This window comes from Hyla sarda, chromosome 6 (assembly GCF_029499605.1).
Source record: "Hyla sarda isolate aHylSar1 chromosome 6, aHylSar1.hap1, whole genome shotgun sequence".
Classification (NCBI taxonomy): Eukaryota; Metazoa; Chordata; class Amphibia; order Anura; family Hylidae; genus Hyla; species Hyla sarda.
In genome coordinates, this window is record NC_079194.1 from 159,577,081 (window position 1) to 159,649,169 (window position 72,089).

Sequence of the window (72,089 nt, forward strand, 5' to 3'; positions counted from 1 at the left end):
ACAGGTAAGTGACCCCGTCTATAATAAACACACAGTGCAATGATGAAAAATAGTAACACTATGTCCCAATTACCTGTCCTGCTCAAGCATAGAAAAATAAATGTGACAATAAGTAAAGTGCTGAATAATACTTAGGCGAGAGACAGAGATGGACATCCAATATAAAAAAAAGGACGGGGTCACACCAGAGCCCACAGGGCGCCCAGCGCACGAAATAGCTATAACCCCATGGTGCCCCCCTCATCTCACCATGCTGTATTCCGCTTGTAGCATGAATAAATCCCTTTGATCCCTGCAGTCTGGTGAGTGCTGTCTTTTTGCCTTTCATGAACAATACTACGTAAGTAGTCTGACATGTAATTCGTTGCTTTACCACTATGTGTTGGTCTCCTACTTGATAAGACTTCTTTGCCATATTATGCTGACAAACTGTACAATTATGACACTTGAAATTACCTTTCGGTGAACTATCAGTCAACCACTTATGATCCGTACTGACTGTGATTTAACTTTAAAGGTTTTTAACAGGGAACCCAAAGTCTTGTTGTGTTTTTGGGTAATTATGGGGTTCATAGCTGTTAAGGTTTTGAGGGTTTCATCTTCCTGCAAAATTAACCAGTTCTTTCTGATTACATTACTGATGGTCCAATTCTTGGGGGAATTTTTAAAGGAGAAAGCAAACCTATATTACCTCTCATCATGACTAGATTTTATGGGTTTCTTTTTTGACAACAGTTCTTTTCTGGTTTTAGTCTCAACTTTTTCAAATGCCTTGCCACTACTGATTTGGGGAACCCATGAGATAGTAATTGTGATAAATTATGAGCCTCCTCTAAATATTTTTCATGACTATTGTTTATGTGCTTTAAAGGGGTACTCCAGCGGAAAACTTTTTTTTTTTTTTTAAATGAACTGGTGCCAGAAAGATTTGTAAATTACTTCTATTAAAAAATCTTTACCCTGCCAGTAATTTTTAGCAGCTGTATGCTACAGAGGAAATTCTATTATTTTTTTTATTTCTTTTTTGTCTTGTCCACAGTGCTCTCTGCTGACCCCTCTGTTAGTGTCAGGAACTGTCCAGAGAAGCATAGATTTGCTCTGGCAATTTTCTCCTGCTCTGGACAGTTCCTGATACAGGCATCAGGTGTCAGCAGAGAGCACTGTAGACAAGACAAAAAAGAAATTAACAAAGAAAACGATTTCCTCTTTAGCATACTGCTGTGAATAAGTACTGGAAGGGTAAAGATTTTTTAATAGAGGTAATTTACAATTCTGTTTAACTTTCTGGCACCAGTTGATTAAAAAAAAAAATGTTTTCCACCGGAGTACCCCTTTAAATGTATAAACTGGCTATAAGGTACTCTACTCTTAGTATGGTTGGGATGGGAGCTGTTAAAGTGGAGTAGCACATTGCGGGGGTGGTTTTGCGGAAGGAGTTAGTATTAAGTGTATAGCCTGAGGCAATCACTTGGACGTCAAGGAACTCTAATTGTTTACCACCATAATGGTAGGTAAACAACATGTTTTTATCGTTTGCAGAATTCAGGTTCTGAACAAATACAGCAAATTCATCTTCACCTCCATCCCATATAATTAAAATATCACCAACAAACCTTAAAAATTGAATTCGGATAGAAAACAGACATGGTGCACATCTACAATCTTGTATAATGATCTGATTGCTTCTCAGCATAATATCAAAAACTAACAGGTTGTTAGTATACATTTTTGATCAAAAAGTAAAAGCCCACTCGCCACGTCAAGGCCACCTATTTAGAGTGGGTCCCTAACGTCCCTAGCATAAAATGGCACAGCACGGGGCAGTGACCACCACCGCCGCGACACCAGTGCCCACGGGGGGGGGGGGGGGGGGGGGGGGGAAACGACCCACTGGCAGAGCAGCCCCAATGCCACTCAAACCAGTCTATGGGCCGCACCTCCCCGCAGACACGGCGCCGCGGCAGCAACGGACGCCCACAGCACCACACCAGTGTGAAAGAGGTTTTTGATATTATGCTGAGAAGCAAACAGATCATTATACAAGATTGTAGTTGTGCACCATGTCTGTTTTCTAGCTGAATTCACACTGTGTTTTCTATCCCCTCCTTTTTTTTTGTTTGAACATGTGTCTGCACTCTTCCCCACCCCCTCAGCCCAACCCTATATAAGTAGTAGTTAGCTACACAAGGGCCATTTCTTTCCTAGCAGCCTCCCAGTCTGACTGGGAGAGCTTGGTAAGTGTGCTATTACACCTTGTTCACACTGGTGTGGTGCTGTGTAGCGTCCTTTGCTGCCGTGGCGCCGTATCTGTGGGGAGGTGCGACCCATAGACTGGTTTGAGTGGCATTGGGGCCGCTCTGCCAGTGGGTCGTTTCCCCCCCCCCCCCCCCCCGTGGGCACTGGTGTCACGCCGCCCAGTGCTACGCCATTTTATGCTAGGGACGTTAGGGACCCACTCTAAATAGGTGGCCTTGACGTGGCGAGTGGGCTTGTACTTTTTGATCATTGAAGATTGTAGATGTGCACCATGTCTGTTTTCTACCCGAGTTCAAACCTTAAAAATTGTTTAATATATCTAACAAATGTTTTTTTGGAAATCTAACTAATGGGTCTTCTAACAAATGGGTCTTCTTCATCACAGTTCACCTAATAATGGGAGATGAGGCCGGGATATGAATTTGAGAATAGGATATGAGGTACGGATATGAGGATGGGATATGATGACAGGATATGAGGACAAGAGCATCATTGCTGATTTTCCTCTCCCACAAGGTGTAGGTAGGTAGACCAGGCAACACTGGGTACTCTGCGTATTTTACTATAGATCATGCACAGCAAAAATAGAGATTTGAAAGACAGTACCCGTAGAACTCTCTAACCTCACACTGTAGTCCTATATGCCTTTGGTATGATTCTGCTTGCAAAATGCATATACAAAAAAGGGCCAAGTTCCATCACATGCCATAATTCTCCCCTAGAGGCATTTTCAGGGTAAAGAGGGACTATGGCTCCATAAACGATGAGTATCCAGGCTTTACCATGCACATTGGGACTAAATAACCAGAGTGTTTATCATCACCCTATCTATGAGCACAGTAACTTGAGCAGAATTCATAGGCTGGAAAGTTTGATTTACATCAAGAGTTAAGAGAAGTGAGAAGCAGATATTTAAGGCGGCTCTACTTAGGGAATGAGCTCTGCAAATCAGTTATTACCCAACCTAAATTCCAACTTCAAACAGAAGATCAAGGCTTGGAGTTTAGCCCAGTTTTGAACTTGGTAAGGAAAAGACAAAGAAAATGAAAAAAAAAAAAGAAAGAAAAAAAAAAGGATTTTAGCATGACTCATTGTAAATACATTAACGGAAAAGGAACAATCGTTGTATAGAGTAAGTGTTTCATAGACAATGAGGATCATTCATAACATGCAAAATATGCATAGCTAAAATACTTCTGTGTGTGTGCATATGTGCTCCCAATTGTATCAGGCACAGTGATGCTAACTGGTGAAATCTACAAAAACAATTGTACCCTGTAGCCAAAGTTTCAACTGGGGGTTCTAAAAGAGAGTATACACTGTATGCGAAGCCTTACTATTAGGCAGGGTGACCTGATAAAAAAAAAATATATAAAATAAAGAAGAAGGTACCAGTGGCATAACTATAGAGTCGCAACGGTAGCAATGGCAACTGGGCCTCATAGCCACAACATTATACTGTATGCTGCAGCAGGGAGGGCCCGGCCCGTTGCTGCCACTACATTTCTTTTGAATAGCACCTGTATTGCAGGCGACATTGCAGGTCTTTAAAAATCAGGGGCTATTGGGAGTAGATGTGCCCCATGTAGACATGCACATCTGCTAAAGGCCCCTGACACCACTCCCTGGGCACCTGCAGCAGGAGCAGCAGCCTTTGCAGCCCGACACCACGGCATTGATCTGACCTGGTGGTGGCTGGATGGTGAGGACATGGTGCAGTGGTGTTGTTTGCATTGAGGAGACTGGGGGGGGGGGGTATTGTTATTGAGGAGACAGAGGATGGTGGGGTGGATGGGTGAGGGGCTCGTTTAAGGTGATAGGGTGACCGAGCATGGGGGGGGGGGGTGTATATTTGTGTATGATAGATGTGTATATGACTGGTGTATGTATAATTGATGTGTGTATGTATGTATGATTGATGTGTATATGTATGATTGATGTCTATATGTATGTATGATTGATGTGTGTGTTTGTATAACAGATGTATAAATGTATGATAGATGTGTGTATGTCTGATAGATGTGTGTATGTGTGTGTGTGATAGATGTGTGTATGTATGACAGATGTGGATATGTATGATAGATATGTATTATGACAGATGTGTAAATGTATGATATATGTGTGTATATATGATAGATGTGTTTATGATATGTGTGTATGTATAGTAGATCCCACATCTATCATACATACATCATACATACATATACCCATCTATCATTCATACACACATCTATCATACACACATCATACAAACACAGATGTATCATATATACATTTAGTATACATATACACATCTAGCATACATACACACATCTTGCATACATACACCAGTCATACACACATCTATCATACATGCACCAGTCATATACACATCTATCATACTTACATATGCTGCTCAAAAAAATAAAGGGAACACTAAGATGACACATCCTAGATCTGAATGAATGAACTAATCGTATGAAATACTTTTGTCTTTACAAAGGTGAATGTGCAGACAAAAAAATCACACAAAAATTATCAATGGAAATCCAATTTATCAACCCATGGAGGTCTGGATAAGGAGTCACACTGAAAATCAAAGTGGAAAACCACACTACAGGCTGATCCAGCTTTGATGTAATGTCCTTAAAACAAGTCAAAATGAGGCTCAGTAGTGTGTGTGGCCTCCACATGCCCGTATGACCTTCCTACAAAGCCTGGACATGCTCCTGATGAGGTGGCGGATGGTCTCCTGAGAGATGTCCTCCCAGACCTGGACTAAAGCATCTGCCAACCCCTGGACAGTCTGTGGTGCAATGTGGCGTTGGTGGATGGAGCGAGACAGGATGTCCCAGATGTGCTCAATCGGATTCAGGTCTGGGGAACGAGCGGGTCAGTCCATGGCATTGATGCCTTCCTCTTGCAGGAACTGCTGACACACTCCAGCCACAGGTCTAGCATTGTCTTGTCTTGCAATAGTAGGAACCCAGGGCCAACCGCACCAGCATAATGTCATACCTAATGACAGTCAGGCTACCTCTGGCAAGCACATGGAGGGCTGTGCCGCCCCCCAAAGAAATGCCATTACTGACCCACTGCCAAACCGGTCATACTGGAGGATGTTGCAGGCAGCAGAACGTTCTCCACAGCGTCTCCAGACTCTGTCATGTCTGTCACATGTGCTCAGTGTAAACCTGCTTTCACCTGTGAAGAGCACAGGGCACTAGTGGCAAATTTTCCAATCTTGTTGTTCTCTGGCAAATGCCCTCATCAGGCCCTCATACCACCCTCATGGAGCCTGTTTCTGACTGTTGAGTGGACACATGCACATTTGTGGCCTGCTGTAAGTCATTTTGCAGGGCTCTGGCAGTGCTCCACCTTCTCCTCCTTACACAAAGGCGGAGGTAGCGGTCCTGCTGCTGGGTTGTTGCCCTCCTATGGCCTCCTCTGCGTCTCCTGATTTACTGGTCTGTCTCATGGTAGCGCCTCCATGCTCTGGACACTACACTGACAGACACAGCAAACCTTCTAGCTACAGCTCGCATTGATGTGCCATCCTGGATGAGCTGCACTACATGAGCCATTTGTGTGGGCTGAAGACTCCATCTCATGCTATCACTAGAGTTAAAGCACTGGCATTCAAAAGTGACCAAAACAACAGCCAGGAAGCATATGAACTGAGAAGGGGTCTGTGGTAACCACCTGCAGAACCACTCCTTTATAGGGAGTATTGTGCTAATTGCCTGTAATTTTCACCTGTTGTCTGTTCCATTTGCAAAACAGCATGCAAAATTGATTGTCAATCAGTGTTGCTTCCTGAGTGGACAGTGTGATTTCACAGAAATGTGATTGACTTGGAGTTACATTGTGTTGTTTAAGTGTTCCCTTTATTTATTTTTGAGCAGTGTACATACATACATACAAACATACATACTAGACCTGCACGATATATAGCAACGGCATTCATATCGCAATTGGCCATTGCGTTCCCCTCCTGTGATTGGCGGCAGCGGCAGCATACATCAGGTGATGAGGTTAACCCACCACAATGGGCTGCTGTAAATAAACAGCGCAGCTGTGCAGCAGGTGTATGAAGCAAGCTCAGGAGCTGAGCTCACTTCATACTGGCTAATGCCAGACATCATAGATCCGGGAGATATCCGGCATTAACCCTTTAGATGCCGCCATCAAAGTTGATTGCAGCATCTAAAATGCCGAAATCAAGTGTCGTTAGCTCAGTGGAGCTGGTCAGGGCAGACGCGGTAAAACCCACACGGTCCTAATCAGCTGAGAGGATGGGCCGAGGTTCTCTACCTGGCTCCGGCTCATCCGTTCGAAACTCCAATAATGCTGGCAGCCTCTGCAGCCAGTAGTAGTGGAGCACCAATAACACTGATCAACGCTGTGCTATAGGCTCCTATGGCACAGCATTGTTCAATGTCTGCAATCACAAGATTGCCTCTAATAGTCCCTATGGCAGTGATCTCCAAACAGTGTGCCTCCAACTGTTGCAAAACTACAACTCCCAGCATGCCTGGACAGCCTTTGGCTGTCCGGGTATGCTGGGAGTTGTAGTTCTACAACAACTGGAGACACACTGTTTGGAAAACATTGCCCTATGGGGACTAATAAAATTGTGAGAAAAAAATGTAAAAACAAAAGGTAATAAATGTTAATAAGCCCCTCCCCTAATAAAAGTTTGAATCACCCCCCACCTCTTCCCCATTTTTAAATAAAATAATGTAAACAAATATAAACATAAACATACGTGGTATTTCCGCATGCGTAAATTTCAGAACTATTAAAATATAACATTAATGAAACAGCACGGTCAATGGTGAAAACGTAAAAAAATAACAAAAGAAAAACAAAGGTTTGCAAATTTGAATGCAAATTTTTGGTCACTTCATATACCAGAAAAAATTATTAAAAAAGGACCATAAAGTCCCAACTACAGATCACAGCAGAAAAATACAGCCCCGTATATGGAAAAATAAGAGATACATTTTTAATAATAGGAAGACAAAAACAAAAAAACCTTCTTGACAAACCCTTCTCTTGGTCCTTAACCCCTTAAGGACCAAGGACGTATGAGAACGTCCTTGGTCCCGCTCCCATGATATAACGCGGGGTCCCACGGTGACCCCGCATCATATCACGGCGGGCCCGACGTCATAGTGAAGCCGGGACCCGGCCGCTAATAGCACGCGGCACTGATCGTGGTGCTGCGCGCTATTAACCCTTTAACTAACCCTATTAACCCTAAAAGTGAAAGTAAAAACTGCCGGTTAGCTCAGTGGGCTGTTCGGGATAGCCGTGGCGAAATCACGGCATCCCGAACAGCTTACAGGACAGCCAGAGGGTCCCTACCTGCCTCCTCGCTGTCCGATCGCCGAATGACTGCTCAGTGCCTGAGATCAAGGCATGAGCAGTCAAGCGGCAGAATCATCGATCACTGGTTTCCTATGAGAAACCAGTGATCAATGTGAAAGATCAGTGTGTGCAGTGTTATAGGTCCCTATGGGAGCTATAACACTGCAAAAAAAAGTGAAAAAAAAAAAAGGGAATAAAAATCATTTAACCCCTCCCCTATTAAAAGTTTGAATCACCCCCCTTTTCCCATAAAAAAAAAAAACACAGTGTAAATAAAAATAAACATATATGGTATCACCGCGTGCGGAAATGTCCGAATTATAAAAATATATTGTTAATTAAACCGCACGGTCAATGACGTACGCGCAAAAAAATTCCAAAGTCCAAAATAGTGCATTTTTGGTCACTTTTTATATCATGAAAAAATCAATAAGTCCTATCAATGCAAAAATGGTACCGTTAAAAACTTCAGATTACGGCGCAAAAAATTAGCCCTCATACCGCCCCATACACGGAAAAATAAAAAAGTTATAGGGGTCAGAAGATGACAATTTTAAACGTATTAATTTTCCTGCATGTAGTTATGATTTTTTTCCAGAAGTACGACAAAATCAAACCTATATAAGTAGTGTATCATTTTAATCGTATGGACTTACAGAATAAAGATAAGGTGTCATTTTTACCGAAAAATTTACTACGTAGAAACGGAAGCCCCCAAAAGTAACAAAACAGCGGGCTTTTTTTCAATTTTGTCGCACAATGATTTTTTCTTTCCGTTTCACCGTAGATTCTTTGGCAAAATGACTGACGTCATTACAAAGTAGAATTGGTGGCTCAAAAAATAAGCCATCAAATGGATTTTTAGGTGCAAAATTGAAAGAGTTATGATTTTTTAAAGGCAAGGAGCAAAAAAGGAAAGTGCAAAAACGGAAAAAACCCCGGTCCTTAAGAGGTTAAACACTTAAGGACCTAGGGCGTATGGATACGGCTTGACGTCCTGGTACTTAAGGAATTTTGGTCCCCGGCGCGCGCCGGGCGGGGACCGGACCGGGGTGACTGCTGATATCTGTCAGCAGGCACCCCGCGCAAATGCCCAGGGGGGTCATCAGACCCCTCCCCCCCGTCAGCGATCGGCGCAAATCGCAAGTGAATTCACACTTGCAATTTGCGCCAATTTCGGGTCACACGGGTCTATGGTGACCCGGTATATAAGGGGGATCGCGGTTGTCTAAGACACCCAAGATCCCCCTGAGGGGATAGGAGTGAAGTGGTAGGGGTGCCACCCCTCCTATCCCTGCTATTGGTCTGCTATTGATCGTCAGAAGCGACAACCAATAGCAGATTGGGGGTGGGGGGGGGTTAACTTTTGTTTTCCCTGTCCTGCCCACCCACAATAGGCGGGGCAGAAAGGGGAAACGAAGGGGACCGAACGCCGACGTCCACTTACCCGTACGGAGGCAGCGGCGACGGTGATCGGTGGGTGGCATGACGTGCGTCAGAAGAGGACGGCTCCCGGGATCCTACGGAAGCCGGTAAGTTGATCTGGAGGGCTACAGTCTGAGACTGTGGTCTCTAAACTCTAGCCCTCCAGATGTTGCAAAACTACAACTCCCAGCATGCCCAGACAGCTGTTTGGGCATGCTGGAATATGTAGTTTTGCAACAGCTGGAGGGCTGCAGTTTGAGACCACTATACAATGGTCTCTAAACTATATCCCTCCAGATCTTGCAAAACTACAACTCCTAGCATGCCCACATAGCTGTTTGCTTTCTGGGCATGCTGGGATTTGTAGTTTTGCAACATCTGGAGGTCCACAGTTTGCAAATCACTGTGCACTGGTCTATAATCTGTAGCCCTCCAGATGTTGCAAAACTGCAAATCCCAGCATGCCCAGACAGCAAAAAGCTGTCTCGGCATGCTGGGAGTTGTAGTTGGGTACCTCCAGCTGTTTGCATAACTACATCTCCCAGCATGCCCTTCAGTGATTAGTACATGCTGGGAGTTGTAGTTTTGCAACAGCTGGAGGCACACTGGTTGGAAAATAACTTAAGGTTTTCCAACCAGTGTGCCTCCAGCTGTTGCAAAAGTACAACTCCCAGCATGCACGGTCTGTCAGTAATGCTGGGAGTTGTAGTTTTGAAACAGCTGGAGGTTTGCTCCCCCATGTGAACGTACAGGGTACATTCACACGGACAGGTTTACAATAAATGTCCTGCTTCAAGTTTGGGCTGCGGCAAATTTTTTGCAGCAGCGCAAACTCCTAGCGGGAAACTCACCGTAACCCGACAGAGCGAAAGAAAAAACACTATACTACACTAACACATAATAAAGGGTAAAACACAACATATGCACCCCCTTACACTGTCCCCCCCCAATACAAATTAAAAACGTCTTGTACGGCAGTGTTTCCAAAACGGAGCCTCCAGCTGTTGCAAAACAACAACTCCCAGCATTTCTGGACAGCCACTGATTGTCCAGGCATGCTGGGAGTTTAGCAACAGCTGGAGGCACCCTGTTTGGGAATAACTGGCGTAGAATACCCCTATGTCCACCCCTATACAATCCCTAATTTTGTATTTCCTGTACTCGGGAGAAATTGCACTACAAATTTTGGGTGGCTTTTTCTTCTTTTACCCCTTATGAAAAGGAAAAGTTGGGGGCTACACCAGCCTGTTAGTGTAAAAAAGTTAAAAAAATTACACTAACATGCTGGTGTTGCCCCATACTTTTTATTTTTACAAGCGGTAACAGGGAAAAAATAAAAAAGACCCCCAAAATTTGTAACAAAATTTCTCCTGGGTACGGTAATACCCCATTTGTAAGCATAAAATGCTCTGCGGACGCACAAAAAGGCTTAAGAGTGAGAGTGCACCATGTACATTTGAGCCCTAAATTGGTGATTTGCACAGGGGTGGCTGATTTTACAGCGGTTCTGACATTTCCATTTTGGAAACTACACCCCTCACGGAATGTAACAAGGGGTATAGTGAGCCTAAACACCCCACAGGTGTTTGACGAATTTTCATTAAAGTTGGATGGAAAAATGAAAAAAATAATTTGTTTCACAAAAATGCTGGTGTTACCCTAAATTTTTCATTTTCACAAGGGAAAATAGGAAAAAAGCCCCCCAAAATTTGTAACCCCATCTCTTCTGAGTAAGAACATACACCATATGTGAATGTAAAGTGCTCTGCTGGCAAACTACAATGCTCAGAAGAGAAGGAGCGCCATTGGGATTTTGAAGAGAAAATTTGTCCAGAATTGAAGGCCACGTGTGTTTACAAAGCCCCCATAGTGCCAGAACAATGGACCCCCCCACATGTGACCCCATTTTGGAAACTACACCCCTCATGTAATGTAATAAGGGGTACAGTGAGAATTTACACCCCACAGGTGTCTGACAGATTTTTGGAACAGTGGTCCATGAAAATGAAAAGTTTAATTTTTCATTTGCACAGCCCCCTGTTCCAAAGATCTGTCAAACGCCAGTGGGGTGTAAATACTCACTGCACCCCTTATTAAATTCTGTGAGGGGTGTAGTTACCAAAATGGGGTCACGTGTGGGGGGGTCCACTGTTCTGGCACCACAGGGGGCTTTGTAAACGCACATGGCCCCTGACTACCATTCCAAACTAATTCTCTATCAAAACACTCAATGGTGTTCCTCCTCTTCTGAGCATTGTAGTTCACCCGCAGAGCACTTGACGTCCACACATGGGGTATTTCCATACTCAGAAGAAATGGGGTTACAAATTTTGGGGGTGATTTTCTCCTATTACCCCTTGTAAAAATGTAAAATTTAGGGAAAAAACTGCATTTAAGTAAAAACATTTTTTTTTTCATTTACACATCCATGACAAAAAGTCATCAAACACCTGTGGGTAGTTAAGGCTCACTGTACCCCTTGTTACGTTCCTTAAGGGGTGTAGTTTCCAAAATAGTGTGCCATGTGGGCAAAAAAAACATTTCAGCAAAAGTTGCTTTCAAAACGCCAAATGTGACTCCTTCTCTTCTGAGCATTGTAGTTCGCCAGCAGAGCATTTTACGTCCTAACATGGGGTATTTCCATACTCAGAAGAGATGGGGTTAAAAATTTGGGGGGGCCTTTTCTCCCATTATCCTTTGTAAAAATGGTACATTTGGAGAAAAAAACTAAACTATAGTGAATTTTATTTTTTCCATTTACACATCCGATTTTAACGGAAAGTTGTCAAACACCTGTGGGGTGTTAAGGCTAACTGGACCCCTTGTTACGTGCCTTGAGGGGTATAGTTTCCAAAATGGTATGCCATGTGGGGTTTTCTGCTGTCCTGGCACCATATGAGCTTTCTAAATGTGACAGGCCCCCCAAAAACCATTTCAGAAAAACTCACTCTCCAAAATCCCATTGTTGCTCCTTCCCTTCTGAGCCCTCTACTGCGCCCGCCGAACACTTGACATACACATATGAGGTATTTCTTTACTCGAGAGAAATTGGGTTACACATTTTGGGGGCTTTTTCTCCTATCATCACTTGTAAAAATTCAAAAACTGTGTATACAAGAACATGCGAGTGTAAAAAATTAAGATTTAGAATTTTCTCCTTCATTTGCTGCTATTCCTGTGAAAAACCTAAAGGGTTTACATACTTACTGAATGTCATTTTGGATACATTGAGGGGTGCAGTTTTTATAATTGGGTCATTTGTGGGGTATTTCTAATATGAAGGCTCTTCAAATCCACTTCAAAACTGAACTGGTCCCTGAAAAATTCCGATTTTGAAAATTTTGTGAAAAATTTGAAAATTGCTGCTGAACTTTGAAGCCCTCTGATGTCTTCCAAAAGTAAAAACATGTAAACTTTATGATGCAGTCATAAAGTAGACATATTGTATATGTGAATCAATGTATAATTTATTTGGAATATCCATTTTCCTTATAAGCAGAGAGCTTCAAAGTAAAAAAAAATGCTAAATTTTCAATTTTTTCATCAAATTTTGGAATCTTTCACCAAGAAATGATACAAGTATCGACAAAATTTTACCACTAACATAAAGTAGAATATGTCACGAAAAAACATTCTCGGAATCAGAATGAAAGGTAAAAGCATCCCAGAGTTATTAATGCTTGAAGTGACAGTGGTCAGATGTTCAAAAAAATTGCTGGGTTCTTAAGGTATATTTGGGCTGGGTCCTTAACCCCTTAACGACGCAGGACATATATTTACGTCCTGCGCCGACTCCCGCGATATGAAGCGGGATCGCGCCGTGATCCTGCATCATATCGCGTCGGTCCCGGCGCTCATCAACGGCCGGGACCCGCGGCTAATACCACACATCGACGATCGCGGCGATGTGCGGTATTAACCCTTTAGAAGCGACAGTCAAAGCTGACCGCCGGTTCTAAAGCGAAAGTAACCCGGCTGCTCAGTCGGGCTGTTCGGGAGTGCCGCGGTGAAATTGGGGTGTCCCGAACAGCTTACAGGACACCGGGAGGGCCCTTACCTGCCTCCTCGGTGTACGATCGGCGAATGACTGCTCCGTGCCTGAGATCCAGGTAGGAGCAGTCAAGCGCCGATAACACTGATCACAGGCTTGTTAATACACGCCTGTGATCTGTGTAAAAGATCAGTGTGTGCAGTGTTATAGGTCCCTATGGGATCTATAACACTGCAAAAAAAAAGGAAAAAAAAGTGTTAATAAAGGTCATTTAACCCCTTCCCCAATAAAAGTTTGAATCACCCCCCTTTTCCCATAAAAAAAATAAAACAGTGTAAAAAAAAAAAAATATATATGTGGTATCGCCGCGTACGTAAATGTCCGAATTATAAAAATATATCATTAATCAAACCACACGGTCAATGGCGTATGCGCAAAAAAATTCAAAAGTCAAAAAAAGAGCATTTTTGGTAACTTTTTATACCATTAAAAAAGGAATAAAAAGTGATCAAAAAGTCAAATCAAAACAAAAATCATACCGATAAAAACTTCAGATCACAGCGCAAAAAATTAGTCATCATACCGCCCTGTGTGTGGAAAAATAAAAAAGTTATAGGGGTCAGAAGATGACATTTTTAAACATATAAATTTTCCTGCATGTAGTTATGATTTTTTCCAGAAGTGCGACAAAATCAAACCTATATAAGTAGGGTATCATTTTAACCGTATTGACCTACAAAATAATGATAAGGTGTCATTTTTACCGAAATATGCACTGCGTAGAAACGGAAGCCCCCAAAATTACAAAATGGCGTTTTTTCTTTGATTTTGCCGCACAATGATTTTTTTTCCCGTTTCGCCGTGCATTTTTGGGTAAAATGACTAATTTCACTGCAAAGTAGAATTGGCGATGCAAAAAATAAGCCAAATATGGATTTTTAGGTGGAAAGTTGAAAGGGTTATGATTTTTAAAAGGTAAGGAGGAAAAAACAAAAGTGCAAAAACTGAAAAATCCTGAGTCCTTAAGGGGTTAAAGGGATATTCCATGATTTTTTTTTTATTTGACTATGCTACAGGGGCTGTAAATTTAGTGTAGTTCATAATATAGTGTCTGTACCTACGTGTTACGGTTTTCTCACAATTCTTCTGTGATTTGCAGCCCAACATTTATTTTTGCCAGCATACAAAATGACTGTTGTCTCAGATTTTTCCCAGCTTGCAATGTGGCCGAGACCTGACTCACTAGTCAGCTGATGACAGGAAGCCTGTCTGCTTCAATCGGTGGAGCGATCGCTTGGTGGGAGAGAGATCAATCGACAACAGCTGTAGGCACTCTGATTGAAAACCAGACTGATTTGAAAGGATGCAGCTCATTTATGTTTCAACGGGTGGGGTGGCTGATATGTGGGAGGGAGGAAGAATGAATTGTGGGATTTGTAGTCAAAAAAAGAAAACTCAAACAGGAAATACCAGTTCATAAACAGCTAGCCACGGTGTTAAGGTAATCACACAACATAGTCATTTAGCCCCAAGACAAGCTTAGATCCTTCCTAAGCATGTCCATTACTGTCTTCCAGGTACATACTAAAATCACCTTATGGTGGATAACCCCTTTAAGGGAATACACATACTCCCAGTGTTCCCTCCCGTGTGGCTGCACTGCACAATAGAGTAACGCAATAACGCCGGAGAGGGTGGAGACTACAGTATACCAGGCCAGGCAAATGAAATGCGGAGGAGGAATTAAGAAAATTTCTCCCATTTCATATACAATCCCCTCCATTTTATGTTCAGTCAATGAACATGAAAGTGGGGGAGTTGGCTTTTTGAAATAGATTGGACAATACATAGGGGGGATTTCACAATTTGTTTATTATATCTCAATTGCATATTGAAATCACAATATTAAGCTCCATAATCACAATCACACATTTTTCCCATATAGTACAGCCCTAATAAATACATATACTGTAGGGTGGGGGGCCAGAGGGCGATTGGGTATGGGTAGGTCTAGAGCAGGGGCCTGGGGAGGGGGGCAGAGCAGCCTGGAGGAGGACTTAGAAGTCAGGGGATGGAACAGAGGAACCGGGAGGAAGAAAGGGATCTAGAGGAGAGGACAGAGTGGTCTGGAAAAGGATAGAGGGGTCTAGGGGAGGACAGTGCAGGGGAGGAATTCAGCTGAAGAAGAAACAGTGAGTGACAATATTATTATTATGGGCACAGTGTGTGTTAGTATGATATTCAGGGGATACAATGTCTGGCAGGGTTATATCTAGGGGGCACAGTATGTGGCAATATAATATTCTGATGGTACAGTGTGTGGCAGTATTATATTCAGGGGGCACTTTATTTTGTAGGGTTATAATGGTAATTGTCTTCAAATAGAGAATAAGGATCTGCTGACAAAGTGGGGAGCAGTCAGCAGTCAGACCCACATCAAAAAAAATAGGCTGCTTATTTTAAAATGCCCAGGCCAATTTATGGTCTCAGGCTGACCCTAGTGTAGGGGGGCCCCAAGCAATTTTTTGCACTGGGGACCTGTGTTTGCTAGCTACGACCCTGGTACCCCTTGCTTTGTTTGAATATGTCTTACCACCTTGCCTCTGCCTGTCTTTTAACCTTACTCTATGTTTGTTGGACCACAGGGAATGGTGTCACTAAAGAAAACATATGGTGTCATTGTTGGCCAGGAAATAGGGTTTCTTGACTTCAAGCCAGGAGAAGGGTCCACACATTTTTGTAGGCCCAGGAAGAGTGCAATGTAAAGGCAGGTATAGCATTTCTGTGCTGAGTACTGCACCATGGCACAGCCATGAAAGAAGCATGGAGAAGGTAATAAAATGAGAAGGTACAAGGAGTGTTGTGGTGACATGGGGGGGTGCAAGGTATACTTGTAAATTTGCACCTCTTGACATAGACAAAGTCCAGTACAATGAAATCTGGTGCATAAACTGTCGCACAATCTGTCGCTCTGTGCAGTACTGACACACAGTTAAGACTGGGTTTTTTTCTGAGGCACACACCGAAATCCTGTTTGTGCACCCCAAAATTTGTGGTACATGGGGGGGGGGGTACAAGGTATATTTGTCAATTTGTGATGCCAGGGCACTGTTAGCCCATACACGGTCCGAGGTGGAGACAGCTTCTCCTAGACCAGGCATGGGGGGCAATAAACACACCAACACCAGGTTATGGATAACTGTCTTTTACTGAGACAGGAGTAGATGGTACAACAGTCACAGTACGGAGCCGAGTAGAAGGGATGCAGCTTAACCCTTGGGAGCCCTGTTTCGTTGCTGGGACTTATGGTGCTTTTCACCCATTTGAAGTAGATAGACTTGAGACTTGGAGATTAAGAAATATCCCACGCTGACTAGGGTTCTGCTAAGGTCCAATTACTGACACTACCAGGTTATGACTCACCAACTCCTGTATGGGGAAATACTTGCAGAATGGTGGGGCTGATTTGATTAGAGATTTTCTTCAGGCTTCCTTCAGTATCACCTCACACATCTCACAACTCCTTTCCACACAGTAGCTCACATGGAGCTCTGCTTAGAACAAGGTCTTAACTCACTCTGAGGCAACTCCTCCCCCCTACACTATATACAGGGCAATTTGGGGTGAGCATTGGGTGGACACCTGGTTACTCTGCATCTTCTTCTTAAGGATACAATACACAGATCATAACATGATACAGTCAATACAGCAAAGTGCATAAACACAGTAAACAATAGAACAATAGTCCCATCACAGGAGCAGCAGGCATGCCGAGAAGATCCGAAGCCCACAAGACAGCCTTTGGGGCTGGGACACCACAGTGTGGCTGTGACTGTGTACATGTAGCATTAGGTCCTGCAAGTCAGGGTGGTGGGCAATAGAGACTTATCCCTGTGAGTATTGGACAGAGATCTTCAGTGAATACCTTTTTTTGCAGCAAGTCTGTTTTAGCCTCTGTGAACCAGTATGTGGGCAGAAAGACTCATGGACTGTGCGCTCTGGACAAAGAAAGACAAAGAATTAGATTTATCAAAACCTGTCCAGAGGAAAAGTTGACCAGTTGCCCATAGCAACCAATCAGATCACTTCTTTCATTTTTCAGAGGCCTTTTCAAAAATGAAAGAAGCGATCTGATTGGTTGCTATGGACAACTGGTCAACTTTTCATGTGGACAGGTTTTGATAAATCTCCCTAAAAGAGAACATCTATCTTTATGATATAATGTAAAGTCAGTTACACAAATAATGAAGAATGAATGATTGTACAGGTCATTGCCCCCTTTAACATGCCTGTTACGCCGAGCGCTCCGGGTCCCCGCTCCTCCCCGGAGCGCTCGCAACATCCTCGCTACTGCAGCGCCCCGGTCGGATCCACTGACCGGGTGCGCTGCGATACCGCCTCGAGCCGGGATGCGATTCGCGATGCGGGTGGCGCCCGCTCGCGATGCGCACCCCGGCTCCCGTACCTGACTCGCTCTCCGTCGGTCCTGTCCCGGCGCGCGCGGCCCCGCTCCCTAGGGCGCGAGCGCGCCGGGTCTCTGCGATTTAAAGGGCCACTGCGCCACTGATTGGCGCAGTTGTTCTAATTAGTGTGTTCACCTGTGCACTCCCTACTTATACCTCACTTCCCCTGCACTCCCTTGCCGGATCTTGTTGCCATTGTGCCAGTGAAAGCGTTTCCTTGTGTGTTCCTAGCCTGTGTTCCAGACCTCCTGCCGTTGCCCCTGACTACGATCCTTGCTGCCTGCCCCGACCTTCTGCTACGTCCGACCTTGCTCTTGTCTACTCCCTTGTACCGCGCCTATCTTCAGCAGTCAGAGAGGTTGAGCCGTTGCTAGTGGATACGACCTGGTTACTACCGCCGCTGCAAGACCATTCCGCTTTGCGGCGGGCTCTGGTGAATACCAGTAGTAACTTAGAACCGGTCCACTAGCACGGTCCACGCCAATCCCTCTCTGGCACAGAGGATCCACCTCCTGCCAGCCGAACCGTGACAGTAGATCCGGCCATGGATCCCGCTGAAGTTCCACTGCCAGTTGTCGCCGACCTCACCACGGTGGTCGCCCAGCAGTCGCAACAGATAGCGCAACAAGGCCACCAGCTGTCTCAACTGACCGTGATGCTACAGCAGCTACTACCACAGCTTCAGCAATCATCTCCTCCGCCAGCTCCTGCACCTCCTCCGCAGCGAGTGGCCGCTTCCGGCCTACGACTATCCTTGCCGGATAAATTTGATGGGGACTCTAAGTTTTGCCGTGGCTTTCTTTCGCAATGTTCCCTGCACTTGGAGATGATGTCGGACCAGTTTCCTACTGAAAGGTCTAAGGTGGCTTTCGTAGTCAGCCTTCTGTCTGGGAAAGCTCTGTCATGGGCCACACCGCTCTGGGACCGCAATGACCCTGTCACTGCCTCTGTACACTCCTTCCTCTCGGAAATTCGAAGTGTCTTTGAGGAACCTGCCCGAGCCTCTTCTGCTGAGACTGCCCTGCTGAACCTGGTCCAGGGTAATTCTTCCGTTGGCGAGTACGCCATCCAATTCCGTACTCTTGCTTCCGAATTATCCTGGAATAATGAGGCCCTCTGCGCGACCTTTAAAAAAGGCCTATCCAGCAACATTAAAGATGTTCTGGCCGCACGAGAAATTCCTGCTAACCTGCATGAACTCATTCATCTAGCCACTCGCATTGACATGCGTTTTTCCAAAAGGCGTCAGGAGCTCCGCCAGGATATGGACTTTGTTCGCACGAGGCGTTTTTTCTCCTCGGCTCCTCTCTCCTCTGGTCCTCTGCAATCCGTTCCTGTGCCTCCCGCCGTGGAGGCTATGCAAGTTGACCGGTCTCGCTTGACACCTCAAGAGAGGACACGACGCCGCATGGAGAATCTTTGCCTGTACTGTGCCGGTACCGAACACTTCCTGAAGGATTGTCCTATCCGTCCTCCCCGCCTGGAAAAACGTACGCTGACCCCGCACAAAGGTGAGACAGTTCTTGATGTCAACTCTGCTTCTCCACGCCTTACTGTGCCTGTGCGGATATCTGCCTCTACCTTCTCCTTCTCTACTATGGCCTTCTTGGATTCCGGATCTGCAGGAAATTTTATTTTGGCCTCTCTCATCAACAGGTTCAACATCCCGGTGACCAGTCTCGCCAGACCCCTCTACATCAATTGTGTTAACAATGAAAGATTGGACTGTACCGTACGTTACCGCACGGAGCCCCTCCTAATGTGCATCGGACCTCATCACGAAAAAATTGAGTTTTTGGTCCTCTCCAATTGCACTTCCGAAATTCTCCTTGGACTACCGTGGCTTCAACGCCATTCCCCAACCCTTGATTGGTCCACAGGAGAGATCAAGAGCTGGGGTACTTCTTGTTTCAAGGACTGTCTTAAACCGGTTCCCAGTACTCCCTGCCGTGACCCTGAGGTTCCCCCTGTAACCGGTCTCCCTAAGGCTTATATGGACTATGCTGACGTATTTTGCAAAAAACAAGCTGAGACTTTACCTCCTCACAGGCCTTATGACTGTCCTATTGACCTCCTCCCGGGCACTACTCCACCCCGGGGCAGAATTTATCCTCTGTCCGCCCCAGAGACTCTTGCTATGTCCGAATACATCCAGGAAAATTTAAAAAAGGGGTTTATCCGCAAATCCTCCTCTCCTGCCGGAGCTGGATTTTTCTTTGTGTCCAAAAAAGATGGCTCCCTACGTCCTTGCATTGATTACCGCGGACTTAATAAAATCACGGTAAAGAACCGCTACCCCCTACCTCTTATCTCAGAACTCTTTGATCGCCTTCAAGGTGCCCACATCTTTACCAAACTGGACTTAAGAGGTGCTTATAATCTCATCCGCATCAGGGAGGGGGACGAATGGAAAACTGCATTTAACACTAGAGATGGACACTTTGAGTATCTGGTCATGCCCTTTGGCCTGTGCAACGCCCCTGCCGTCTTCCAAGACTTTGTTAATGAAATTTTTCGTGATCTCTTATATTCCTGTGTTGTTGTGTATCTGGACGATATTCTGATTTTTTCTGCCAACTTAGAGGAACACCGCCAGCATGTCCGCATGGTTCTTCAGAGACTTCGAGACAATCAACTTTATGCCAAAATGGAGAAATGTCTGTTTGAATGTCAATCTCTTCCTTTCCTAGGATACTTGGTTTCTGGCCAGGGACTACAAATGGACCCAGATAAACTCTCTGCCGTCTTAGATTGGCCACGCCCCTCCGGACTCCGTGCTATCCAACGTTTTTTGGGGTTCGCCAATTATTACAGACAATTTATTCCTCATTTTTCCACTATTGTGGCTCCTATCGTGGCTTTAACCAAGAAAAATGCCAATCCTAAGTCCTGGTCCCCTCAAGCGGAAGACGCATTTAAACGGCTCAAGTCTGCCTTTTCTTCTGCTCCCGTGCTCTCCAGACCTGACCCATCTAAACCCTTCCTATTGGAGGTTGATGCCTCCTCAGTGGGAGCTGGAGCGGTCCTTCTACAAAAAAATTCTTCCGGGCATGCTGTTACTTGTGTTTTTTTTTCTAGGACCTTCTCTCCGGCGGAGAGGAACTACTCCATCGGGGATCGAGAACTACTGGCCATTAAATTGGCACTTGAGGAATGGAGGCATCTGCTGGAGGGATCAAAATTTCCAGTTATCATTTACACCGACCACAAGAATCTCTCCTATCTGCCCAACGGCTGAATCCTCGCCAGGCCAGGTGGTCTTTGTTCTTTGCCCGTTTTAACTTTGAAATTCATTTTCGCCCTGCCGACAAGAACATTAGGGCCGATGCTCTCTCTCGTTCCTCGGATGCTTCGGAAGTAGAGGTCTCTCCGCAACACATCATTCCTCCTGACTGTCTGATCTCCACTTCTCCAGCCTCCATCAGGCAAACTCCTCCAGGGAAGACCTTCGTTTCTCCACGCCAACGTCTCGGGATTCTCAAATGGGGTCACTCCTCCCACCTCGCTGGCCATGCGGGCATCAAAAAGTCCTTGCAACTCATCTCTCGCTTCTATTGGTGGCCGACTCTGGAGACGGATGTTGTTGATTTTGTGCGGGCCTGTACTGTCTGTGCCCGAGATAAGACTCCTCGCCAGAAGCCTGCTGGTCTCCTTCACCCTCTGCCTGTCCCCGAACAGCCTTGGTCTCTGATTGGTATGGACTTTATTACAAACTTACCCCCATCCCGTGGCAACACTGTTGTTTGGGTGGTCGTTGATCGATTTTCCAAGATGGCACATTTTGTTCCTCTTCCTGGTCTTCCTTCAGCGCCTCAGTTGGCAAAACAATTTTTTGTACACATTTTTCGTCTTCACGGTTTGCCCACGCAGATCGTCTCGGATAGAGGCGTCCAATTCGTGTCAAAATTCTGGAGGGCTCTCTGTAAACAACTCAAGATTAAATTAAACTTCTCTTCTGCTTATCATCCTCAATCCAATGGGCAAGTAGAAAGAATTAACCAGGTCCTGGGTGACTATTTACGGCATTTTGTTTCCTCCCGCCAGGATGACTGGGCAGATCTTCTACCATGGGCCGAATTCTCGTACAACTTCAGAGTCTCTGAATCTTCTTCTAAATCCCCATTTTTCGTGGTGTACGGCCGTCACCCTCTTCCCCCCCTCCCTACTCCCTTGCCCTCTGGTTTACCCGCTGTGGATGAAGTGACTCGTGACCTTTCCACCATATGGAAAGAGACCCAAAATTCTATTTTACAGGCTTCATCTCGCATGAAAAAGTTTGCCGATAAGAAAAGAAGAGCTCCCCCCATTTTTTCTCCCGGAGACAAGGTATGGCTCTCCGCTAAATATGTCCGCTTTCGTGTCCCCAGCTACAAACTGGGACCACGCTATCTTGGTCCTTTCAAAATCTTGTGCCAAATTAATCCTGTCTCTTACAAACTTCTTCTTCCTCCTTCTCTTCGTATTCCTAATGCCTTTCATGTCTCTCTTCTTAAACCACTCATCATCAACCGTTTCTCTCCCAAACTTGTTTCTCCCACTCCTGTTTCCGGTTCCTCTGACATCTTCTCCGTAAAGGAGATACTGGCCTCCAAGACGGTCAGAGGAAAAAAATTTTTTTTGGTTGATTGGGAGGGCTGTGGTCCTGAAGAGAGATCCTGGGAACCTGAGGACAACATCCTAGACAAAAGTCTGGTCCTCAGGTTATCAGGCTCCAAGAAGAGGGGGAGACCCAAGGGGGGGGGGGTACTGTTACGCCGAGCGCTCCGGGTCCCCGCTCCTACCCGGAGCGCTCGCAACATCCTCGCTACTGCAGCGCCCCGGTCGGATCCACTGACCGGGTGCGCTGCGATACCGCCTCCAGCCGGGATGCGATTCGCGATGCGGGTGGCGCCCGCTCGCGATGCGCACCCCGGCTCCCGTACCTGACTCGCTCTCCGTCGGTCCTGTCCCGGCGCGCGCGGCCCCGCTCCCTAGGGCGCGCGCGCGCCGGGTCTCTGCGATTTAAAGGGCCACTGCGCCACTGATTGGCGCAGTTGTTCTAATTAGTGTGTTCACCTGTGCACTCCCTACTTATACCTCACTTCCCCTGCACTCCCTTGCCGGATCTTGTTGCCATTGTGCCACTGAAAGCGTTTCCTTGTGTGTTCTTAGCCTGTGTTCCAGACCTCCTGCCGTTGCCCCTGACTACGATCCTTGCTGCCTGCCCCGACCTTCTGCTACGTCCGACCTTGCTCTTGTCTACTCCCTTGTACCGCGCCTATCTTCAGCAGTCAGAGAGGTTGAGCCGTTGCTAGTGGATACGACCTGGTTACTACCGCCGCTGCAAGACCATCAAGCTTTGCGGCGGGCTCTGGTGAATACCAGTAGTAACTTAGAACCGGTCCACTAGCACGGTCCACGCCAATCCCTCTCTGGCACAAAGGATCCACCTCCTGCCAGCCGAACCGTGACAATGCCCCTATCAGATGACAAATACATTCTTAATTATCAGCTGATCAAATTCTTATTGTAGCAATAAACATGCTTGTTTATTGGTAACACATATTGCTATGTACATGAAATGTACGGCTTACAAAATGCAAGTGGTTTGGGGGACAAACAATTGTATATGGAATCACTCCATGCTGTGTGCTTTCGCCTGTGTGGAAGGCCTTTAAAAACCAAACAATTTGTTATAATATTGATCAGTGCTTATTCTTCCTGATAAGCAACCCTTGTAAATAGACCTTAAACCCTTTCTTCTTGTAGATACTTCTACAGAGTGGACCGGTGGGACATTTTCTCAAAAAATCTTCTTCCTTATGAGTATTACGAAACAAGTTGTGCTGAAGAGCTATTACTGATGACTTGGCAAATTATGGTTGTGACATTTTACCTTTTATTTTGCAACGTTAGAGCAACAACTGTGACCCACAGAGTTGTAGCACAGTTTCCTGAGGGGTTACTGGTGCATCTCTAAGAGTAGTTGTGTAATGGGAAAACCGTGTCTTACTCAGTAGGATCTCTTACACTTGGCATAGTCAGCAGGATCACAGAGCAATCTGTCACAGTCAACATTAAGTTAAAGTACATAGAATTAACCAATGGCATTCACCACACTTTAAGATTTCTCAAGGCCTTGAGAACATGCAGAAGCAATAAACAATTGATGGCCAAGGGGAGTTTTGGGTGTCCTTTTGACCATACTGTGCATGTAGGTCAGAGCAAGACATTTGCCTCTCAGCCAATCACTGGCCACAGTGGTGTCCCCCTTTAGACAGAGATTGACTGAGCTTGAAGTACACCATAGCAGAGATACTGGTGGCTATGAGGTTCCAGTGTGTAGATGTTTTTTTTTTTTTTTTTTTTTTTTTTACAGCTTGAACATGTTTTAAAAATAAATATTTTTGCTGGATAACCATTCTATAGGAAACAACCTTAAAGAGAAATATGTGAGAGTTTATACAACATATGCATGTTGGGTGCCTTAGTAGAGGAGGGAGGTCATGAGCCATGAAAGATAACTGCAAAGGTGCAGAGTAGTTTCCCTCAAGGAGGTTGGTGCCCTCTGTGATTAGTGTGTAGCAGTGCAACTTGTGGGCAGCTTCTTAGTGACACAGTATGACAGGCTACGTATAAGGTAGCACCATGTGTAGTCAATAAATTTGATGAACTGCAACAACTACAGTTTGTCTTACTCAAGAGCCCCTATAACAAACATACTAAACTTAAATGAATAGAAAAAGAATAAATAAAGTTCACCATGTCTCCGATGAAAGTATCCAGCGGGCTAAACTCCAGGTGCACGGCAGGCACTTGGCCATATGCAGTGGGGGCTTAAGGGAAAACTCCAGAACATAAAAATTGTCGCTCATACTGCCGGCAGTAAAAAAATAAAGATGTACATACCTTCCACATTGTGACATTTTCGGCCCCGGCAGCAGGTGCCAGTGTAGTGAAGGATTTTGTGTCCTGAAGCGTTTTCACACTGCCGCTCAGCCTATCACCGGCCGAGTCTGACTTCGCTGCGGCTGGTGATTGGCTGAGCTCAGTATGATTCATCCGACCACCGGCAACCAGGAAGTGGATAACGGCGGAGACCGGAGACGGTTACCGGAGGCCCCAGGGGAGCGGAGGAAGGTATGTACATCTTTATTTTTTTACTGCCGGCAGTATGGGTGACAATTTTTATATTCCGGAGTTCTCCTTTAAGCTGAAGAACAATGGGAGGAACCCAACAGTCAGTCCAGAACTCCTGAGTATGATGAAAAACGACTTCATTATTTGTAAGCCATAGAGATAAAATCACAAGGGCAGTGCGGATAAAACCAACTGTCACGATTCGGCTTACAGGTTGTGGATCCACTGTGTCAGCGAGGGATTGGCGTGGACCGTGCTGGTGGACCGGTTCTAAGAGGCTACTGGTGTTCACCAGAGCCCGCCGCAAACCGGAATGGTCTTGCTGCGGCAGTAGCAACCAGGTCGTATCCACTAGCAACGGCTCAACCTCGCTGACTGCTGAGAAGGCGTGGGACAGAAGGACTAGGCAGAGGCAAGGTCAGACGTAGCAGAAGGTCGGGGCAGGCGGCAAGGTTCGTAGTCAATATGGATAGCAGGAGATCAGGTAACACAGGCTTGGACAACACTAAACGCTTTCACTGGCACAAGGCAACAAGATCCGGCAAGGGAGTGCAGGGGAAGTGAGTAGATATAGCCAGGGAGGAGGTGGAAGCTAATTAAGCTAATTGGGCCAGGCACCAATCATTGGTGCACTGGCCCTTTAAGTCTCAGAGAGCTGGCGCGCGCGCGCCCTAGAGAGCGGAGCCGCGCGCGCCAGCACATGACAGCCGGGGACCGGGACGGGTAAGTGACTTGGGATGTGATTCGCGAGCGGGCGCGTCCCGCTATGCGAATCGCATCCCCGCCGGCAATGTCAGTGCAGCGCTCCCGGTCAGCGGGTCTGACCGGGGCGCTGCAGGGAGAGAGACGCCGTGAGCGCTCCGGGGAGGAGCAGGGACCCGGAGCGCTCGGCGTAACACCAACCTATGCGTTTCGTAGAACCTTTATCAAGGTATAAAGCAAATGAACCTTAGGTAACGAATAAACAACACTAGTCTATAGTAGCACTGCCCCCTAATCAGAGAAAACACCTGTAGAAAAGCAGCCTCCTGGACACAGAATCATAGTTGTTAACTCCATTTGTGCTGTAATGATTCATGAGAGGCAAAAAAAAAAAAAAAAAACTTAGATCAAAAGGAGGTTCTCAAAATGTTACAAGATAGTGCTACTTATAAAATCTTGGAGGGTGATCCCACAAGTAAAATTCAAAGTAGCCTGAGTGCGATTTTGGAAGAGGGGGTTTATTTAAGATTTCTAAGTGAGAAACATGAAAGATTATATGTATGTTAAAGATACTGTTTGCCCTATATTTCACTGCCTTCCAAAATCGCACAAAGGCCTATTTCCTCCATCTTTAAGACCAATTGTAGTAGGCATTGGGTCCGCCACGGACAGAATATCATCTTAGCTTGACAATTTATTACAGCCTCTAGTCACCAGGATCCCAGGATATATTCGGGATACCAAAGCGTTACTGAATATTATGGATAAATTCCAATGGGATCCCGATATGTCCTGGGTGACTTTTAATGCAATCTCTTTGTACAGTTATATACCATATAATAGAGCCCTTTTTGTGTCACAGTACCATATGGACAGATATAGTAATTTTTCTAGTGATTTGAAACATTATATTCTGGATGTAACTCAATTTCTACTTACCAATATTTTTTTCAGGCCGATGCACCAATAATTAGTTGTTGTACCTGACACTTCATTATAAAGTCCCTGTACCTCCCACACTTCCCTGCTGGATCTTCAGTGCCCCTAGCCTGAGATTAAGTGTTCCATATTGCCTGCTTGCCTTACCCGTATATCCAGCCCTTCCCGCTACATTATTTGACTTTGCACCTTTGCTGCCTGCCTTGACCTTCTGCTACGTTTGACTACACTACTGCCTTATCCTTTGGTACCTCGCCTTGCCCAGCTACCTGTGTGGTCGAACCGTATTGGGGGTAGCAACCTAGGTGTTGCCTGCCACAGCAAGCCCATCCTGCCTTGCAGTGGGCTTTGGTGATGACCGAGTCATCAGCCACACAGGTTAGAGGATCCACATCCAGCTCCATAACAGCAAGATCCGGCCATGGATCTTGTTGGGGTTCCTCTGCCAGATAATCCAGATCTCGCTTCTATTGTAGCGCTCCAGTCACAGCAGTTGGCCCAGCCGGCACAGCAGTAGAGCCAATTATCCTCCATGATGCAGCAGTTGCTTACTGCTCAGCAGCAACCGCCACAACCACAGCCTACTCCTGTTTAAGTGCTGCCTCCCGCTGTTGCAGTCTCCCCCGGAACGAAACTCTGAGTGTCTCTTCCAGAGAAATATGAGGGGGATCCTAAGTCCTGTCGTGGTTTCGTGATGCAGTGCTCCATGCACATTGAACTCATGGCAGAACAGTTCCCCACAGAAAGAGCAAAGATGGCCTTCGTCATCAGTCTCTTAACTGGAAGGGCTTTGGCCTGGGCAACTCCGCTTTGGGATCACAGTGATGTTCTCACAACCAATCTCAAGGCTTTCCTGACGGAATTTCAGGCTGTCTTTGAGGAACCTCACCGAGCCTCCTCCACTGAGACGGCATTGCTGAGTCTTTTGCAGGGCAACTCCTCCTTGGGCAAGTATGTCATTCAGTTTCGTACCCTGGCATTGGAGTTGTCATGGAACAATGAAGCTCTTTGCGCCACCTTCAAGAGAGGACTATCTAGTCATATCAAGGATGCCCTTGCTGCCCAGGAATTGCCAACTAACTTGAATGAACTTATGCACTTGGCATCCTTGATTGATATTTTTTTCTCTGAGCGACGTGAGGAACTTCTCCAAGAAAGGGAATTTGCACGACCTCGACGCTTTCCTCGTCTGGCACCTGACTTCCAGCAACCACCGCAATCTTCTATGCAGTGTAGGCTATGCAGGTGGATTGGTCTCGCCTGACCCTGCAGGAAAGAACTCGCCGACGAACTGAGAATCTATGCCTTTACTGCGCCAGTGTGGATCATTTCCTAAAAGATTGTCCTCTACATCAACAGCCACAGGGAAACGCTCAACCCTAGGGTTTGTGGGAGAGGCCTCCCTAGGTGTGAATACCATCTCTCCCTGCTTAAATTTGATGGTCCAGCTTTTCCTACCCTCCAAAGAGATTGGGCCTCATTTACTAAGCTGAAACTGACCAGTTTTTGTCTGGTTATTTTGCCTGAGACATGTCTGAGACATGTCTGCGCCAGTGTGTGACAGTCAGCGCCTGAAAATCCGGCAAACCCGAAAAAGGGGCGTGGTCTGTCCCAAAAGGGGCGTGTCCAGACAAAAAGGGCATGGTTTCGCAACCCGACCAATTAACTATGGAATTCACAGAAAATCCTTTGGGTAAATGGCTGGAAAAATCGACCTAGAAAAAGCTTTTCAGAAAATGTTCGCAACTTTTCCCAATAGTGAATAGAGAGGAATCCTGCATGTCTGAAACAACTTTTCCCACTAGTAAAAACCTGACAATCTTAGTAAATGAGGCCCATTGTCTCTGTTCTTGCCTTCTTGGACTCTGGTTCCGCAGGGAATTCTATTGATGCCCCCCTAGTACATAGGTATCATCTTCCTGTATTTCGCCTAGTAAAGCCCTTGTACATCTCTACAGTCAATGGAGAAATACTGGCCTGTACTGTGCTATACCGCACTAAACGGTTGTCTATGCAGGTCAGAGCCTTGTATAAAGAGAACTTGACTTTTTATGTACTCCCTCATTGTACTTCTCTCCTGCTTGGCCTACCGTGGTTGCAGCTCCATGCCCCACAGTTGGATTGGAAAACTGGAGAAGTTCCTCATTGGGGACTGCATTGCATCAACCACTGTATTCAAATATGTTTGGCTCAGTTGGAATCATCTACTTGTCCTCTGCCCGGTTTGCCTTTGTTTTTTCAGTACTTTGCTGATGTCTTCAGTGAAAAACAAGATGAAGTCCTACCTCCACATTGTCCCTGTCCAATTGATTAACTGCCAGGCTCCACACCTCCCCGAGGCAGATTCTATCCTTTGTTGGTCACTGAAACTCAGGCTATGTCTAATTACATCCAGGAGAATCTTAAGAAGGGATTTATCTGGAAGTCCCCTTCCCCTGCTGGAGCTGGGTTCTTCTTCGTGGAAAAGAAAGACTGATCTTTGCGACCTTGCATCGACTACTGAGGCTTGAATAAAATTACAATAAAGAACCGCTTTCCACTTCCTTTAATCTCTGAATTATTTGATCATCTGCGGGGTGCTAGGATCTTCTCTAAACTAGACCTTCATGGGGCCTATAATTTGATTCCTATATGACAAGGGGATGAGTGGAAGACTGCGTTTAAAACTCGTGACTGACATTTTGAGTATCTGGTGATGCCATTTGGACTCTGTAATGCTCCAGCAGTCTTCCAGGAGTTTGTCAATGACATTTTTCGTGACCTCCTATACTCCTGTGTTGTTGTCTATTTGGATGACATTCTCATTTACTCGCTCAATCTCCACACACATCGTTCTCACATCCGCCAAGTTTTACAGTGCCTCCGAGACAATCATCTCTATGCAAAACTTGAAAAGTGTACTTTTGAAAAGACCAGCCTTCCGTTTCTGGGGTATATTGTTACCAGTCAAGGTCTTCAAATGGATCCTAACAAGTTGCCCACTGTACAGGATTGGATCCTAATTCAGTGCTTCCTCGGCTTTGCCAATTATTATCGGCAATTTATTCCACATTACTCAACCTTTGTTGCCTCAATTGTCTCTCTTACCAAGGAAACTGCTAATCCGAAGTTCTGACTCCTGAGGCCGAAGAAGCGTTCAAACTGTTAAAATCCACCTTCGCTTATGCTCCTGTGTTGTCAAGACCAGATTCAGGCAAGCCATTTATTTTGGAAGTTGATGCTTCTTCAGTTGGTGCAGGTGCAGTTTTGACACAAAAATCATTTAAAGGAAGAACTGGAACCTGCGGTTTCTTCTCTAAGACTTTCTCTTTTGCGGAGAGAAATTATACAATTGGAGATCGCGAGCTCTTGGCTATTAAGTTTGCCTTGGAAGAATTGTGTCATCTCTTGGAGGGCTCTGTACATCCGCTTACTATTTTTACTTACTACAAGAACTTGCTATATCTACAGACTGTCCATTCTCTCAACCCTCGACAGGCTCATTGGCCTCTGTTCTTCTCCAGATTAGATTTTTTTATTCACTTCCGTCCAGCAGAGAAGAATCTTCAGGCTGAATCTAGATCTTCTGAAGTACAAGACCAAGAATTTCACCCTCAACATATTGTTCCTCCTGATCGTCTCATTTCCGCAGCACCAGCAAGTCCTCAGCACCTGCCTCCTGGGAAGACCTACATTACTCCCCGCCTAAGACTCTGAGTCTTGAAATGGGGTAATTCCTCTTTGTTGGCCGGTCATGCCGGTATTCGTAAGTCCTTGCCACTCATCTCCCGACAGTATTGGTGGCCAACTCTAAAACAAGACCTCCTGCCCTGCCACAGACATCGTCCCATATGTAGCCACTGTACGCAGACTTGAATAAAGTTCACAGCATCGTACCGGTGAGTGATCCGCGTCTTCTTTTTCTTTTTTGGATGTTGGTTTCTACACTATCTACACTCAGCGTGAGCACCGCCGATTATCAGCTGTTATTAACGAGCGCTCACCCTCCTGACATCAGCAGACGCAGAGCCATTCATCCCGAGGCAGTGCCAGGTGTTTTGCTTGATTTCTGAACTCTAAAACAAGATGTCATTGACTTTGTTCGTTCCTGTTCAGTCTGTGCCCGGGACAAAACCCCTCGTGCTAAGCCTGCTGGTCTAGTACATCCTTTGCCAGTTCCTGAGTTGCCCTGCACCGACATAGCAATAGACTTTATTAGTGACCTTCTTCTTCTGGTGGCAATACGGTCATCTGGGTTGTGGTTGACCGATTTTCTAAAATGGCTCATTTTGTGCCCTTGCCAGGTTTCCATCTGCACCGCAGCTTTCCAAGCTATTCCTTGGTCATATCTTCTGTCTCCATGGATTGCCTACTCATATTGTCTCCGACGGGGGAGTCCAGTTCGTCTTCAAGTTCTGGAGGGCCCTCTGCTCTTGTCTGTCAGTTAAATATGACTTCTCATAATTAGTTGTTGCACCTGACACTACATTATAAAGTTCCTGCACCTCCCACACTTCCCTGCCAGATGTTCAGTGCCCCTAGCCTGAGATTAAGCATTCCATATTGCCTGTTTGCCTTACCCATGTATCCAGCCCTTCCCGCTATGTTATTTGACTTTGCACCTTTGCTACCTGCCTTGACCTTCTGCTATGTTTGACTTTGCTACTGCCTTATCCTTTGGTACCTCGCCTTGCCCAGCTACCTGTGTGGTCGAGCCGTGTCGGGGGTAGCGACCTGGGTGTCGCCTGCAGCAGCAAGCCCATCCTGCCTGGTGAAGACCAGCGGCACCTTAGACTCTGCTCCCCGATACGGTTCCAAGTCATCAGCCACACAGATTAGAGGATCCATATCCAGCTCCGTAACAGTATGGGCATTATATTGATGACGTCCTGGTGGTGTGACGGGGAGGGTGGCATCATGATGTTCAGACAACTTTTTTGAGTTATGTTAACAATAATGAAGACAATCTAGGTTTTACTATTGAATCAGGTCTCCTTTCCATCTCCTTTTCGGATGTTACTTTCTTTGGCAATCTAAGCAATAACACAGTTGACACTACTCTTTAAAGAAAGAAAATTTCCGGTAACTCTTTACTTCACACCAAAAGCTCCCACGAGAAACACACCATAAATAATTTACCATTGGGAGAGTTCACTAGGGCCCAGCATTTTTGCTCTTCTGAGGAGGCCTTTATAAAGCAATGTACATTATAGAAAATAGATTGAGGAAAAGGGGCTATCCCCAGGGAATTGTACAAACATACAGTAATAAAGTAAAAGACAGACCCAGATTTGATTTTCTCAGAGAACGCAATCAACACCAAAATATACAATACACTGAGAGCTTCAAATGTCCGCCCACTATTTCCACACAATATAGAAAACAATTTACTAACATCGAAAACATAGTGAATAGGTACTTACCGATTCTATGCGAAGATAGTGCCCTGGAGTGCATTTTGCAGGATGGTTGTAGATTTGTTGCCAGGAAACATTTTGTCACCCAGTCTTTTCACTTCTGCTGATAATAATTAGAAATCAGCGAATCGTAGCTGACGAACCCGAATTTGTTACGAATTTCATGGAAGATTCGATTTGCCACAAATACGAATATCGTCGCTATTCTATTGCGCAAATCGTTTCATTTAACTCCATTTACTGCGGTCCAGGCTCCAGGGCATCTAAAATGGTGGAGTTACATGTCAGTACATGGGTCAAGGAATGCTGGGAAGGCGAGAAGGCAAGGCGGGAAGGCAGGTAGGCGGGATGACCCTGAATCACATGAAGGATGCAGCCTATCAGAAGGACACAGCCTGGAGTTGGCTGATGCACCAGTACACACCCGGGCTTCACAATCCCCTCCAAAAAACAACAAAATGTTTGAAATTTTTTAAAGAAATACCTTTGTGTAAGAACAAGCGCATATCCAACAGTTCACAAGACTCTATAATGCAGGACGGTGGACCACCCAAAGACATTCTTCTCAAAAATAATAAACCACACAATGTTTTACATTTTTTTTACAAAAACGAATTCAATATGTGTGTAAGCGCATCTGTCTCCAAAAGATCAGATCACCAAAGGACTTTTTTCGCCCAAAATGATGAAGCAGAGTTAATCCCTTTCCATATTTTTTAGTCTTTTTTAAATTTTCATAAAAAAATCACACGCAACAAGCGTTCCGTTGTGTAACGATTAGCATTCTGGAAAATTTAATTTTATTACCGATAAAATTATCAGTAAATTAAAAAAAAAACACTACCCAAGAGTGTTTAATTACCCCATACATTACACCAGGAGCAGTCAGGAGTAGGCCTCAGCAGTACCCAAGAGGCTTTAATAACCTCCTACCTTTGCACGATCAATTGCGAGATCGAGCAATACCAGGTGTGTTATGCCCACAGATTTCTGGGGCCTCAGGCGCGCTCCACTGAACGGATTAGCGTGTCTCTATCTTTCATCGACTGGTGCTGGTAACCCGCTAACTCCCGGAAAGGTAAGCTGCTGCAAAGCAGGTGGTCTCCCCCGGGCACGTTTGCCTCCAGAATTTCCACTACTGCCACACCACGCTGACTGCCAACCGTGCTACCTCCTTGCTGACTCAAGGGCAACCTGCAACTCTCTTCTCCCGATGATGAACCCCCCTTCTCCTGAACAGGTGTGTTATGCCCTCAGATGTCCGGGGCCGCAGGCGCGCTCCACTGAACGGATTAGGTTGTGTCCATCTTTTTTGGTAGCACCCGCAATCCAAAAATTTTTAATTCCCATTTCTAACCTCTGCGGCATCAGGAACCCATAGATTGCCTGAAAGATGCAGCCTGGAGTTGGCTGATGCACGAGTACACACCCGGGCTTCACAATCCACCCCAAAAAAACGCAAAATGTTATTGAAATTGTCTGACAAAATACCTGTTTTTTAAAAACAAGCGCATATACAGCAGTTCAGAAGACTCTATAATGTAGGACGGTGGACCACCAAAAGACATTTTTCTCAAAAATAATAATTACCCCATACATTGCACCAGGAGCAGTCAGGAGTAGGCCTCAGCAGTACCCAAGAGGCTTTAATAACCCCTTACCTTGCCCGATCATTTGCGAGATCGAGCAATAACAGGTGTGTTATGGCCTCAGATGTCCTGGGCCGCACTAGTGCTCCACTGAACTGATTAGCGTGTCTCTATCTTTCAAGGACAGGTGCGTGTTGTACGCTGAAACCAGTTCGTGATAGGGATCTGGAATTGCAATTATTTAACCTTAAAACGAGGAATTACCAGTAAGTGAGGGTCATAAACTGGCGTTGATTAAGTCCCTGCCCTTTGTACACACCGCCCGTCGCTATAAGCGATTGGATTAGTTAGTGAGTTGGTTAGTGAGGTCCTCGGATCGGCCCAGGCGGGGTAGGAGAAGGCCCTGGCAGAGCGCCAAGAATTTAACGATCATTGTTGAAATTTGCATTAAGCATGTATTTAGCTACTGCAAAACTTCAAAAAATTATAGGCCCAAGGCCTGAGGCACCAGGGAGGCAAGTAGTTTGTGAAAGACACAGAATGAGTCTGGAGCAGTCATTCGCAGTACCCAAGAGGGTTTCATAACCCCTTACATTTAAAGATCAATGTTGACATTTGCATTAAGCATGTATTTAGCTACTGCTAAACTTCAAAAAATTATTGGCCCAAGGCCAGAAGCATCAGTTTTCCCCATATTAGGAGCATAGTTGTCCCCCAGATTAGGCAGCATAGATGTCACCCAGATTAGGCAGCATACATGTCCCCCAGATTAGGCAGCATAGATGTCCCCCACATTAGGAGCATACTTGTCCCCCAGAGTAGGCAGCATAGATGTCCCCCAGATTAGGAGCATACTTGTCCCCCAGATTAGGCAGCATAGATGTCCACCATATTAGGATCTTAGTTGTCCCCCAGATTAGGAGCATAGTTGTCCCCCAGATAAGGAGCATAGTTGTCCCCCAGATTAGGAGCATAGTTGTCCCCCAAGGAGCATAGTTGTCCCCCAGATTAGGCAGCATAGATGTCCCCCACATTAGGAGCATACTTGTCCCCCAGAGTAGGCAGCATAGATGTCCCCCTAATTAGGAGCATACTTGTCCCCCAGATTAGGCAGCATAGATGTCCACCATATTAGGATCTTAGTTGTCCCCCAGATTAGGAGCATAGTTGTCCCCCAGATTAGGAGCATAGTTGTCCCCCAGATTAGGCAGCATAGTTGTCCCCCAATCAGTGCGGGCCGGTCAGAGCCAATCAAAGGGCCTTATGTGGCAAGCGGGCCGTACAATGCCCAGGTCTGCCCCAGAGGGTTTCATAACCAACCACAATAGAGAAAATTTTGTTGTAGGAGCATGGTCAATCTACTCAGACCCATCTGTCATTGGTGGCTGGAAATCCTGGCTGATCCATCCCTGATTCATCTTGACAAACGTCAGTCTCTCCACATTTTTAGTGGACAGACAAGTTCACCTTGGGGTGACTATGGCCCCGGCCGCACTAAACACCCGCTCTGATGGCACACTACTGGCCGGGCAGGACAGCTTTTCCAGGACAAACTCCACTAGTTATGGCCATAAATCAAGTTTGGCTGCCCAGAAGTCCAGCGGATCTTCAACAGTTGTTGGCAGGGTTATGTCGAGGTAAGCCACCACCTGCTGGTTCAGGTCCTGCTACATGTCCACCTGCTAATGAGTAGCTTCCCTATGCTGCTGAAGGAAGCTACTCATCAGCGACTGTAGACTCAGGCTGCTGCTGATTGAGCCGGTACTGCTCCTGCCACCCCTCCCCTCCTCAGCAGCCGTGGCAGTGGGAGGTGAGCGCAGAGGGCCCCCTGAGTCAGACCTGCGAGTGGACGGACCATGTGGTCGATAGGCATTGGCCAACCGACTACGTAGAAGCTCCCTGAAGTAGGTCAGTTTGTCCTCCCTCTCAGTGAGTGTAAAAAAGGCCCCCATTCTGGGCCGTGCTGACGAATTTTGACAATTCGGGGGTCACTATGCAAGCAACTCAGCATGCATCGTGCCATTTGTGACTCGCTGGGACTACCTGCCTCCATCTCCACTGCATACTGCCACGGTGTGTCTGGGTCCTCTGTCTCTCCTCCCTTGTAATAACCCTCCAGCTCCTCTGGCTGCTTCTGCTCCTCCTCTCCTGTCCAATGACCAGAAACACCAGCCATCTCATCCACCGCAAACTGTGTTCCGCTCTGCCCCTCATCATCCTCCTCTAGTTCATCCCCCACGGGACTCATGTATGCTTCTGATGTAGGCGCAACGTCTCCATTGCCGTGACCAGCCATGTTTTCAAAATTTTTTTGGAGAAAATGTAGGAGTGGAATTACGTCGTTCATGGCGTAATTCGAGCGACTAACAAAAAATGTGGCTTCCTCAAAGGGCCTCAGCAAACGGCAGGTGTCACGTATGAGCTGCCACTCGTTCACATTGAAGTTACACAGGGGAGTACTCCTATCTGCTTGTATCATCAAAAAATCCGGGATGGCTTTTCTTTGTTCGTATAGTCTGTCCAACATATGCAGGGTGGAATTCCAACGTGTCGGCAACGTCAGAAATGAGACTATGTTGTGGGATACCGTTCTGACGCTGCAGCTCAAGCAAAGTGTGCTTGGCGGTGTACGAGTGGCTGAAGTGCATGCATAGTTTCCTTGCCATTGTCAGGATGTCTTGCAAATGGGGTGAAGACTTGATGAACTTCTTGACAACCAGATTCACCACGTGTGCCATGCAGGGCGAATGGTTCACACTTCCTTGTCGCAGTGCGGCCACAATGTTCTTCCCATTGTCGGTCACCATGGTTCCAATTTCCAGATTTCGTGGAGTAAGCCATACTCGGATTTCTACCCTAATGAACTTCAGCAGTTCCTCCCCTGTGTGACTCCGTTCGCCAAGGCAAACCATGTGAAGGACGGCTTGACACCGCTGTGCCCTACACAAGTGATACGATGAAGGGCCACCGAGATTTGGACGTGCAGTGGAGGCCGAGGACACGGGGAGGAGGAGGAAGAGGAGGAGGCGCACACTGTAAAAGGACCAACTGCCTGGGAGCGAGAGCATGGAGGAGGAAGCGGTGTGACCTGTCTAAGTTGCTGTTGTGGCTGTGCAGGAACAACATTTACCCAGTGGGCCGTAACAGACATGTATTGTCCCTGCCCGTAGTTACAGCTCCACACGTTGGCGCTGCCGTGCTCTTTTGAACACACTGACAGGCTCAAGAACTGGCCCACCTTCTCTTGTACAAACTTATGCAGGGCTGGTACTGCCTTCTTCGCAAAGAAATGACGGCTTGGGACTCTCCACCTCGACTCGGCACAAGCCATCAATTCCCTGAAAGCTGCAGAGTCCACCAGTTGGAAAGGGAGGGACTGCAACACCAGCAACTTGGACAGGAGCACATTCAACTTCTGCGACGTTGGATGAGTGGGCGCATACTGTTGTCTCTTGGACATGGCTTCGCCGATCGATTGTTGGCGGAATGGCTGACTACGAACGAAAGAAGCATAAGCGCAAGAAGGAGGGTTTGACACTATGCTCACTTCAGCTGAGGTGGTGGAGCCTTGACTGGATGACGGAGGGAGCGGATGGCCACTAGGTGATGCGGCAGGCTGGACCACTACATCGGAGCCACGGTTATCACAGGCCGCTTTATGGTGGCAAATCATGTGTTGACGCAGGGCAATGGTGCCGAGATTGGGACCCTGGCCATGCTTCACTTTCTGCCGACAGATTTTGCATGTGACTACGCTAAGGTCCTCCAGATTCTTTATGAAGAACAACCACACTGCAGAGTAGCTGATTTTCCCACCCGCAGTCCGCACTATTTCACTGCTATTGGCGCCGTCTCCAGGAACCCCTGTTCCACTACCTCCCTGAATGGTAGCTTGCCACGAAGCAGGTGGTCACCCCCTGGCACGTTTGGCTCCTGAATTTCCACTAATGCCACCACCACGCTGATTGCCAACTGTGCTACCGCCTTGCTGCCTCATAGACAAAACGCAAATCTCTTCTCCTGATGATGATGAAGCCCTGGCTTCTGCACCCGGCTCCCAATTGCGATCGGCTTCATCATCATCAAAAGATGTGTGCACGTCACTTATGTCCTCCTTGTGTTCCACAACAGTGTCTGCCTCAGGACCCTGAACAATTGAAACACCGCCTCCCACGTCACTCTCCGCATCACTACTTGCCCGCCTTGCTGAGCAAGCAACGCATGTCTCCTCACATTCTTGGCTGCCCATTAGCTGCTGACTGTCCTCTATTGGATTGTCCTCATTAAATAGTGGAGCTGAACCCAAAGAATGAGATACTTCTTTGGGAGAGGGAACAGCATAGGACAAAGGCAATGGGATTATGGGGACTGCTCCCGGGCCATGCCAACTGAGGGTTGTGTCTGAGGAACCCACCGACTCTTGACTGGGGTTGTGAGATGTCGCTTGTGATGATGGGGATGAGTGTGCAAACCAATTGACGAGGAGAGATGGGTCGACGACACGACCGCTGGGTGTTAAAGGGAGCTCAGGCCTATTGCTGCGACTCCTGCTGCCACTGGCCCCAAGTCTGCTGCCAACTCTGCCTGACGTATGTAGGCCTCTGCCCCTTCTCTGTGCACGTCCTGGCACTTCCCTGCCTGACATACTTAGTGCGTTTTTGAGGGTGTAGAACAGCAGCAGGCAATTACTTACGGTTGTCCTTTCAAAGAATATAGGCCCTAGACAGAATAACAGTTACTAAATAGTACACTCCTTTGTTGTATGTATGCCCTTTGCAATGATGAGCGCACTGGTATGCGTATTTCTACGCAGAAAAAAACACTTTTTTTTTTTAAATACACCAGCAGGTGTATACTAATGTGTGGAATAGCACTGTATTTAGCACAGAGACGGAATAACAGGTAGTAAATAGTACACTACTGGGTTCTATGTATGCCCTTTGCAATGATGAGCACACTGTTAAGCGTATTTATACGCAGAAAAAAACTCTTTTTTTTGTTGTATATACCAGCCGGTGTATACTAATGTGTGCAATAGCACTGAATTTAGCACTGAGACAGAAATACAGTTACTAAATAGTACACTACTTAGTTGTATGTATGCCCTTTACAATGATAAGGCCACTGTTAAGCGTATTTGTACGCAGGAAAACCTTTTTTTTTTCCTTTAATACACCGGCAGGTGAATAACGTGTGGTATAACACTGAATTTAGCACAGAGACAGAAAAAAAAGGTAGTACATGGTACGCTATTTGCTTATATTTAGGCCCTTTGCAATGATAAGGCCACTGATAAAGTGTATTTGTACGCAGGAAAACCTTTTTTTTCTTTAATACATCGGCAGGTGTATAATGTGTGGTATAACACTTAATTCAGCACAGAGACAGAAAAAAAGGTAGTATATGGTACGCTATTTGCTTGTATTTAGGCCCTTTGCAATGATAATGCCACTGTTAAGCGTATTTGTACGCAGGAAAAAAATGTTTTTCTTTAATACACCAGCAGGTGTATAACATGTGGTATAACACTGAATTTAGCACAGAGACAGAAAAAAAGGTAGTATATGGTACGCTATTTGCTTGTACTTAGGCCCTTTGCAATGATAAGGCCACTGTTAAGCGTATTTGTACGCAGGAAAACCTTTTTTTTTCTTTAATACACCGGCAGGTGTATAACGTGTGGTATAACACTGAATTTAGCACAGAGACAGAAAAAAATGTAGTATATGGTACGCTATTTGCTTGTATGTAGGCCCTTTGCAATGATAAGGCTACTGTTAAGCGTATTTGTACGCAGGAAAAAGTTTTGTTTTTCTTTCATACACCGGCAGGTGTATAACGTGTTGTATAACACTGAATTTAGCACAGAGACAGAAAAAAAGGGAGTATATGGTACGCTATTTGCTTGTACTTAGGCCCTTTGCAATGATAAGGCCACTGTTAAGCTTATTTGTATGCAGGAAAACCTTTTTTTTCTTTAATACACCGGCAGGTGTATAATGTGTTGTATAACACTTAATTTAGCACAGAGACAGAAAAAAAGGTAGTATATGGTACGCTATTTGCTTGTATGTAGGTCCTTTGCAATGATAAGGCCACTGAAAAAGCGTATTTGTACGCAGGAAAAACATTTTTTCTTTATTACACCAGCAGGTGTATAACGTGTGGTATAACACTTAATTTTGCACAGAGACAGAGTAACAGGTGAAAAATTGTAAAAAGGCACTAAAGTCCACACTAATATGACTTATTTCTGAACAGCAGCAAGACCCAACAGTGCAGCACCACAAAAAAAAAAAAATCCAGGGATTAAACCCTAAATTGCACTCTGTCACACAATTCTGAGCAGCAGAAGATTTGTGGAGCAAATAAAAATAAACTCAATTGGGCTGAAAAATGAGGAGATAAGATGCTTCAGAAAGTTCAGGCAGCTTGGAGATCTGTATGAGGCAGCTGACAGCTATCTGCCCCTCTATGCTGCAATGCTCAATAACGTGAATAGGAGGTTTAGCAATCAATGATCCTTCTCAGTGTAACAGCACAGCACTCTGCACTCCTGTCTTTCCCTAATGCTGATGTGACTAGCAGTTGCAGTGTAACGCTGTGGTATGAGCTATTCACATACACGCAGTCCCGTCCTCTCCATCTGAGTGCATAGATGAAATGAAGTGAGGCAAGATGGCCGCCGATTATATAGGGGCTGTGACATAACAGGGGTCAGTGAACACTGATAGTCTGCATCTCACATGTGGTTCAGGGTCAGCCCGCCTACCTTCATTCCCGCCACTGTTTCCCGCCCTCCCATAATCCCCTGCCCCATGTACTCACATGTGGATCCACCATCTTAGGTCTCCAATAGCCTGGAACGCTGTAAAATGGAGTTTAACCCCTTAAGGACGCAGGACGTAAATGTACGTTCTGGTGCGGTGGTACTTAATGCACCAGGACGTACATTTACGTCCTGTGCATAACCGCGGGCATCGGAGCAATGCCCGTGTCATGCGTGGCTGATTGCAGCCAGGGACCCGATCTCGCGGGCGTCCGCCATTAACCCCTCAGGTGCCGGGATCAATACAGATCCCGGCATCTGCGGCAGTGCGCGATTTGAATGAATGATCGGATCACCCACAGCGCTGCTGCGGGGATCCGATCATTCAGAACGCCGCACGGAGGTCCCCTCACCTTCCTCCGTCCAGCTCCCGGCGTCTCCTGCTATGGTCTGAGATCGAGCAGACCAGAGCAGAAGATCGCCGATAACACTGATCTGTTCTATACATAGAACAGATCAGTATTAGCAATCATGGTATTGCTATGAATAGTCCCCTATGGGGACTATTCAAGTGTAAAAAAAAATGTAAAAAAATGTAAAAGTAAAAGTAAAAAATGTGAAAGATCCCCTCCCCCAATAAAAAAGTAAAACGTCCGTTTTTTCCTATTTTACCCCCAAAAAGCGTAAAACATAAATTTTATAGACATATTTGGTATCGCTGCATGCGTAAATGTCCGAACTATTAAAATAAAATGTTTATGATCCCGTACGGTGAACGGCGTGAACGAAAATAAAAAAGTCAAAAATTGCTACTTTTTTTTAATACATTTGGTCCTTAAGGCCAAAATGGTCTGAGTCCTTAAGGGGTTAATGAAGCGATTCGTGCGATAGAATCGCGGCGATATTCTTATTCATTGCGAATCGAATTTTCCATGAAATTCGTAACGAATTTGGGTTCGTCAACTTCGATTCGCTCATCTCTACTTGTTATATTTGGTCCTTTGTACCCACACGCCAGGGCCCGGGACACTAAAACTTGGGAGTTAAAATTTCAATTTCAAAATCCTCCATTTCAATTTCAATATCTTAAGTTTACATTTAAAAATCTTAAATTTCAATGGTCTCCTCATGCTTTAGCCACCTCCAGGCTGTGCCATTCTGCCACTATGTAGTCTTCTCATGCTTCAGCCACCTCTAGGCTGTGCCATTCAGCCACTATAGGGTCTCTCACTGCGGCTGGTACAGAGCTCAGAGCGATTCCCTTCCCCCCTTCATGCTGCCGACAGACAGCGGAGCATGGCAGCTGAAAGGTGACAGGGGAGGAAAAGAGAGAAAACTCTCTTTCTCTTAAGTTGTTCTCAGCGCAGCACAGCAATAACCGGGCAGGGAGGGGGAGGAATATGTCTTCCGTCCCTGGCCGGATATTTTAGCAGCTGCTTAAAGTGACACTGTCCCGGGACTACCTGCAGGTCGGCACTCGCACGCATGCCACTCAAATGCACCCTGCGTGCCATGAGTGGCATGCGTGCCAGGGGTTGCCGACCCCTGCACTATATGGTCTCCTCATACTGATGCCACCTTCAGGCTCTGTCATTGGGCCGCAGTGATTCTAATAGCGATGCCTGTAATAAGCATGTCATACTGAATAACAGTATTATTTCACTACCCCAGCACACTCTATATGCGTGTTAAAACAAAGCAAACTGTTCTACACCCCTATTGAGGCTCTCTGTAAAATCCCTGGAAATAACAGTTTTTAATATAGATTTGCCGCAAATAAATTTGACCCAAAACAAATTTTTTTTCGGAAAATTCGTCCGAATCTAATTTTTCAAAAGTTTGCCCATCTCTAATAATAATGGTCACAAGAAGAATAGAAACTAGTTACGTCACCAGGGCAATGTTCCCTGTGGTCGCACCAGATGTACAATATGCAAATACATGCACAAAACTTCTACAGAAACATCCACAGTTACAAAACAGTCATTTCATATTATCTCTCATATCTCTTGCACAACCACACATGTAGTATACTGTATCACATGCACGATATGTGCCAAACAATATATAGGTTCTACGTGTAGACCCGGACGAAGGTGAGCATGCCGAAATGCGCGTCGGAGTGGGGCACCCCGGTCCCTGCAGCTCTTCAGCAATTTCTATATTTGTTGTGGGTATCTTGCATAGTATAACTTGTATTATTACATACTTTAAATCTGGTGTATAGGTTGTCTGTACACCTCAATATACAGCACCTTATTGACTTGCACTTTTGCACCTTTTTATACTGTTTGTATACATGTTACTATTACTCAGAATGGTGTCTGTATTTATATGTACTGCTTGATTACGGATTTATGTGCAATACCCCCATACTACCATCTTTTCTGCAGGGTATCCGGTGGTGCCGTGTTTTGTGATGCATTGTCTTCCTCTTTATGTGTGTATCTAATTTTAGTGCATACCAATAAAATTTGTTTTTACTTTTTCATTAAAGTGACTCTTTTTGGGGCTTTCTTGCTTTCTTCTTGTTACATTAAAGAAAAGAATATCGGAACATATTACAGGTGCCCGATACACCGTTGACATCGAGGCATCCTCTGGTGCGTCAATTTTTTTTTAGAGAACATCATGAAGGGTCTGTCTCTTCACTTAAGGTAACTGCTAAAGAACATGTCTCCAGACCCATCCGAGGGGGAAACCAGATTAAAAAACTTCATGTCCGGGAGGTTTTCTGCATCCTCAAAATGTATACCAGAATGCCCCGGGGCATGAATTACCGCTCTGATATTATGTACTATTACCTAAAATTCTACATTGTGGCCATATACACATTGGGGGACATGTATCATTATTTGTGTTTGGTAGAAGCAGTTTACCCCTTTTCCCGAATTCTAAATTATGCACAGAAGCACTAAATTTATCAATCAAGCGCAATGAGCTTCATAAATTGGGGGTAAATGTAGTAATCTCCTCAATCCACTCTTTGGAAAATAGAATCGATGATTTAGAGCATCTTGCTACGTTATGTCCAAGATGGCTTATATTTGCACAAAAAAAACAGCTCTTGAGGCAACATTTTTGGTGTAAAGGAAAATTATGCAGTTAATAAATCCATGCGTACTATAGATGTCACTCCAAGGTACCCTGATTCAGCCACATCTGGAGGACATGCTCTACCAAAATGTGTGCAAAAAAAAAAGGCTTGCACAAAAAAATACACACAAAACAGGGGTAAACTCTTTGATACATGTCCCCCATTGTCTATATTAGTTATCTGCTGTTTATGTTTTGTTCTCTCCTTGTGTGCAGATGGAGGCTTTCTCTTTTTTGCCTCTCATGAATCATTACAGCACACAGGGAGTTAACAACTATGATATTGTGTCCGGGAGGCTGCTTTTCTACAGGTGTTTGCTCTGATAAGGGGGCAGTGCTACTATAGACTAGTCTTATTTATTCATTACCTAAGGTTCATTTGCTTTATACCTTGATAAAGGTTTAACGAAACGCGTCGGTTGGTTTTATCTGCACTGCCTTTGTGATTTTATCTTTATGGCTTACAAATAAAGTATTTTTTTTATCATACTCCGGAGTTCTGGCCTGACTGTTGGGATCTTCCCATTGTTCTTCCGCATACTAACCTTATATTGTGCGGTGGCTTGTCTGCTGGGTTGCATATAGTGGAATCAGTGTCACATTGTGAGGGGTTGTATGGAGTCAAATGGGAGGTCACAGGCTCTTAAAACCAGTTTGATAAATCTACCATTTTCTGTTTGACAATCCTTTCTTTTTCATCACAGTCCTGCGTCACTAAACCGATGCACTAGTGTTTCATCTGTCTGACCGTGCATGGGTATTATCAGGGCATTATCATAGTGACAGCCTACAGACACTGTGTAACATTTTTGTAATAAGTTAGATTCTTTATTTTTACCTTCACGGTTACAAATGACAACAAAGGAATATTTTATTCCTAGCGGTGATGTATCTTCCTGTAATACACATTTTTTCACACACCTCTTAACATGTGGAATGTACAGTGCTCCTAATATGTTTTTCTTATCTTCTTCTGCACATCCTGACTGTAATATATGTCTGCAGCAGAACTGAAAAAGCCTTCTTAAGTGGATTGGTGCATGTTAATAGTATACTTAAATATGCATTTGGATAGGAGACACTTAAGAAGTAAAAAAACATTAGCTGCCTTCAAATTCTTTCCTCGAGATTTCTGCCGGATGGGAGGGGGTGCACGCATTGCTTTGAGTGGCAAGTGTACAAGTAACATGCTCCACATCAACTGCCAATATGTTAGTAGGGCTTGGTAACAATCTGTGGTCTCGAGGGAAACCTGCAGCAGTTGAAGTGAATATCAGAGAGGAGAGAAAACAATTTCTGGTGCCAATAATGGAGCAGGGATGAAAAATGTTTTAATATTTGAGGCTTCTTTATGGCAGAAGCAGTGACAGTGATTGAGTCAATGTCAGCTTTTTTTCCCTTTTAAATGTCATCTATTGCCTGCGAGTTTCCTCTGCTCGGGAGGCAAACACGCTTGATGTGGGCCGTTTGCAACCATTGATCAGTGATTTTATTCTAAACGGAACACTTGCCACAAGACGAGAAATTGGAGAATTTATAAGGGCGCTGCTCTAACAGCCTCTTTGAGTCTACAATTCTTATTACTGGCCTTAAAATCTTACTTATTTTTTTTTTCCTTCAATGCATATAATGGGATTTGCAGGGGCTGGTGCTGGCACCTGCAGTTACGGGATAATATCGAGCCGTTTTGTGCAGAGAAATTAAGCATTTACAGAATGGACACTTTTAAGGTTCTACAGGGTAATGCTGCTATTGAATTTTGCGGAAAAGAATTATCATTTATTTTTAATGCTTTTGGTGAAAGGATACGGTTAACGTAGAGCAAGGCAATTGTAACAGATATGAATGAACTCAGCGTTAAAATTACAAATCAAAGTTATAAGAGTTGCCAAATAAGCGCATAGCATTACATGGCACTAAATAGCATAACAAAAAAAGAAGAAGAAGCCATGCTTGGGAGTGCTCAGGGACAAGATGGCTGCAGCCTTAATAACATGACGTTACAGTAACATTTCTCTAAATATGCCAAGCAGAAGTGGTTAAAGGTTATATTACATATTAACATTTTATGTATTCCCATGCTTCCATGCATTTGATTAGTTCCCATTGAGTTAAATAGAAAGGTATTTACTATTATTTAGAAGGCTAATTGTTTGCAGGTTTTGCACTGTTTTGCCTGAATATAAAAAAATAAGAAAAATATGTTAGCTTTTACCCAAGATATCTGACATTCAAACTTTATTTCTGAATCATGTGCCCTGGGACCATAGGCATCTGTAAGAAGGGGGGGGGGGTGAGGGCACCAAGGACAAATGGTTATTACTCTTTCTTGCAGCTCCCAAGGGTGTAACAATTGTAGTCACAGGAGGCACAAATGCAACTGGGTAAGCAGGAGAAGGGATCCCTGAGTGAGCGCAACTTTTAACTGTGTGTGCGTCTTTCAGTACACACACCCAGTTGGACTACGCCAATGAACGTGGGCTGCTGGGACTATCTGTCCCATGCTGCCTGTGCAGGATGATCAAAGAAAGGAGACCATTAGGGGACTAAGGCATTTGGAGGACACAAAGAAGCTACAGGTGAGTATTGTTTTTTCTTGTTTTCATGTAGCCACATATGGGGACAGTGGGGGGGGGGGGGACTACTTTAACCCCTTAAGGACACATGACGTACTGGAACGTCATGTGTCCACTCCCGATCCATAACACGGGGCCACGGTCGGGACCCAAGGCCGGGACCCTTGGCTAATAGCGTGCGTCATTGATCGCTGTGCCGCGCACTATTAACCCAAAGTTGAACGCCGCGTCTAAAGTGAAACTGAAAGCATGCCGGTTAGCTCAGTGGGCTGTTCGGGATAGCCGCGGCGAAATCGCAGCATCCCGAACAGCTTACAGGACAGCGGGAGGGCCCCTACCTGCCTCCTCGCTTTCCGATCGCCGAATGACTGCTCAGTGCCTGAGATCCAGGCATGAGCAGTCAAGCAGCAGAATTATTGATCACTGGTTTCTTATGAGAAACCAGTGATCAATGATAAAGATCAGTGTGTGCAGTGTTATAGGTCCCTATGGGAGCTATAACACTGCAAAAAAAAGTGAAAAAAAGTGAATAAACATCATTTAACAGTTTAAATCACCCCCCTTTTCCCATAAAAAAAAAAAAAAACACAGTGTAAATAAAAATAAAAATAAACATATATGGTATCGCCGCGTGCGGAAATGTCCGAATTATAAAAATATATAATTAATTAAACCGCACGGTCAATGGCGTGCGCGCAAAAAAATTAGTCCTATCAATAAGTCCTATCAATGCAAAAATGGTACCGTTAAAAACTTCAGATCACGGCGCAAAAATTGAGCCCTAATAACGCCCCATACACGGAAAAATAAAAAAGTTATAGGGGTCAGAAATTTTAATTTTAAACGTATACATTTTCCGGCATGAAGTTATGATTTTTTTCAGAAGTACGACAAAATCAAATCTATACAAGTAGGGTATCATTTTAACCGTATGGACCTACAGAATAAATATCAGGTGTCTTTTTTACCGAAAAATGTACTACGTAGAAACTGAAGCCCCCAAAAGTTACAAAATGGCGTTTTTTTTTTCAATTTTATCTCACAGTGATTTTTTTTCCATTTCACCGTAGATTTTTGGGCACAATGACTGACGTCATTACAAAGTAGAATTGGTGGCACAAAAAATAAGCCATAATATGGATTTTTAGGTGCAAAATTGAAAGAGTTATGATTTTTTAAAGGCAAGGAGCAAAAAACGAAAATGCAAAAACGGAAAACCCCCCGGTCCTTAAGGGGTTAAAGAGGACACACAGAGGGGCCTAACTACTATATGGGGTAAGAGTGGGGATCCTTACTACTATGTAGAGACAGTTTTAGGTCAAAAATACTATATAGAGGTAGTGTGAGGGGCCTTACTTCTATACAGGGGGCAATGTGAGTGGCCTAACCACTAAATGGGAGCAGTATTTAGGGCCTACTACTAAATGGGAAAGTATGAGAGGCTCTACTACTTTATGGGTACAGAGTTAGGGACCATACTATATAGGGGATGTGTGAGGGGTCTTACTACTGTATGCGGACAGTGTTAGGGACCTAACTACTTTATGAGGGTAGTGTGAGTGGCCTTACTATTATATTGGGCACTGTAAGGTGCCTAACTACTGTAGGGCGACTGTGTGAGGGGCCCGACTACTATATGGGACAGTGTAATACACAAGATGAATTTGTATAGAGGTGAGTATGTTGCTGGAGCAAGGAGCTTAAAATATTTGTCTGGCAGATTCTGTGGAGACAAGTCATGGCTGAGAAAAGTCTTCATTATACCGCTGGCCAGAGGGAGAAAAAAAAGGAAAGTGAGCGACTTCAATCAGAGGAGACTCCACCTATGATTTTCTATATTTAACTGTATATTGTCATCTATATGTTCTGCAAAGCCTGTGTAATGCTGGCATCTACCTCTATATGCCACTGTATGGGGGAATATTGGTCTGTGATTATTCTATAACAGTATGGCGGTATTATCCAGTCACTATGTGGTATAATGGTAGTGGTTATGGTGTGGTGATATTATGTGCCCATTGTATACTGGTATTATTGTTAATATAGGTCTCGATATACAAGATGTGGTCAGTAACTGTATGATGGTGATATGCCCAGGGACCCACAGGACACTAGTTATGCCTCTGGCCGCTCCAATATGCGCAACTCGTATGCAGGGCCGGATTAACGTAGGGGCTGATGGAGCTGCCGCTCCAGGCACCTACATTAAAATAGGCCTAGCGAATAGCAAGGGGCGGCCCGCGACAGCTATATTTACAGAAAAAGAGGGCCAGCCATGCGATGTCCCGTACCCGCAGGGGGCCCCCGTCACATTCGTGACATCCCTGTGTCCCAAAAACTCTTTTCAGGACACAAGGATGTCCCAGCGGTTACCTCTCTGCGGCGGCCCCTGCGTTAGCTTTTAAAACGCAGGGGCCGCTGGGAGGTAGCGCATGCAGGGACGTCACTGATGCGTGCGTGCGCCCATAGGAGTAAAGCAGAGCGGAGCATCGAGGAGGACGCACGCATGGTAAGTCCCGCCAAGCGATGTCCCGTGCCGCAGGGGGCCCCCGTCACATTCGGGACATCCCAGTGTCCCGAAAAATCTTTTCAGGACACAAGGATGTCCTGGCGGTTACCCCTCTGCGGCAGCCACCACGTTAACTTTAAAAACGCAGGGGCCACCGGGAGGTAGCGCACGCAGGGACATCAGTGACGTCCCGTGCGTGTGCGCCCATAGGAGTAAAGCAGAGCGGAGCATCGAGGAGGATGTGCGCATTGTAAGTCACCAGCGGCACGTCATCTTCAGTGTTCTGACCTCCGGTCCCGGGACCTACTGCTATGCCCCATAGGCCATAGCAGTAGATCATGACCCAGGTCCCAGGGGTTCCCGGATCGGAGGAGCGGTGGTCGGAACACTGGAGCAGTAAACAGGCATACACCCTCCAGCCATACACTGTATATGGCTGAAGGCTGTATGTCTGTGGGGGAACTATACTGCACCTAATGTGGGGAGCTGTGCTGTACCTAATGTTAGGAAAACTATACTGCACCTAATGTGGGGGAACTATACTTCACCTAATGTGGGGGAACTGTAATGCACCTAATGTGGGGGACCTGTACTGCACCTAATGTGGGGAGCTATATTGCACCTAATGTGGGGAGCTATTCTGCACCTAATGTGGGGGACTATACTGCACCTAATGTGGGGGAACTGTACTGCACCTAATGGGGGGGAACTATACTGCACCTAAGGTGGGGAGCTATACTGCACCTAAAGTGGGGAGCTATACTGCACCTAATGTGGGGGACTATACTGCACCTAATGTGGGGGAACTGTACTGCACCTAATGTGGGGAACCATACTGTACCTAATGTGGGGGAAACTATACTGCACATAATGTGGGGGAACTGTACTGCACCTAATGTGGGGGAACTATACTGTACCTAATGTGGGGGAAACTATACTGCACCTAAGGTGGGGAGCCATACTGCATCTAAAGTGGGGAGCTATACTGCACCTAATGTGGGGGACTATACTGCACCTAATGTGGGGAACTATACTGCACCTAATGTGGGGGAAACTATACTGCTCCTAATGTGGGGGAACTGTACTGCACCTAATGTGGGGGAACTGTACTGCCCATAATGTGGGGGAACTATACTGCGCCTAATGTAGAGAACTATACTGCACCTAATGTGGGGGAACTATACTGCACCTAAAATGGGGGAACTATACTGTACCTAATGTGGGGAACTATACTGTACCTAATGTGGGGAACTGTACTGCACCTAATGTGGGGGAACTGTACTGCACCTAATGTGAGGGAACTATACTGCACATAATGTGGGGAATTGTACAGCACCTAATGTGGGGAACTATACTGCACCTAATGTGGGGAACTATACTGCACCTAATGTGGGGAACTATACTGCACCTAATGTGGGGAACTATAATGCACCTAATGTGGGGAACTGTACCAACATAATTAAGTGTTCCGTCTTCCAGGCAGCCTTAATCTGGCAAGGGTTATAATAGATCAACTATTATAAACATACAGGCCTATAAGCAGATTACCTGTGCAGAGGAAGAGTGGTGCAGTTGCCCATAGCAACCAATCAGATCACTTCTTTAATTTCTCAAAAGGCAAGAAGTAATCTGATTGGTTGTTAAGGGCAACTGCACCACTATTCCTCTACAGTATTGCACTGGGCCCACCAATGTGTAAAAATGGACCTGATAGGGATTATAGCTAGCTACCTACCTACCTGCCTATCTACGTACCTGGCTAGCTACCTATATGGCTACCTAGCTAGCTACTTACCTAACTACTTACCCAGCAAGCTTACAACCGACCCAGCTACCTATCTAGCCAGCCAACAACCCAATTAAATACCTATCTACGTCACACTCTGTGTATCATGCTGTTTGCACATAATGTAAGTAAATGGCATTGCACTAAAACCCACAAATAGCCGCAACCCAGCTGTTGTGTTGTGTCAACTTTAGGCCCACCAAAATCTTCAGATCCAGGCCCGTGATGCTCTTAATCCGTCCCTTCTCGTATGAGAGGTGGCAGGGCCAGCTCTGAATTCACCTAGTATCACATAACCATCTACATCTATGAGGGTCTGCCCTCTCCCCTGTTCCAGTCCCATGATGCTTGATAAAAATGTTCTTTGTGGCAACTTGTGCAAGAGCTGGCAGTGCCGACTCTGGATATTCATCATTATGTGCGTCCTTGGGGGTATCACCCGCCTGCCTTTCTCCTGGATGCTCATTAAAACTTCCAACAAATATATATGATAGAGCTGCAAAGAATTGGGAAAAGGCTACAGCCTACAGTGCAAACTTGCCAGACACTGTCTCTCACACTAGGTAGGTGACGTTGGCAAGTGACATCATTGACGCATAGGGGCAGTCAGTAAGGAAGTCAGGCTTTCCATTTTATATGTTGATGTTTTTATATTAACATTAATGAATGTACCATGTTCTTCATACATAGATGACATTATATGAAGAATAGTAAGTATCAGCTCTTGGTCTAGTAAAAACATAATTCAGCCTTGTTGATTATGGAACATACTTTACTAGTGGACGTGCAACAGATAATGTTTATATATGTAGTCATAAATATATTGCTGACTGTACAAAGAGAAAACCCAGGAGGGAATAGGTGAGACTAAGATAAATGATCTGAAGTCCTAAATGATCCATACTGCTCCTTGCTTCAGACCTAAAAAAAAAACTAAAATTGCCGATACTTTACACAGTGCACAAGACCTAACGCAATACGGGAACAGTGCTTATAGTTTATCATTAGATGAAAAGTATTTGTTAAATTAAAGAGAAATTCCAGTCAACTTCTCAATAACAATTATGAGAAGTACCTTGAGACATTATCTGACATCAGATGTCCCCACAGGAAAGGGCCTTTCAACCCACTCAGGATTCTAGACAAGGCTGTTACTTATACATTCTCTACATCTATGCTGTTTTCATCCTGCCTCAGGAAGGTGCACAAATGTCTGTTTGAACCCTTGAAAGCAGTACCTTCTATACTTGTTTCCCCCACCATGTGATGCATTAGATGTGAGGTGCAACAATTATGGAGAAAGAGAAGTCAATATAACTTTTATAATACTCAATTTGTACAATAAACAAAATACTCAAAAACTGCCTTTTATGTCCAAGAATATACTATAGTCCTAACTATAGTTCTGCCTTCTATGAACTATGACTATAATGTACCTTATGTACAAGAATATACTGCAACTACTACAGTATAATACTACTCCTATGTATAAGAATATAACTATTATAATATTGCCTTCTATGTAAAAGAATATTGCTGTATTTAAATGGCTCTTTATGTACTGGATAAGAACAACTGTAATACTGCCCCTATGTATGAAAATATAACTACTGTAATACTGCCTCCTATGTAGAAGATAATAACTGCCCTCTTTTTACAAGCATATAACTAGAATAACCCTGCACTCTTTTGTATAGGGATTTAATTCAACTATAATATAGCCTCCTATGTACCAGAATATAACTCTTTTAAATATTGCCCCTGTATACTCGAATATTACTATTATCTTACTGCCCTATGTACAAAAATCTAAATACTGTGATATTTTAGGTGAACCTTTCTACGGACAGATCATCAGATAAGAAGAACCATAGTGATACATTCTGTATGACAAGTAAAAATGGACGTCACATACCAAGCCTAGGATGTTGAACAACATCTACACAGGCCATTGGAGTGTCATGTTAGGCAGGTAAAAGTGCAGCCCTGAGCTTGCACAGACCACTTTTCCTGCCTTTTGGGGTCACCCACCTCCTTAATAGAGAGGCCCCAACCACAATGCCAGGCCTGACTCTACTACAGTACAAGACGTAGTAAATGCAATAAACAAACACTGTACAGAAGGGAAGCGTGCCAAAACACAAAGGGTTAACAGGCATAGCAGAACAAAAAACTAAATACAGGGTATAAACAGACAAACAGTAAAGAGTAATCAGATGGGCCAAATCCAAACCTAGAGAGCTCACAGTACAAATACGGAAAACAGAAGAATAGTCGGGGCTCACTTAGCAAAGGGTCAACATACACAGGATAGATCAAACAAGGAGTAATACAAGAGCTAGTGCAAATAGAACTCAAACACAGGCAAAGAGCATCAGACTGGCTTAGTATTTATATCCCATGGATGCTGAGACCTGATATAATTGGCCTGTCGTCTAAGCCCCCTGAATGACATGGGCATCGCCACAGCAATGCACAATTAATCAGCCAACTGTGAAGCAACTAACCCTTCTTCTAGAACCAGATCCACTCATTACAACAATATTGGATTAAAAGACAGATGTTCAGAACAAGATGGCAATGGAGGCTGGAATGAAGGTCTATCCTCTTCAGCAAGGAGTCTTGCTTTTGTGACAAAGAAATATTGGTCTGGAGGCTGGAGGGACGAAGTTGCCTTCATGAAGGATGGTATGGTGTTGTATAGGGTATGGTATAAGGACCCCTCTGGTCATGACTCCAGGTACACTAACAACGCAAAGCTGCATAATGCTTGTGCTACTGTGAGCAGCCTGCATGGCCTAAAGGTGCTATGGTGGCCTTCAGCATTTCCAGACTTGTCTTCCATCAAGCTCATCTGGGACCCCATTGTAAAGGGATCTTGATTATTTGCACGGATAAGTGCATTTGGCGTGGCAGAACATGTCATGTGTGTAAGTGCATGTTGTTCTGCGCATGGCGCTCATACTCAATACTAAATTAAATGAGATGTTTTTATTTTGTTTTTATCGATTGCAAATCATTAACACATATCTATTAATCCTGTGATTTCCATAATTCCACATTTTCCTCTTGGGGTTGCAATGTTGACAGGTAAAATATTTCTTTTTAATGAGATTTTATTGGCATTTTAACAAATATTAGAAAAAGTAACAAGATGAACTTCCGTTATAGTACAGTTGTATAAATGTATACAAGGAAAACATGACAAATACTACGGATACTGGAAGCCTGTGCTAGCATTTCTCCTGCGGTGTTGCTATCAGTGTGTGAAGAGTGGGAGAAGAGGGTTGCATTGACAATCCAACACAATGGGAAGCACATTGAACACATTTTAAGTGGTCAGAAACTTGTAAATAACTCCTGAAAGAATAAAGTTATGTTAAAACCAAGCACATCATTGTTTTTCTTGTGAAATTCCCAATAAGTTTGATGTGTCACATGACCCTCTTCCTATTGAAAAAACAAAAGTTGGATTCAAAATGGCCAACTTCAAAATGGCCGCCATGGTCACCACCCATCTTGAAAAGTCCCCCCCCCCCTCACATATACTAATGTGCCACAAACAGGAAGTTAATATCACTAACCATTCCCATTTTATTAAGGTGTATCCATATAAATGGCCCACCCTGTAGAGGCAGATTTGCAGATTTTCCTTCGGACTTATTAAAATCAATGGTAGCAAACACTGCAGAAATTCTGCAGGTAATCCGCCTGTGTGAATGTACTCTTATACTGGCTTCTACGTACAAAAAACAATTACTATAACAAAGCCCCCACAGTATGTGTGAAAAATAGCTACAATAATACTGCCCTTTATGTACAAGAATATAATTTTAAGACTCTTCCCACACTATTGGTAGAACCTCTCTATTCAGAACCTCTGTCGGTAGTTCAGTCAGATATGACCGAAAGAATCAGTGCAGTATGGTGTGACCTAAAAAAGCCCACTAAGTCAATGGGTTCACATTTAGGCTATGTTCGTACTGCAGAATTTCGCCATTAATTTGTAGCCAATACATATCAATGGGATTCCGCTGTCCTATTCAATTGAAGTGAATTGGTCAGGCACTGCTCCCATGGCTTCTGTTGTAACAGAGGCCTTAATTGGAGTGTGAACAGAGCTTAATATTGCTCCAACGTGTAAGAATACAACCACTATAATACTGACCTTTATGTACAAAACTATACGTACCATAACAATGTCCCACTGTAAATATAAATTGTAAAATACTGCTTCCTATCTGCAAATTTTTATCTACTAAATACTGTCCCCTATGTATAAACATATACTGTATAACATAGAACAAGAATACATTACCACTATAATATTGTCTCATATGTACATATGTACTATGTATAAAAACATAACTAATGCTGCCCCTATGAACAAGACTATAATATGATAATACTGACCCCTATGAACAAGAATTTGTTTAGGACACTTTTCATATGTAACTGGAATTGTTCTTTTAGTATAATATCTTTAGTTTCTGTATACTTTCAGTCTACTTTGCATATTATTACCAGGGTGTCTCTGAGACACCACTCATGATTGAGCAACATAATGTTTGTTAAAAACTGTCAGTAAAAATGTGTCTACTGCTTCTATTGAATGTCAAGGATATGTTAAAGCTGTCAGCTCCTAATCATTTATTTACAAAGTTCCATTAATCACATGTCAGATGGAGACGCATTTTATCTCCATGTCTCCACTCTTCTGATTAATGGTTCTTATATGGTTCGCATAAGATTGCTTGTGTATTGTGATGACACATTCACATCCAGACATTGTGATGTCACAGCGGGGCTTTTGATGTCTCCATGGGGCACTGGATGTCCCATTTGAGGATTATGTTGTCCCAATGAGGCCTTGTGATGTCACAAAAGAGCACTGTGATGTCACATTTGGATCTTGTGATGTCACAGTTGGAGATTGTGATTTCACAATGTGGCATTGTTTAATCACAATCGGCCAATGATCGCCTGGTGTGTCTGGTCTGTTCTATATATCTTAATCCCAGGTGTATTTAAATTTATCTACTTAACCTATTATTCTTTCAGTAAGATAATGGCCCTGATTTACTATTGTAAACCCGACCTGTTTTGTCGGGTTGTGCGCCATATTTGAATTTGTTGCGCCAGAAATTCTGTCTGCCCCAGAATTTGCTCCATAATTGGGGAAAAAAAACAACAAGGGGGTGTGGCTGTTGGTGAAAGGGGTGTGGACATCGGATAGGGGGCGTGTCCTGACATTTAAAAAAACATCCCGACATTTTTACTAAGGTTTCCACAGAAAATGTGGGGGTTTTGAGCAGAGGAAAACCCCACAGATCAGAGCATGTGTAAGAAAAGCAAAATATAGGGAAAAGTGAAAAATGCAAGGAAAATAGAAAAATATCTGTTTGGAAAAAGAAACCACAAAGAACAGAGTGTTCTTTGTGGTTTCTTTTTCCAAACAGATATTTTTCTATTTTCCTTGCATTTTTCACTTTTCCCTATATTTTGCTCTTCTTACACATGCTCTGATCTGTGGGGTTTTCCTCTGCTCAAATCAGGGCAATATTTTTACTTGTGGCTTCTGATCTTCACCCCAGCTACCCTCAGAAATGTAAGTGCCCTCTAGATTTATACCCCCAATCCTGATCTAGGATAGGTAAGATAGATTTGGCTCCTAGACAGTAAAAGGTCACTTTCTAAGAGTTATTCTAGTGTTGGTAGTAGCTTGCCCAGCAGTTGTACTGAATTAATCTGAAGAAGGGGTGGATTAACCCCGTAATGCGTCATTGTTGTACATAAAAAAAGCTGCTGAACTTTCTACCTCGTGACCAGAGTGTGATATTTCCTATTGGATTGCTGAGCGCCTGCTCCAAGGTTTTTTTTTCCCTGTATTTCTTATCCAGTACCTCTGCAGGACACTGGCTGGCTGTTCCTGGGACCTTTGGGCACCACGGATCCATACCATCTTCACAACCGCTATATGAGGTGATATGCGTATTTCCTATATGCTCAAGGTGATCGGCCATTTTATAGAGCCTGCACCCCCCTCTAACAAAAGACGCCCCCTCTCCTCTATCTAGGGTAAGGCACGAGGTGCCGTCCTTTGGTCTCTCTTTTTGTTTCTACATCTACACAGCAGACCAGAAGGCACTGGTGCAAGACATTGAGGGATCAAGCAATGGCAAGTCTTAGTCCAGGCAGGGATTGTGGGCAGTAGCACATTTCTTGATACCTCCTTTGGCTTTTAGGAGTAGTGGGACATGCATGTTTATCATACACAGAAAGGAATTATAAGGGTACTATAGGAAACTGAAGACCTGGTGGTAGATGTGGGTTCCTGTTAATGGTTGGATGCATTGGGGCCCAAAAGATTCCAATTATAATTTTGTTCTTATATTTGTATTTATTTTTCCAATTTCTTCATATGTGTAGATAAATCTCAGAGACGTTTCTTCATGGCTGACAGTTGGATGCAGCAAAATACCCTGCCGGACAACTGTCAGCAGACTGAGGGATATTAAGTGAACTTGATCGAATGTCATCTCACTTCAAAATACACTTAGAGCACATCAGAAAAGTGATATGTCTGTCACAGCAAGGTATTCAACATTTGGCAGGACAAGCTAGGTTCACAACCAAAACTGTCCAATTACATTAGGGGCCGTGAACTTCAGGTATTCAGGCCAAGGCCTTGGCAGTCCTTGCTCTTAACAATGACTGTTTATAAGCCATATGGTAAGTGTGAGCCGTGTCGCAAACATTGTCCTGCATTTTCTTCTCTTCTGCTTCATGGATTAGGAATTAATTTTGAACTATCACAAATATAAATCACAGCTTTGAACTTCTAACTGTGTTATCTTTCCTCTTACTTCAGTCAAAGCTGCCAAGATTAACTTATTTCAACAGACACTAGAGAATTTATAGTGTTTGATTTTGCTGGATGATAAAGAAAGAGGAGGAACTTCAAGAAGAAAAGTCACTTTTGTTTGGATTACAGAAAAAAAGCCACTTTTAATCATTTTTGTGGAATTATAAATTGATTAAACAAATGAATCATCTCTTAGAAGGATAGAAGGAGTGGAGGATTATACTGATATGAAGGGAGAGGCCTGAGTGAAGTTTTGCTTTACAACAGAAACACCCATAGTGTATTTGATGGAGGTGTTTTAAGCGGCAATGTTGGAGACTCTAATGGTCATTCTTTTATGGGGTAGGGATACCTCAAATAAAGCTAGAAGCTGATTATTATAGATTTAGGAACTCCATTTCTTGATGGAAAGTTACATAACTGGACAATGTGTATGTACACTGAAATATCTGGAGGACAGTATTAATAAATAGCAGGCAGGAGATTAAAGGGAAAACATAAGAAGGTTTCACATGGGGTAAGTTTGGGGTAAAAACTCAATTCATATGAACATTTCTAGATTTTTGAACTTCTGCTTGTGAATCGAGAAATAAGCACTTTTTTTGAAATATGCAAATGAGTAGCAGGTACTCATTGGCCCTCATTTACTATTGCAAACCCGACATGTCTGCGCCAGAATTTGCGCCAGAATTGAAAAAAACCCAACTAACTCTCCATTTTGCTAAGAAAACCCGAAAAATGGGCGTGGTCGTCCGGAAAAGGGGGTGTGGTCACAGAAAAGGAGCGTGTTCCCAACATTTTCACAAAATCCCAACATATTTACTAAGGTTTGCACAGAAAATGTGGTGGATTTGAGCTGAGGAAAACCCTACAGGTCAGAGCATGTGTAAAAAAAAACAAAGTGTAGGGAAAGTGGAAAATGTAGGGAAACCTTAGTAAATACAGTGGACAATAAATTGTAGGGAATTAAAACCCACCAAGAAACCTACACTCCACTCTTATTAAATGAGGGCCATTGGGTAGAGGTGATTGCCTGAAGTGCCCAGCATTGCCATCTCCTATAGTCCGCAGCATAGAGGATGCCACTCAAATGCAGGATTTGAAGAGAAGGAGTGATAGGGTATGGGAATGCTGGGCACTTGAGGTGATTGCTAGAGATGAGAAAATTTTTTAAAAATTTGATTTGGCCGATTTGCCGAATTAAAAAAAAAAAAATGTGTTTCGGTCCGAATTTATTTGCAGCAAATCGCTATTAAAAATGGCTATTTCTGGCTTACAGAGAGCCTCAATAGGGGTGTAGAACACTTTGCCTTGCTGTAACATGCATAGGTAGTGTGCTGTGTTCAGTATGTGTTATTCAGTATGACATGCAGATTCTTTTGGAAATGTTCTTCATGGCCTGAGAATGTAGTGACAAGAGTTACCTTCCATTCTGGATTCTTACCTGGCTTTTATGCATAGCAAATATTTATTTAAATTATATTAAATATTATTTAAAAATTTACAAGACACTTTTCATAAATTAGAAAATCTTTAAACAAAGTCTGCAAACTACAAGACTCTTATAACAGCGATCTTATAAGTGCTTAACATTGTTACATGATGGGCAGTACAGTCAGCTGTAGCTAGCTCTTTTTGCTCCTGAGGCAAGAACAGAAAATAGCAGCAATCTTATAAGTGCTAAGCATTGTCACATGATGTGAATTACAAACACAGCTGTAGCTAGCTCTTTTTGCTCCTGAGGGGAGAACAGAAAATAACAGCGATCTTAGAAGTGCTAAACATTGTTACATGATGTGCATTACAGACAGAGCTGTAGCTAGCTCTTTTTGCTCCTGAGGCAAGAACAGAAAATTGTGCCCCCCCCCCCCACCCCATTTTGGCTTGGGGCACCCCTTGGGAAAAAAAAAAAAATAGCGGTACACCCTTACCAAATAATTAGTCATTCTCTTTTTTTTCTTCTCCATCTGGAACAGAACATCATGGAACCCACAACACAAACGTATTAGTTTTAGGCTCTGCACTTTTCCAGCATCCTCCTCTTTTCCCTACAAATGACTCCAGCCTTCCCACAATGCACAAAGGGGGAGATTTATCAAAACCTGTGCAGAGGAAAAGTTGCCCAGTTGCCCATAGCAACCAATCAGCTTACGACTCATTTTTATCAAGGCCTTTGCAAAATGAAATAAGAGATCTGATTGGTTGCTCTGGGCAACTTTGCATGACCGCCCCCCTCCCACACTCCCACACACACCTCCTGCATTACCCCACACAGTGACAGAGGGGTGTACATGGGAGACAGGGGTGTAGAGGGGTGTACATGGATGACAGAGGGATATAGAGGGTTACCAGAAGGATGTACAGGATAACAGAGGGGTGTCCAGGGGTTACAGAGAGGTTATGAGGGATGACAGAGAGGTGTAGAGGAGTGAAAGAAGGGTGGGGGTGCACTACCTGAAGCTGAGTAGGCCTCTGTCAGTGCTGCCCCTGCTCCTTCCCTCCATCCACATTATTCTGCTGTGGGAACAGGGAGAATTGAGAGTCCAGAACACGAGGATTGGAGCTGAAGCATCACCTGTGCCGAAACTGTACACAGACTTCCCTCCCACCTGGCCTGCACGCCTGTGACTCACAGGTGTGCAGGCCTGGGCAGAAAAATCAAAAAATGTAAGCATCATATTTCCCACCAGAGTGTCCTGACCCCCTGATCGGGAATCAATGTCTCAGTTTAATGTAAGCTGGACCCCCCTTGCGACCCCTTGCAACAGAGCACCTGAGGCGATCGCCTCACTCGCCTCATCAGAGCTACAGCCCTGATTACAGAACATACAAGTTGTCACGATTCGGCTGGCTGGAGGTGGATCCTCTGTGCCAGAGAGGGATTGGCGTGGACCGTGTTGGTGGACCGGTTCTAAGTTGCTACTGGTATTCACCAGAGCCCGCCGCAAAGCGGGATGGTCTTGCAGCAGCGGTAGCAACCAGGTCGTATCCACCAGCAACGGCTCAACCTCTCTGACTGCTGAAGATAGGCACGGTACAAGGGAGTAGACAAGAGCAAGGTCGGACGTAGCAGAAGGTCAGGGCAGGAAGCAAGGATCGTAGTCAGGGGCAACGGCAGGAGGTCTGGAACACAGGCTAGGAACACACAAGGAAACGCTTTCACTGGCACAATGGCAACAAGATCCGGCGAGGGAGTGCAGGGGAAGTGAGGTATAAGTAGGGAGTGCACAGGTGAGAATACTGATTAGGCCTGCTGCGCCAATCAGTGGCGCAGCGGCCCTTTAAATGGCAGAGACCCGGCGCGCGCGCGCCCTAAGGAGTGGGGCCGCGCGCGCCGGGACAACACAGGCGGGGAACGGGTCAGGTACGGGGGCCGAGATGCGCATCGCGAGCGGGCGCGTCCCACATCGCGAATCGCATCCCGGCTGGGAGTAATATCGCAGCGCACCCGGTCAGCAGGTCTGACCGGGGCGCTGCGAATGAGAGAACGCTGCGAGCGCTCCGGGGAGGAGCGGGGACCCGGAGCGCTCGGCGTAACAGTACCCCCCCCCTTGGGTCTCCCCCTCTTTTTGGAGCCTGAGAACCTGAGGATAAGACTTTTGTCCAGGATGTTGTCCTCAGGTTCCCAGGATCTCTCCTCAGGGCCGCAATTCTCCCAGTCGACCAAGAAGAATCTTTTACCTCTGACCGTATTGGATGCTAGAATCTCCTTCACAGAAAAGACGTCAGAAGATCCGGAAACTGGAGTGGGAGAAACAACTTTGGGAGAGAAGCGGTTAAGGATGAGTGGTTTAAGGAGAGAGACATGGAAGGCATTGGGAATACGGAGAGAAGGAGGAAGAAGGAGTTTGTAAGAGACAGGGTTGATCTGGCACTTGATTTTGAAAGGACCAAGATTGCGTGTTCCCAGTTTATAACTGGGGACACGAAAGCGGACATATTTAGCGGAGAGCCATACCTTGTCTCCGGGAGCAAAAATGGGGGGAGTTCTTTTTTTATCAGCAAATCTTTTCATCCGGGATGAAGCCTGTAAAAGAGAATTTTGGGTCTCTTTCCATATGGTGGAAAGATCACGAGTCACTTCATCCACAGCGGGCAAACCAGAGGGCAAGGGAGTAGGGAGGGGAGGAAGAGGGTGACGGCCGTACACCAAGAAAAATGGGGATTTAGCAGAAGATTCGGAGACTCTGAAGTTGTATGAGAATTCGGCCCATGGTAGAAGATCTGCCCAGTCATCCTGGCGGGAGGAAACAAAATGCCGTAAATAGTCACCCAGGACCTGATTAACTCTTTCTTCTTGACCATTGGATTGGGGATGATAAGAAGAAGAGAAGTTTAATTTGATCTTGAGCTGTTTACAGAGGGCCCTCCAGAATTTAGACACGAATTGGACGCCTCTATCTGAGACGATATGCGTGGGCAAACCGCGAAGGCGAAAAATGTGTACAAAAAATTGCTTTGCCAACTGAGGCGCTGAAGGAAGACCAGGAAGAGGAATAAAATGTGCCATCTTGGAAAATCGATCAACGACCACCCAAACAACTGTGTTGCCACGGGATGAGGGCAAGTCCGTAATAAAGTCCATACCAATCTGTGACCAAGGCTGTTCAGGAACAGGCAGAGGATGAAGGAGACCAGCAGGCTTCTGGCGAAGAGTCTTATCCCGGGCACAGACAGTACAGGCCCGCACGAAATCAATAACATCAGTCTCCAGAGTCGGCCACCAATAAAATCGAGAGATGAGTTGCAAGGATTTTTTGATGCCCACATGGCCTGCGAGGTGGGAGGAGTGTCCCCATTTGAGAATCCCGAGACGCTGGCGTGGAGAAACGAAGGTCTTCCCTGGAGGAGTTTGCCTGATGGAAGCTGGAGAAGTGGAGATCAGACAGTCCGGAGGAATGATGTGTTGCGGAGAGACCTCTACTTTGGAGGCATCAGAAGAACGAGAGAGGGCATCGGCCCTAATGTTCTTGTCAGCAGGGCGAAAATGGATTTCAAAGTTAAAACGGGCAAAGAACAACGACCACCTAGCCTGGCGAGGGTTCAGTCGTTGGGCAGACTGGAGATAGGAGAGATTCTTGTGATCAGTGTATATGATAACTGGAAATTTTGATCCCTCCAGCAGGTGCCTCCATTCCTCAAGCGCCAATTTAATGGCCAGTAGTTCTCGATCCCCGAAGGAATGGTTTCTCTCCGCCGGGGAGACGGTCCTAGAAAAAAAACCACAAGTCACAGCATGCCCGGAAGAATTTTTTTTGTAGAAGGACAGCTCCAGCTCCCACTGAGGAGGCATCTACCTCCAATAGGAAGGGTTTAGATGGGTCAGGTCTGGAGAGCACGGGAGCGGAAGAAAAGGCAGACTTGAGATGTTTAAATGCGTCTTCCGCTTGGGGGGACCAGGACTTGGGATTGGCATTTTTCTTGGTTAAAGCCACGATAGGAGCCACGATAGGTGAAAAGTGTGGAATAAACTGTCTGTAATAATTGGCGAACCCCAAAAAACGTTGGATAGCACGGAGTCCGGAGGGGCGTGGCCAATCTAAGACGGCAGAGAGTTTATCTGGGTCCATTTGTAGTCCCTGGCCAGAGACCAAGTATCCTAGGAAAGGAAGAGATTGACATTCAAAGAGACATTTCTCCATTTTGGCATAAAGTTGATTGTCACGAAGTCTCTGAAGAACCATGCGGACATGCTGGCAGTGTTCTTCTAAGTTGGCAGAAAAAATCAGAATATCGTCCAGATAAACCACAACACAGGAATATAGGAGATCACGAAAAATTTCATTAACAAAGTCTTGGAAGACGGCAGGGGCGTTGCATAGGCCAAAGGGCATGACCAGATACTCAAAGTGTCCATCTCTGGTGTTAAATGCGGTCTTCCATTAGTCCCCCTCCCTGATGCGGATGAGATTATAAGCACCTCTTAAGTCCAGTTTGGTAAAGATGTGGGCACCTTGTAAGCGATCAAAGAGTTCCGAGATAAGAGGTAAGGGGTAGCGGTTTTTTACCGTGATTTTATTAAGTCCGCGGTAATCAATACAAGGACGTAGGGAGCCATCTTTTTTGGACACAAAAAAAAATCCAGCTCCGGCAGAAGAGGAGGACTTGTGGATAAACCCCTTTTTTAAATTCTCCTGGATGTACTCCGACATGGCAAGAGTCTCAGGAGCAGACAGAGGATAGATTCTGCCCCGGGGTGGGGTAGTACCCGGGAGGAGGTCAATAGGACAGTCATAAGGCCTGTGAGGAGGCAAAGTCTCAGCTTGCTTCTTGCAAAAAACGTCAGAATAGTCCATATAAGCCTTAGGAAGACCGGATACAGGGGGAACCACAGGGTCACGGCAAGGAGTACTGGGAACCGATTTAAGACAGTCCTTGTGACAAGAAGTACCCCAGTTCTTGATTTCTCCTGTGGACCAATCAAGGGTTGGGGAATGGCGTTGAAGCCACGGTAATCCAAGAAGAATTTCAGAAGTGCAGTTGGAGAGAACCAAAAATTAAATTTTTTCGTGATGAGGTCCGATGCACATTAGGAGAGGTTCCGTGCGGTAACGCACGGTACAGTCCAATCTTTCATTGTTAACAGAATTGATGTAGAGGGGTCTGGCGAGACTGGTCACCGGGATGTTGAACCTGTTGATGAGAGAGGCCAAAATAAAATTTCCTGCAGATCCGGAATCCAAAAAGGCCGTAGCAGAGAAGGAGAAGGTAGAGGAAGATATCCGCAGAGGCACAGTAAGGCGTGGAGAAGCAGAGTAGACATCAAGAACTGTCTCATCTTTGTGCGGAGTCAGCATACGTCTTTCCAGGCGGGGAGGACGGATAGGACAATCTTTCAAGAAGTGTTCGGTACCGGCACAGTACAGGCATAGGTTCTCCATGCGGCGTCGTGTCCTCTCTTGAGGTGTCAAGCGAGACCGGTCAACTTGCATAGCCTCCACGGCGGGAGGCACAGGAACGGATTGCAGAGGACCAGAGGAGAGAGGAGCCGGGGAGAGAAACCGCCTCGTGCGAACAAAGTCCATATCCTGGCGGAGCTCCTGACGCCTTTCGGAAAAACGCATGTCAATGCGGGTGGCAAGATGAATAAGTTCATGCAGGTTAGCAGGAATTTCTCGTGCGGCCAGCACATCTTTAATGTTGCTGGATAGGCCTTTTTTAAAGGTCGCGCAGAGGGCCTCATTATTCCAGGATAATTCGGAGGCAAGAGTACGGAATTGGATGGCGTACTTGCCAACAGAAGAATTACCCTGGACTAGGTTCAGCAGGGCAGTCTCAGCAGAAGAGGCTCGGGCAGGTTCCTCAAAGACACTTCGGATCTCCGTGAAGAAGGAGTGTACAGAGGCAGTGACAGGGTCATTGCGGTCCCAGAGCGGTGTGGCCCATGACAGAGCTTTCCCAGACAGAAGGCTGATTACGAAAGCCACCTTAGACCTTTCAGTTGGAAACTGGTCCGACATCATCTCCAAGTGCAGGGAACATTGCGAAAGAAAGCCACGGCAAAACTTAGAGTCCCCATCAAATTTATCTGGCAAGGATAATCGTAAGCCGGAAGCGGCCACTCGCTGCGGAGGAGGTGCAGGAGCTGGCGGAGGAGATTGTTGCTGGAGCTGTGGTAATAGCTGCTGTAGCATCACGGTCAGTTGAGACAGCTGGTGACCTTGTTGCGCTATCTGTTGCGACTGCTGGGCGACCACCGTGGTGAGGTCGGCGACAACTGGCAGTGGGACTTCAGCGGGATCCATGGCCGGATCTACTGTCACGATTCGGCTGGCTGGAGGTGGATCCTCTGTGCCAGAGAGGGATTGGCGTGGACCGTGTTGGTGGACCGGTTCTAAGTTGCTACTGGTATTCATCAGAGCCCGCCGCAAAGCGGAATGGTCTTGCAGCGGCGGTAGCAACCAGGTCGTATCCACCAGCAACGGCTCAACCTCTCTGACTGCTGAAGATAGGCGCGGTACAAGGGAGTAGACAAGAGCAAGGTCGGACGTAGCAGAAGGTCAGGGCAGGCAGCAAGGATCATAGTCAGGGGCAACGGCAGGAGGTCTGGAACACAGGCTAGGAACACACAAGGAAACGCTTTCACTGGCACAATGGCAACAAGATCCGGCGAGGGAGTGCAGGGGAAGTGAGGTATAAGTAGGGAGTGCACAGGTGAGAATACTGATTAGGCCTGCTGCGCCAATCAGTGGCGCAGCGGCCCTTTAAATGGCAGAGACCCGGCGCGCGCGCGCCCTAAGGAGCGGGGCCGCGCGCGCCGGGACAACACAGACGGGGAACGGGTCAGGTACGGGGGCCGAGATGCGCATCGCGAGCGGGCGCGTCCCGCATCGCGAATCGCATCCCGGCTGGGAGTAATATCGCAGCGCACCCGGTCAGCAGGTCTGACCGGGGCGCTGCGAATGAGAGAACGCTGCGAGCGCTCCGGGGAGGAGCGGGGACCCGGAGCGCTCGGCGTAACACAAGTGCAAAAAACATAAAATTCTAAAAACAGTAACAGCTGTGATTAAAGTGCTATCAAAAAAGAGGTACTATTGTATGTGACAAGGTTATCAAGGGTGGATTTAAAAGGGGAGCAGTTTAAGTTGTAGAAGTTTCTGCAACAGTCTGTTCCATAAACCTGAGTGAGGGGAACACTGAGGACAATGCCCTCCAGTATGCATGCTCAAAACAGTATTTGTGTACTACACCAGCCGGTGTGTACTTTTGCCTGGCCGTTCACAGTATCTAGGCCCTTAAGATTTTAACAGGAACAAAATAGTACACCACTTAGATGTGTGCATGTGGTATGCACTTATGAGGTGAGGACAATGCACTTCAGTAGGCTTAAAAAAGTATTTGTGTACAACACCAGCAGTACACACCAGTGTTGCAGCAAATCGCTGTTTACTACACGCAAAATTGCACTTTCTCTATCAATCTCACTCCCTTCCCCATCAGTGCTTCTAAACTGGATTTGGGCTTGAGGTGAATCACTGCTCTCTGTCCCTCTCTGTCATAGACATCCCTATGACATCACAGGGGTGGCTGGCTGCTGATAGGCTGCATGCTGCATGTGATTCAGGGTCATCACGCCTACCCTTGTTCCCACCTTCCAAATATTCCTTGCCCCATGTCCTCACATGTGGATCTGCCATTTTAGATGACCTGGAGCCTGGACCGCATTAAATGGAATTTAATGAAGTGATTCATGCGATCGAATTGCAATATTTGCATTCATTGCAAATCTATTTTTCCTGAAATTCATAACAAATTCGGATTCGTCAAATTAGATTCGCTCATCCATAGTGATCACCACTGCTCACAAGCAGAAGTTTGCAAATCTGTATGCTATGTATATTATATACATATGAAGGGGCATTTAACTGCTATGTGGTGCTTTGGCTTGAAAATGGCTGGGTGAGCCATCAGAAATATCAGCGTTGAATAAAAATAAAAAAAACATCACTTTGATGTGCTGTGTTGATCCTTGTGGTGTTAGCTACACTGTGTGGAATATTTGACGGTTTCCCTTTAAAGTGTCACTGTCACTTCATTCCCCACAGATATATATGTTGGTGGTTGGGAAGAGGTGTATGGAGTGGTTCTGCAGCTGGCATCCACCTCTAATGACCACCATCAGTGAACACACTGATGCCGGTCATTTATCCCCCTAAATGCTGCAAATGCCATTGATTTTGCCATTCAGGGAGGTAAATAACCGGCATCAGCGTGATAGTTGATATCGGTCATTAGAGTGCCAGCTGCAGATAGCAGTTTCTGCACCCTTGCAATGCAGTCATAGGGAGACGATAGGCCTTCTCAATCCCTCTGTACCTGCCATGTTCAATCTAATAATACTGTCTGATTTTACATCTCAATGACAATTTTATATCTCGCTGTTCATTTCTTCCTGATATCCTAAGGAGCCTTCAATGCAACCTATGGCACTTATGGTGCTTTACAATTTCTTCAAAAGGAGGGCCGTAAACTCTGTGTCACTTTATACTAGAGTGGTGTTGCATGAATGGTATGCCTTTAAGAAGTGGACCACATGACCACATGGTTTACTCAGGCAACCTCTGCCTATCATATTGAGTCATTCAGACTCTGAATTCGTGACTATGGCTATGTAGTAACAACCACTGGGCTTACAATTTGGGCACTAAAGGGGTACTCTGCCCCTAGACTTCTTATTTCCTATCTAAGGGATAGGGGATAAGATGTCTTATCGCGAGGGCCCTGCCGCTGCGGGGACGGGTGGGACATCACGAGGGGGCAGGGCCATGACATCATGATACTCCGATCCCTGTATTGTCCGTCATCAGGCATGGAGCGTAGTTAGCTCTGTGCAGCAGAGAACACAGAGTGCTGCAGGAGAGATCGTGGGACACCCCCCCCCCCGATCAGACATTTTATCCCCTATGCTTTGGATAGGGGATAAGATACCTAGGGGTGGAGTACCCCTTTAAGGAAGAGACAGTTGGTTTATAGTAAAGGGGTAAGTGATTGGCCCCAAAGTCCAATCCCAGTGGGGCCTGGATGGTCAGACCTTGGACACCTAAAAAAATTGACAAGAACTGTACTCTCTTCACATCAGTACACATCTTAATTTACCAGGACAATTCTAATTTTTGTTTGATCAAACAGAAAACAGATTTAGCTTTATTTCCCTAATATAAAAGTCCATTTAGTGCTGGTTAATCCAGTAAGTATTGTTTCGTGCATATCTGGAAGTGGTAAGTTATTATATGTCATCTGTGCTCTAGCAAGCTCAAGACAAGACTGTATATTTCCTCCTTGCTATAGTCCCTCGCATTATCATTTCATTCCGAATAAATATAGATTATTCAGTCTCAGGACAGATTTAATGTCCACTTTCTGCCTGCAGTAAAACAGATCATGATCTATAATATAAACTTTAACGAAGGAAAGATATTTTGGTACAAACTAGATAAACCAGATTCCTTCTTTGTGCACTAGTCCATAAATAGGAGCCTCTTCATGTCTGATTAAAAGAATAAAAAAATAGTTTGTGGACCAGCTAAATACTGCTAACAATACAGTAACACATGAAAGGACCAGTCCCTGCCTCCTAAATGATCAGCTCACTTCTCTCCTGAAGTACTCTGTGATCCTAAAGGCCCTGTTTCTTCCACAATGGAACTCTAATTTGTGATCTCCATTCTTTACATGATCTGCAGTCTCCTCTTCTGAAACACTCTGTGCAGTTGGAATTTCAATGCTTTATAGTTAAATTCTGTATTCAAAGCCTTCATGATTCTTCCAAATTGACTTGTCCACTGTTACTATTATTTCCAAAAGAATTTGTCAAGTGATCAATCTACTAGGAATGTATAACTTGGATTTTGTTTTCCTGATTAGTGGCAAATTCTGAAACATGTTCTTTTTTTACTAATCTCTTTCTATTTTCTTATTGTCATTTTTTTTATTTAATTATTTGTACATTATTATGGGGGCTACCAACTTGCCTGAGCTGTTTTTAACAACATTTAGAGATATGCTTTACAGCAGGATCCATGTTTATGGGCAACAATAGACTGAAGCTGTTTTATTCAGATGAATTGAAGATGTTAATGGGCATTCTCTGTGGCCTTTTCAGAGGTTATTCTACAGGGAGGGGAGAGGCTCATCTCTGTTATAAATGGTAATGGAGCCATTGGAAACTGCAACGCTTATTATTATTTATTTCTCAGCCAAGTGTCAAGGAGGCGGAGACAAGCTTCTCAAATGTCACAGTCTGGCATGGCTCTTTTTGTTCTCACCTCCCAGCCCCTCCTTGACGAACTTACAAAACCCTGTACATCAACCAAGAAATCGCTGGAAGGTGAGGGCAAGCAGGAGGATATACTAGGCTGCGGCATTTGAGCAGATCGGCACCACTTTATTAACACTTGGCTAAGAAATAAATAGTACATCCATTAGATTCCCTACTTCAGGAGTGTAGGTTAAGTCTTGTGGGCCCTGATGCAAGATGCCAATTTGGACCCCCATCCCGAATTGCATCACTGCACCTGATTAACACCCCCCCCATTGCCGCTGCCATCCCCCCCAATCCCCCCTATTACAATCAAACCACAATCTCCCCATGTGCACATATTAATAAGTCTTGAACATTGTCATAATAGTAGGGATAACACTTAAAAAATGTCTCCCTTCCTCAGCATGTTCCTATCCATCCATGCAGTGCCCCCCCCCCCCATTCATGCCATGAACCCACCTCAACATGTCCTCATCTATACCATACCTCCATCAACATGTCCTCATCTATACCATACCTCCTCAGCATGTCCCCCATCTATACCATGTCCCCCTACTCCTCAGCATGTCTCCTAATCTATCCACACTGTGCATCCATCTGAACTCTCCTCCCTCTGCATGTGGAAAAATATTACCAATAACAGGCGGGAGATGGCAAATTGTGGGCACAACATTGCAGCAGTATACATGATCCACATGTATGAACACAGCAGAGGATGAGGTGCAAAGCTTTTCTCTTCCTGTACAGGGCTGTACCTTGTGTGCCCTGCCCTCTCCTCTCCACTATCCACTAGTACAGTTAAGACAGGGGGTGTGCAGTCAGGGGAGAGCCAGAGCATTAGTCAGTGTTTTGGCTTACTTATAACATGATGCCCCTTCGATGTCTCCTTCTCCACCCATCCCCCCTTAGAGTAGGAAGGAACATACAGTTAAACCATGAGTCAGGACCTTTACCCAGCTTCCACTACCCAACACATTATTCAATTCTGGCTAAGGGGCCCTGTTGCAATTGCGACCATTGTGACCTCTATAGGTACGCCAATTCCTTACTTTAACAGGGTTCAGTGGCAGCATGCAAAGGCTTAGGGTGGGAGGGATAATGCATTACAGCACATAGGGTTAAAGGCTGTGGAGTGGGTACGTTACCGCAACCATAGCTTCTAACAGATGACCCGGGTAAACATTGCTTGTACAATGACAGATCCTCGCTTATAATACAACCACACATGCATTTTGGCTGCATTCATATATAAATATTTCAAAGCTCATGAAAGTTTTCATTTGCTCTTAAAACCTTGCACACATTTCTATGTTACATATGTCAAGTATCATATTTTGGAAAAAGAGCATCTCTCTGCAATGTTTCAATGTGCACTTTTTATCAATTTGCATTTTAGAGCTGGAATCACAGCTTTAATAGGCTTTCAGCCATTGTCTCCATCTTTTCATACTTAATATGCCAGGTTCTAAATAGAATTTTTCTATGCAAAACTGTTAAAACAATATAAAATGCCCTCGGTTCTTCAAGACAAAAAAAAAAAAAAAAAAGAATGCCATTATCTTCATTCATCTGCATGTAGCTCCTGCTAAATTTCTATTTTTCCTTTTTTGTCTACTTGGCAGCATTAAACTATTTCATTTTTTTTTTTTCAAAGGAACTCACCCTACTCAAATGCAATAATAAATTATGCCCCATTAGATCAAACACAACTTCAGTCGATGGCCCAGCCTTACTTTTGGGAGCTGGTAGCGGTCTATTTTATTCTAATACTATAAGGCTGTTTTGATCTCACTTCACAGAGGCCCCACAAATCATGCACAAGCCGCGTTCTTACTAACTTGTCTGTATTATGCTCATTTTCTGGGGTGGCAGTAAATATTGGAATAAAATAAACTGCAGGCCGCTTGCTGGGGTTCTGCTGGAAATCTTTATGATTTTCTCGGCAGCTGAATGACATCTCAGGCTGGAAGCAGGCAGTTCCCCTTTTTTTTTCGCCAAGTAAATTTAGCCTTGGGAAGGATGAACATCATCTAACTCTTGAGCTGTGATGCTTGCTGCCAGTCAGTAAATCAGTCAGATTTTAATTATCAGACACATGACAAGGAGCAGTGACAGGCTGCAGTCCACTGGAGAGCCCTTCTTTCAAAGTAGCTTATGAAAAAAAAAAGCGGACTAGCATTTGAGGAAAAGACAGCGAAAGAACACAATACAGTCAAAGCTGAGCTGAACGGATTTAATGGCATGATAGAATTTATAGCCTAATAAAATTTAACCCCTTTGTTGCATGGTTTTCTCATGATTCCCTTTACTGTTTAAAGGTTGCACATACTATCACCTTGCATTTTTTAAAAATAGCATTATGGGAACACTTAACCTACTGTATATTCATTCTCTTTAAACCTACAGTTCCCTCTTATCAGCTATTTTAGACAGGGGTGCAGTGAATGGGATGAATGATAAGAAGACTTCACAATCACAAATGTATGTCATGTATCTCTGGCATCAAGAAACTTTTACAGAATAACTTTGTACTTCACGCATTAATATATTTATGTAGTGTCCCAATGCAATAGTTTGTGTGTTTGGCCTGAGAAATAGTTGAACGTGAATAGATGTCTAATCTGTGTTACTTTATGTCGCTGAAGCATGTAGTGCAGAGATTAATCAAACTTTCTACGCATATGCACTTAGGATAGTTGCTTCCTAAAACTACCCAAACTGGTTAGCCGATTAGGGTTCCGCACACCAGGTCTAAGGGGTATGGATCTCTATTAAAGTCAATAAAAGCCCTATTAACCTGTTGGTTTATTAGAAATGGAAAATTGATAAGGAGAGATGAAAAGTAGATAACGTAGTTGACTACCTGCCAAAAATTTTGGGCTGTATTTTATGGCCTAAGCCCATCAGTAAACAGGTGCCGATCTTGGTAATTTGCACCCATTTACAGAGCGCTCACAAGGCTCTATCAGTTAGCTAATCTTTGGCTATATTACTTAGGGTGATGTTGGTCTGTTCAGCTGATACTTGCACTGTGTCATAGGGCCCTTAGTTGGCAAGGCCTACCCAAAGATGTGCGGGACAAAGTCTATTGAGATACCTTAAGCACAAGCCTTAACCTAGCCATTCTTCTGAGACCTTTAAGATGAAGTTTGTGTCTCCTTCTCCTGGACTGTGAGGGTAACATTTTGTCAAGAATCTTGAAGCAATCCGAAACCTTGGTCGACCTATGAACAAGTTCAGACCATTACTTACCACAGAGAGCCAACAGGTATGATTCTTGTCATATCAGGTACACATCAGGTAACCGAAGCATCTCAGAAAGTAACACCAACAGGCTGTCATGGGTTAACTCTGTCTTGTAAAGGACTATGCCTCCGCATATAGGTGGATGATCGGTTACTGTTTAGTACAATTACCTATTGCACTTCACTTTCCACTGGTCTTGTTCTTCCATATCTTGGTGACCTGAATACATCTGCACTCCCATACCACCAA